Source organism: Haliotis cracherodii, unplaced genomic scaffold, assembly GCF_022045235.1.
Source record: "Haliotis cracherodii isolate W230 unplaced genomic scaffold, xgHalCrac1.p SCAF_3, whole genome shotgun sequence".
In the NCBI taxonomy this organism is placed as follows: Eukaryota; Metazoa; Mollusca; class Gastropoda; order Lepetellida; family Haliotidae; genus Haliotis; species Haliotis cracherodii.
In genome coordinates, this window is record NW_027266286.1 from 28,316,170 (window position 1) to 28,381,620 (window position 65,451).

Here is a 65,451-nt window from a genome sequence, read left to right on the forward strand (position 1 = left end):
AGCGGCATCAAACCCAACTCACTCACTCAGTGTCATGACCGTTTCAAGTTATGCGACAATGGCATTATGGAAATTCGTGAATTCATCGACATGACGAACCCATTTCTTGGTTAACCTTCGATTGATTTGGGAATCAACAGAAATTGGTTCGCAAAGAACTGAATTGTGAAATGAGTATAAATGACCACAAAGGAATAATGAATAGTTAACAAATCATATTGAAACACACGGTCAAAACAAATGACGTTGTTTTTACGAATGTCGAAAAGATCAAATAATCATCAAGACATTATTTTGAAACACAGCATAATGCTTACAATCACAAAAGGTAATACAATGGGTAAAATAAGTGGCAGCAGTAATATGTAACAGACTCCACACCATATGTCAATGCACTCACGGACGTCTAAAATTTGTCTCTGTCCAATGTCTTGAAAGAGGCACTTGCTCCGTTCTTGAATCCGGAAACGGTGTTGGGAGCTGTCAAGAAGTTGGTGTTTTCAAATAGATATGTCTGCCTTCGGCAGGTAGATAAGACGCAACCTGATCATATAAGTACTCAATTCGCCATATTATCGTGCCTTGGTACAAGCAGCTTCTATAAACCAAACAACCAAGGGAGGTAACTCTTATTGATTTGCTCGCAATGTTGCCATCAAACAATCTAGTCACAACAGCCCACTACATTGTGTGAGCGCTTCAAATGCTGCTTTAAACAACATCTCATGAAATCTTTATCGTAAGAAATGTTAATCATCCCTCCATATACCGAAGCTGTCAGCAGTACTTTTTACACATAAGATACTGCGTAATATTGTCTACAAACTGAAAAAAATGGAAGAATGATGTTGGATGATAAATAAAATCTTACTCGAGTTTCTTTTGATATCAAATATATCAACACGAGTTGATACAAATTTTAAAAAAACCTCGGCAAGCCTCGGTGTTTTTTCCACTTTGATCAACTCGTGTTGGATATGGCTGAGTGTGGCGTTAAACAGCAAACAAACAAAACATGTTAATGTGTCCAGTTACTCGGCGTCGTACCTTTCATACTATATGTAACTGTTTATGCTCGGTCTGTGGACTGCCGTTTTCATTGTTACGAATTACATGTCAATACTGACAGACGTTCTTAAAACAACCAACTTGAAGAAAGATGTTAGTTGACGTACGTGTACTCCCGATGACAGATGGGAATGCTGAGTTTGAGACAAACGCATTGATAGCATTTATATCAACGGGATTACATAAAACACAATATAATACAGTTCCACTATCACCAAAGGATTCTTAAAGTCAATTACAATGTACAAAGTTCGTTACATCCAATATGCACTATTTTCATGCGGCAGTAGAGATTGCTGTGGGCATATCTATTTTTTCTGTGATTGTCAGTGGCAGGTGGGATACAGGTGGCCCAGTCGTCTAAGGCGCCGCAATTCGCTGTGCAGAGTTGTGTCTCTTTGTCACGCCAGAAACCTATGATTGTGTGTTCGAATCCCGGTTCATCCCAATTGTGTTTCTAGGTTTATCAAACACCATAGCCGTGCTCGTTTGTTTCACCAAAGTGGTAAATGTCTGAGACCTACATCACTTCGGGCCTTCTCCAACATTAAGCTAATACACCGTGATATTACCGGAATACTAATCAAAGCGACATCAAACCCATCTCACTCACTCAGTTTCATGACCGTTTCAAGTTATGCGACAATGGCATTATGGAAATTCGTGAATTCATCGACATTACGAACCCATTTCTTGGTTAACCTTCAGCTGATTTGGAAATCAACAGAAATTGGTTCGCCAAGAACTGAATTGTGAAATCAGTAAATGACAACACAAGAATAATGAATAGTTACCAAATAATATTGAAATACACGGTCAAAACAAATGACGTTGTTTTTACGAATGTCGAAAAGATCAAATAATCATCAAGACATTATTTTGAAACACAGCATAATGCTTACAATCACAAAAGGTAATACAATGGGTAAAATAAGTGGCAGCAGTAATATGTAACAGACTCCACACCATATGTCAATGCACTCACGGACGTCTAAAATTTGTCTCTGTTCAATGTCTTTAAAGAGGCACTTGCTCCGTTCTTGAATCCGGAAACGGTGTTGGGAGCTGTCAAGAAGTTGGTGTTTTCAGATAGATATCTGTCTGCATTCGGCAAGTAGATAAGACGCAACCTGATCATATAAGTACTCAATTCGCCATATTATCGTGCCTTGGTACAAGCAGCTTCTATAAACCAAACAACCAAGGGAGGTAACTCTTATTGATTTGCTCGCAATGTTGCCATCAAACAATCTAGTCACAACAGCCCACTACATTGTGTGAGCGCTTCAAATGCTGCTTTAAACAACATCTCATGAAATCTTTATCGTAAGAAATGTTAATCATCCCTCCATATACCGAAGCTGTCAGCAGTACTTTTTACACATAAGATACTGCGTAATATTGTCTACAAACTGAAAAAAATGGAAGAATGATGTTGGATGATAAATAAAATCTTACTCGAGTTTCTTTTGATATCAAATATATCAACACGAGTTGATAAAAAAAATTTTAAAAACTCGGCAAGCCTCGGTGTTTTTTCCACTTTGATCAACTCGTGTTGGATATGGCTGAGTGTGGCGTTTAACAGCAAACAAACAAAACATGTTAATATGTCGAGTTACTCGGTGTCGTACCTTTCATACTATATGTAACTGTTTATGCTCGGTCTGTGGACTGCCGTTTTCATTGTTACACATTACATGTCAATACTGACAGACGTTCTTAAAACAACCAACTTGAAGAAAGATGTTAGGTTACGTACGTATGCTATCGATGACAGATGGGAATGCCGAGTTTGAGACAAACGCATTGATAGCATTTATATCAACGGGATTACATAAAACACAATATAATACAGTTCCACTGTCACCAATGGATTCTTAAAGTCAATTACAATGTACAAAGTTCGTTACATCCAATATGCACTATTTTCATGTGGCAGTAGAGATTGCTGTGGGCATATCTATTTTTTCTGTGATTGTCAGTGGCAGGTGGGATACAGGTTGCCCAGTCGTCTAAGGCGCCGCAATTCGCTGTGCAGAGTTGCGTCTCTTTTGCACACCAGAAACCTATGATTGTGTGTTCGAATCCCGGTTCATCCCCATTGTGTTTCTAGGTTTATCAACACCATAGCCGTGCTCGTTTGTTTCACCAAAGTGGTAAATGTCTGAGACCTACATCACTTCGGGCTTTCTCACATATTAATCTGACACGCCGTGATATTACCGGAATACAAACCCAAATCACTCACTCAGTGTCATGACCGTTTCAAGTTATGCGACAATGGCATTATGGGAATTCGTGAATTCATCGACATTACGAACCCATTTCTTGGTTAACCTTCAGCTGATTTGGAAATCAACAGAAATTGGTTCGCAAAGAACTGAATTGTGAAATCAGTAAATGACAACACAAGAATAATGAATAGTTAACAAATCATATTGAAACACACGGTCAAAACAAATGACGATGTTTTTACGAATGTCGAAAAGATCAAATAATCATCAAGACATTATTTTGAAACACAGCATAATGCTTACAATCACAAAAGGTAATACAATGGGTAAAATAAGTGGCAGCAGTAATATGTAACAGACTCCACACCATATGTCAATGCACTCACGGACGACCAAAATTTGTCTCTGTTCAATGTCTTGAAAGAGGCACTTGCTCCGGAAATAGTGTTGGGAGCTGTCAAGAAGTTGGTGTTTTCAGATAGATATCTGTCTGCATTCGGCAAGAAGGTAAGATGCATTCATATTATAGAAGTCCTCAATTCGCCATATTATCGCTCTGAGGTTCAAGCAGCTTCTAGAAACGGTTACATCAAGAAACCGAACAACCAAGGGAGGCAACTTTTATTGACTTGCTCACAATGTTGCCATCAAACAATGTAGCCACAACAGCCCACGACATTGTACGAGCGCTTCATTTGCTACTTAAAACAATGTCTTATCCAAATCACTCGTAAGAGTCACTCGTAACAGTTAATCGTCCTTCTTTATACCGAAGCTGTCAGCAGTACTTTTTACAATTAAGATACTGCATGTTATTGTCTACAAATAAAATGTCTGATAGAAAAAAAATCTGACTCGGTGATAAAAATTGAAAAAAACCTCGGCAAGCCTCGGTGTTTTTTCCACTTATATCGTGTGAGATTCTTTATATAATGGATGACTGAAAAGTAGTGACATCAATTTCAATGTAAAATACGTCAGGCTTCCCAAGTTGACTCGGGCTACGTTCTGCCATGCCTCATGTTCATTTTTATGATCTGGTGTATAAATTCCTCAATTGCTAACATATATACCAAGTGTCACAGATCTTGGTATAAAAGCAAACACGTTCCTCAAAGTGAAATCGCTTCCCTCTACATTTTCAACAAAATCTCTGTCAGAAGTGTTTGGTCTGTGTTCTGTCCGACATATTTCTAATCTAAACGTGTTTACAGCCAATCTGAGTTACGAATATTAATATTCATGATTTACATGTTTGTCAGTTTTGCGAAAACATGTGCCTGAAATATGTTGCTTTGCGATGGTTGCAACAGTCATTTCAGACTAAATATTGATTTCATTGCCCTAAGTTATGTCCCCCAAAGCCTTTGTAAATTTGATATACCAATTCTTACGAAAGTTACTGTTGACTAGCGAAAGGGTAGGGTGTGGAAAGCCACTATTAAATAAATTCCCAATCTCATTAAAATCAGATATTACTCACAGTTGCTACACAAAGATCTGAGGACATCCTATCACACGTCACGTCACTGCATAAATGTAATAATCATTAGCAGATCCATTTTTGTTAGTGGCATCTCAACATCGTTGCCCTAAATGATGCAAAACAACTTTTCTTTCCTTTTCACAGAATCATTTGAACCACTTTGTCCATAACTCACTATAGACATTTGTTCCAAAAAAAGGCTGAAGTGTCATCAAATTATTATTTCCTAAGTCAGGTGGGGTACGGAGCCTTGTGGCTCTATTTTTGCAAAAAGGTGTATATCTCATGAACGAATTTTCAGCGTTCGTACCCGCATAACCTGTCCACGGTGGTAAAACGCAGTCAACATTAATTCGAGAACTTTACGAGGTCTACTGTGTGGCAATCGAGATTGTTAGATTAAATGTGCACAGCTGGTACACGTTATACACGACTAAAACATTAAACGGGAGCACTATTTTTTATATAACATCAATACGACTATTTAGAAAAGTAGCATTTATTGGATTTAGGATATGTAGGTTTACAGATTTATATAATTATTTCAGAGAGCCCTACCAAACTCTTGTCGACCGATCTCACTCACTTCAAACATGTGCAAAACTTTGAAGCCATGGTTACAAAAAGGTTCATGCATCACCTTGAAACTGGCAATCACATAAAACCTGATCAAAGCGGCTTCAGGTAGGGACACTCGTGTCTGGATCATGTACTAATACTGGAAAATGAAATTTAAAAAAGCCATGTCACTGGACAATGGCACGACACAAGGCAACATTGGGAGCCAGACCCTGTTTGACATAATGATGAATTATCAATTTGTTTATGTCAACTCTCTTACCCAAATTTCTAATTATAACTTCGCTGATGGTAGATAGACTAAGAGCAATATGGTTAAAAGACATTTTAGATATTTCACAGATCCGAAAACAAACTCCAGTCAGGCCTGGATGGTGTAGATCAATGGTAAAATAAATTGGGGTTCACCCTTTTAATTGAAAACAAAACATCTGTTGGAGTTCTATTCAAACGCAGGGGGAAGGTGCTATGATACCCCGTCTCTCAATATAAGGTAAACCAAAAGTCAAATTCGAAAAATCCGCAAAATTTCTTTGGGTGATCCTCGATCAACACATTACTTGAAGCAAACATAAAGAATGTGTGCAAAACAGATGTGTGTACGGAAGCTGTCCCATATATATATATATATATATATATATATATATATATATATATATATATATATATATATATATATATATATATATATATATATATATATAGCCACGGCACAGCCGTCTACGTTAGAAAGTGTGTATCACCATGGCCAGTGTTCACTCGCCAGAACAGCGAGTGGTCAGATTGTGTATTCTTCTCAGTCACTGTGCTTACACAGACAAACATTCTGGGATTTGTGTGCAAGATGTTACAACAACAGCTGCATACCTCCAAAATTGTACGGGTATTGAATTTAGACTTATATCACTCATCAGTGTGTACCCTCAGGCTGTATTTACAATTTTCGGTGATATGAACGCTCGTATTAGAAAAGTACAGTGTTTTATCGAAGTTGATAGTGTTTGTTATTTACCTATTGATGATCAAGATTATGATACTGATGTTTTTAATGTACCCAGAACGTCTAAAGACGATATTGTAAATATTCAAAGTAAACAATTATTAGATGTGTGCAGGAATCTAAAAAAACATGTTCTTTATGGGGGATCTGGCAAAGATACGCAAGGGGATTACACGTTTATTGGCAGTCAGGGAAATATCGTTTTTGATTATTGTATCGTATCCACTGAAATATATGATTACTTTAGAAATGTTGGGATAATTACCAGAACTTATTGCTGATCACCTCCCTTTGGCGGTCGATACGATTACACCACGTGACCCCCAGCCCGTGCACAACGCATTCAGCCCAACACACTCCACACCGAGAGACACACATGAAAGGCTGAACACAGTGGTAAGTTTACAGATATTTTGAATCATTCCCTTGACCACTTTTCCAAATGATTTAATGATACCATTGGGAATAACATTAACTTAGCGCTCGCATGTTTCCACGATCTGTTTAAACACTGTTTCGCTTTTATAGGGTATTGCTCTACTTGGTATACTGAGCACAATATTCACCACAATATTTGAAACTCGCATTAAATTATGGGTTGCTACACGGCAGTGGTTTTCTGAATCCCAAGCTGGCTTCAGAGAAGACTATAGTACTATAGATCAAATATTCGTACTAAATTGAAAAATGCACAAATATATCAGAAAGAAAATCAGCAAATTCTACTGTATCTGTGTCGATTTTAGAAAAGCGTTTGACACGGTATATAGAAATAATCTTCTCTACACTCTTCTTAATAATGGCTTACCTGACAAATTCAACACTCTTCTCCGAAAAATGTACTGTGACGTAAAAACAGCAGTTTGTTGTAGCAAGTTTTCCATGACCGAGACCTCTAATTCAAATGTGTGGGTTAGACAATGCTGTATTCTGTCACCTTTATTGTTTATGTTATACATAGTGAGTGAGTGAGTATGGTTTAAGGCCGCTTTTAGCAATATTCCAGCAATATCACGGCAGAGGACACCAGAAATGGGCTTCACACATTGTACCCATGCCGGGAATCGAACCGGGGTCTTCGGCGTGACGAGCGAACGCTTTCACCACTAGGTTACCCGACCGCCCCCGTTATAGACAGATTTACATAGTAAACCATATTGTAAATAGTGAGTACAGTGGATTTTTTATTGATGAAGGCGTAAATGCATTATTCATACTTTTATGTGCCATGATGTTGCCATTTTGCAGATTGTGTTATCAATTTATAGAAAAGAATTGATATCATGGCAACATATTGTACAAATGGGGACGTACAATAAACACAGATAATACTAAAAGTGGTGATATTCAAGAAAGGTGACAAAGTTGCATAATGTGAAAAATGGTTTATTGGATCCGAAAACATAGAAAATGTCTCTTATTACAAATACCTAGTAATAACGCTTTCATGCAGAAATACATTCTCCAGAGCATGCGATGTTCTTTGTGGACAAGGAGAAAAGGCTCTATATCCTATCAAGAATTTATTTGTTGATTTTAAACGATATTTGCTGACGCACTATTAAGATATTTGATGGTAAAATTTAACCAATGGTGCTTTATGGCGCAGAAATATCGGGAACCATTTACCGTTAGAACATAGAAAAGGTACATTCAGTTTTCTGTAAGATGTTGGAAACCAAGAACTATTTTTGACTCTTTTTAAACAACGTTGCAAACACATTGACTATCACTATTAATTTAAATATTCAACTGCTTAGAAGATAAAAAATAATTATATTTGTAAAGCTATGTGCCAGTATTGTTTTAACTTGCAGGAAGATGAATTTCATATTTTATTTGAATGTCCTTTGTATGCAGAAGAAATACATTCCTAATTTTTATATTAGTAACCCAAACCAACAAAATGTTGTACATCTTTTTAAAACCAAAAATACAAATTCTGACACCTTCCCATGCAATCAACAGTTTGGTTTCCAAAAAGGAATTTCATCAATCCACACATCATTTCTGGTACAAGAAACAGCTTACCATTACTAAGAGCGTTCTGATGTAGTTCATGTAGCCTTCCTTGATAGCTCTAAGGCTTTCGACACTGTCTACCAGCCTGGCCTTCTCCTGAAACTCTACTATATGGAAGTGCCACATCCGCTCTGGACAATTTTTGATCATATTTACACGGATATGAGAAGTTGCGTTTTAGCAAACAACGAGAAGTCATACTGGTTTCAACTTCACAGAGGTTTTCGACAAGGGAGCATTTTATCTGCAAAACTATACCTACTGTATAAAGATGAGCTCTTGCGAAACTTAGTTAGGAGTAAGAAGGGATCTGTTGTACTGGACGTCAGCATTACTGCTCCTATCCAAGCTGACGATATCACTTTGATCTCTCCAGTGCCAGCACATCTTCAAGAAATGGTGTCTATTTGTGAAACATACAGTGGGCAATGGAGGTTTACATTTTCTCCGTCAAAGAGCAAATTATTAACCTTTGGCCCATCAAGTTCCGCTAACATCAATATAACATTGTATGGTCAAGAAATCACTACTACAAGAGAAATTAAACATGTTGGAATTTTACTTGACTCGGAATACAGTTCCTGGGAACGGACATTAGATGCCTGCTCAAAGATGAGGTCTACCACAATGGCGTTGTTAAGAACAGGAGTCCACGTAAGAGGACTGAACCCTCTGGTGAGTTCCAACATCTTTAAGAGCGTCTGTGTACCAAGAGCCCGGTATGGATGTGAATTGTGGTGTGGCTTAAGCAAAGCTGAACTGTTATCTTTAGAGCGTGCCCAGAGAGCTGCATTAAAAATTGCACAAGGTCTCCCCCGAAGCACACGGACTGATATTTGTAATGCCCTGATTGGATGGACCCCCTTGGAATCTGAAATAGACAAGAGAAAACTTCTGTTTCTAGGGAACCTATGCAATAGTAGAATAACGTTCCTTCCGAGAAGAATTTTCAGAACTAGGCTTTCCCTCTCAAATTACTATTGCTCTACCACTTCCCTGGGTTATGTTCCTGACATTAAACGTATTTTATCTAAATATAATCTTGAGCAATTCTTGAGCAGCTTTAGTACCCATGGTACATTCCCGAGCTGTCATACCTGGAAGAAAATTGTGAAAGATGCCATTAAAGCGAATGATCTTGAAACCTGGAGAAAACGCATAAACTCTGATCCAGACCTAATGCATTTTAAACAAATTCATCCGGTTATCTCCCCTCACAAAGCATGGGAAATTGCTAGAAGAAACCCAGATCTGAAACAAGCTGCAACCTTCGTGATCCACTTGTGCGCAGTCTGGAGACCTGGGAAAGTCCAGGGAGTGTGTGACATGTGTAAGTTTGCCCACCAGGACTTGCTCGTTCAAGTTGTGTGTATATGTCCACAGACAGAGCAACTCAGAGACAATTTGTGGTGTAGCATAGTCGACACTTGTCCAGTGGAAGTCAGTGTGGCTCTTCATATAACAAGCAGGAAATTGAGTTAGTTTGCTGTCTCCTAGCATGTACGCCCCCGATCCCAGCGAATCCAGAGATGGTAGAGAACTTTGCAAAAGCTGCAATCAAAGGTCTCTTCCAATTGAAGACATATATAGACCTTGTGAAGAAACATCATATGTTCTGACATGTGATCAGGGATAGACTTAACATAAGAATGCCTGTTTTCGTACACTTGTAAATACTGTATTTATATGTTTGTAACTCTCCTATGGAGGAATAAAGAATATATATATATATATATATATATCCGAAGTCACAATTGTGATGACATTCAGCAACCAGAATGTTACACCTTCCCTGGACTTAGAAAAGTTGACACTGCTTTAACATCAGAAGTCATCAAAATAGAATACCCGACCCTACTACGAATAGTTGCTATTACTAAAATTCAAACTACCTTTGACAGCTGGACCCCTATCAACAACACTCCTGGTTACGGAATCCATGTCCATAGCTGCAAACCCCAAGCCAAGCACATTCGGTTCCCCTGTCAGTCAGTATTTACTCCTTAAGGATGCACTCAAACTAATCCCGGAACTACCGGAAGCAAAGGCTGTCATCCTATCAAAGCACTACATGCTTTCAGTCAATAGTACTCTATAGGAATGTTAACAACTATCGGACAAAGAGCAACAGGTGGCGCTGTGTTGGATCCCGTCTCACATAGATATTCATGAAAATAAATTTAAAAAACAGACACACTGGTTGCTCACTCGGTTAAAACAAGAATTGCAGTTAGATCCGCTAATTGTCGTAGATCTCCTAAAGCCAAAAGATACAATGGCGACGGCCAAACTAACGGCCAGATGGACAGCTGCTCCTACTTATATGAACAGAGCAGCCAAAGATAAAAAATGAAATTATATCAATATACGAAAACAGACATTTTTTCAATACAAAAACAGAATTTCTTTCAATACTAAAACTCACAAAAGGTATGTGTACCCTACTCACAAACATGAGTACCAAAGAGGGACAGGTCAGCTGAAATGGCTGAGGCAGAAGGCGACCTCTTGAACTCTTAAAGCAACGACAACCACGACACCGCCTTCAGTACATTTGCAGGGGAGACACGTATGTTTGCCCTCGTCGTCAAAGGCGGCGCAATTGTCTGTTAAGAAATGCATCCTAACCCATGACAGGATTCGCCGATCATAGGTTCGTATCCTAAACTTATCCTAAGTATTTTAACACCCCATCCGTGCTCGCATATGCTCATTCTGTGCGAAAGCTGATAGTTGATAGCCGCGATATAACTCGAATACTGTTCAAAGAAGACTCAGAATCAAGATCAATCAAACATATTGTTGTTATTATGTTCAGATATTTGTTTAGAGAGGTTTATTGACTAGATATCGTTATTATTCATTAGTGCATAATGAACTAGTGGTAATTAGAGCTAATTATTGTATTCATTATTCAGCCATCAATAGGGAGAGAGGGTACTTAATTAGACTGAAATCTAATTCTCATGGGTACAGTGTTTCTCAAATATAGTCCTTCTCTTGTGATATGGAACGCTATATTCAAGTTATTTTAGCTTCATGTGAATGTTGATTAACAGTTTCGTTTACTTCAAATTGGATATAACTGTGTCAAGTAATTGACGAGCTATCAAACAGTGGTAAAGTTGCAACAGATGACTGGGCTGGGTTTACCTTTATTGCTCTGTTGTCATGGATGATATATTTCCTCCCAAATTAAACAAGGCCACTTTAGACGACAATTCGATCAAAGAGTTTGATCTCTCGAAAATGACACTTTATGGCTGACATTATTGGCTGTCGTAAGAAATGCGTTTCCAAAAGCTGCAGTCAAATGAACTGAAAGCATACATATAACGCTCTGAAGGACCATATGCCATTTAGGCTAGTATGCTTCTGAACGTAATTTCTCATTCACTACATATTCCAACATAATCTTCAACATTTTGTGTTTATGTGATTCATCTGTAAAGCTATATCAACGGACACATTCTCGACTTTTGTAGACGTGGAACCAACATGTCCGTCCTGTATTATGAACTGCATTTTATATACCTTGTCATTTATCTGGTGTTAGAGGTGTGTCACTGTGTGGGAACCATTTACATCAATTTGGTGCACTGGCCAGATAGATGGTTAAGCTATATATACTCACTGCAAAAAGAAACTCGAATACGTACTATACTTGTTGGTTAATAGATGAAGACTTACACATAATCAAGATATATTAGATTGGCTCGATGACTCGAGATGCACCTTTTTGTCTCGTGCAGGATTAACGTGAAAAGTATGAAAATCTCGTGCAGCATCTCGTGATAAGAATAAAGACACTAGATATGTCGTAACACTTAGTTTTGTCATTAACTGTTACACATTTGACACATCTCTTCTTAACGTACATACTTCTCTCTGTTTCTATGGATTTTGTTTATTTTGGCGGGGAGTATATTTGCAGATCATTTCAAATCAATCTTAGGTTTCTCTTTTTTCTAATACACCATAAAACGAAGGACACAAAAACTCGGTTGCCCTGTGTTAAGGGATATCCTTTTTATTGATTGTTGTGGCCTGTATATTTTTACAAATGTGTTACGGCTCATAAAGCTATATAGTTCAGAAGGCACACTTCAGTATTCACTGAAAGAAACCCCTACTTGATGAGACTGTGAGTAACAACCAAAATCGCTTTCATTAATTGTAGCTGGTAAATGTTATATGATCAAATTTTGTACTTTGGTGTCTTTAAGTTCCACCATCCACATTGCAATTGTTTCATAAAAAAGTGTTTGAAGTACACTTGACAAACAGAGAAACATAATCCTGGCGGACCGGGTTTCTAGAGTGCCCAAGGGGCGCAACTCTGCTCAGCGAATTACGGCACCTTAGACGACTAGGCCACCCGTGACACTCCATCAAAATGCCATCTGATTGTTATTACCGATATTTTCGTGAAGATTGTAGTCTCAAAAAGGTGTTGTGCAGAACGGCTGAGTCACTTATTTTAGCTATGCCATCAGTGCTCTGTTGCTTTAATTTGAACGAGAGCGGAGAAAATAGCATCAGTAACTATCTATCTACCAATTCCAATGGATTTATAGGGATGGCTAATGTACATGTAGGAAGCGTGTGGTGTATATTTGCATAAAAGGCATCGGGTCCATATGCATAGAGTTACAAGGTCAATGATAGACATGTTTTCACATGTATAATTATAATAGAATAAAAATACGAATAATAATTCTTGAAATTACTATTTTTTTCTTTCCTTAATTCCGGAGAATGTTTTAAGAATAAAGCTAAATTGGTGTGCACAGAGACCAACTGAGAAGTCGAACGAAATAAGTCGAACGAAAGATAATTCATTATTGTTAACACACAAAAACAGTTTTCAATATGCATTTTCCTTAAAACTTTATATTACTTACATACAAGAACAATAGGATACTCATCATCAACATGGGACTTACATAATGGACAAAGTCATAAATGATTAGGACTGGATCTATGTCTGCCAGAATTAATAGCAATATCCATAAAAGCAGATCTGAACTTCCTGATTATATTTCTTTGATGTTAAGGAAGAAACATATGATTCTGATGCAGCTTGACTTTTAAAAGATCTATATACATCATATCTTGAACTATCCGCTAATATAGAGCTTACATTTTGATAAATCATTTCTATGAGCTTCTGTCGAAAAGTGTGAATAAACGTATTTTCATTCTAAGTATCTTGATTTAAACACACATAACCAAATCCACAAGAAAAAAAACAGGTTTCTTATTATCTAATCATTTAATGAAAAAAGGAAAACAATAATGGGCTTAAGGCACAACCTTGCTTTACACATATGGGGTAGTCAAAGTATTCACTTAATTCTCTATTGTAGCGCACGCATGCTTTAACCTTACCATAAATACATTGTAACATTAAGAACCTTTTCCCATTTAGTCCATTTTGTCCAAGACATGACCATAACTTTATACGATTAACTTAATCAAAAGCCTTTTTGAAATCTACAAATCTGAAATATAATTTATGTTCTTTACATAGAGTGTTTCTTTAAATAATGTAATTATGTGATCAGCACAAGAATAGCCCTTTCTAAATCCTGCTTGTGATTTTGAAATTTTATCTTTGATACTAGTCTGTCTGGTTGAAGACTATTGTTGATCATGAGGACTAACGTAAACAATTTACCCCAAACACTACTAGTAGAAAAAGAAATACCACGAAATTGCTTTATGTACAGGAATTATTATGGATTTTGACCATAACTTTGGGAAAACACCATTAGTGAAAACATGATTAAATAGTTCAAAAGGCAAATTTAGATCACTTGCATTTTTTGTCATCTCAACCAACAACTTATCGGGTCCAGGGGATTTTTCATTGTATTAGATCATTAATAGCATTTAAACTTCCTGTCCTTTTTATATCTGAATCAAGAATTTCACTATCAATTTCTTCCATTGATCGTAAATTAATCAGGAGTATAATTTGTAGCATTAGACAACTTTTCACTTTCAAATAGATTTATAAAGTGAGTCAACCAATTTGCAATTAGTATTTGAATATTAACGTTATTTACGTTCAAGGACTGGATTTCTTTCCAAGACTGTTTTGAATATTGTAGGTTGTTGCTGAGACATTGTATTATACCCTTTCTGATTTCATTCTTAAATTTCCTCCAACAAACTCTATATCTATTGCGTAGAGTACAAACAGATTTTTCTATTGTGTTCACTCTGTCGAGCTCTAAACTTTCGGAGTGATTTTCTCGCCTCACGTTTCACAGCTCTACATTCAATATTAAAATGAGGGCGGAGCTGTCCATGATAACTAATAATCATACATTCAGCATCAACTGACACTAAAGATACAAAATACTTTAAAATATTGTCACTATTATTAACCATATCCTAACACAATATGTCATTACTGTTCTCTGAAAATATGTGACATCTCTACAATCATAACAGAACGTTCATACCTGGGTGTATATCACCATCAGGTTTTGAAGGAAAAAACACAAGATAATGCCAGATGCTGGTGGTCAGATTCAACATGGAATAACCTTAATATGCATAATTATAAAAGTCAGAACAAAAATAAGAAATATCCACTTACACTGTTACCATTTACATGTGTTTGAGTAAACGTGACCATCAAACCACCAGTTACTTCACAATTAACAATAAAAGCAGGGGTTGCCTAAAAGTCGGGCCGGGCCAACGTTATTATTGGCTATTTACTCCATAGTCGACGACCATACCTACATGTTGATAATGCAAGATACACACATGACATTGATGAAAAGTCACAAACCACAAACGTGCAATATGATTAAGTTATTGCGAATAAAAATCGCTTGAGAATCAGGAAGCCGAACGGTCGGTGAGCATTGCTGAGCTTGGTTACATTTGAAGAGGAGTCGTTAAACGAAATAAGTGTTGAAACGTATCAAGTTCTCCCAACTCTAGTGATATAAATTCCCATCTGTCCATCTACACGTTTCGGTGTAGATTCTAACACCGTTATCAAGCAAATCTACACCGAAATGTCGCCCAATTGTAATAAAGAAGTTGCTCATCCATAACAATTTTGTCTTAGTTACCATTCCAACTTCTAAATGCCACTCAAAGAAGTCGTCTGTTACATGTTTGCGAGATAACATGCGAAAAAGTGAAAACACGTGCACCACGGACAACTGCAAATGCACGTGCGTGTAAGGGTATAAAACGATTGCAACGGCAAGTCAGACATCCACAGTGATAAAAAAAACACAAAAGAAATGCCACGACTCACAGCCGAACAACTTGAACGAGCCTTGGGTATGGTACAAATGGGAGCCATCCACGCCCATATTGCACGAACCTTCGGTTGCTCCCGTGTTGCCGTTACCAACTTGATGCAACGTTACAGGCAGACAGGGCGGACCGCTGACAGGCCAAGAACAGGCAGACCTAGGATGACCACACCCCATGATGACCGGTACTTGCGTACCTTGCACCTCCGAAATCGCTTCCTGACAGTGACGTCATCGGCGACAAATGCCTTAGGTCATAGGGTTAGTCGACAGACAATGGCCAGGAGACTGAGGGCTCATGGAATCAGGGCTTTTAGACCATACAAAGGACAGCTATTGACAGCGCAACATCGTCGTCTGCGATTGAGATGGGCTCGGACTGTACGACGTTGGCAACGACGTGACTGGCAGAGGGTTGTCTTCACTGACGAAAGTCGATTCTGTATGTTTAGGGCTGATTGAAGACAACGTGTTTACCGCCGAAGGGGTGAACGAACGACGGCGTGTTGCGTGTAGGAGGTCGTACCATATGGTGGAGGGAGTGTGGGTGTGGGGAGGGATCTTACGGCAGGAGAGGACACCGCTGGTCATCGTTGACGGAAACTTGACAGCTCAGCGTTACATGGATAACATTCTTCGTCCAGTTGTCCAACCATTTCTCCAACAGCAGCCACATGGTGTCATTTATCAGCATGACAACGCTAGAGCCCATACAGCCAGAATTGTCACTAACTTCCTCGCAGCCAACAACGTCAACGTCCTGCCGTGGCCTGCACGCTCACCCGACATGTCCCCCAAAGCATTTGACAGCCCACCTCTGGGACTTAATGTATCGTCGTGTTCGACAACGACCACACTCTCCAGCCAACCGGCAAGAACTGATCTTGGCCCTCCAAGAAGAATGGCGTCAAATCCCAAGTGACCTCATCTGATTCTGAAAGCTCGAGTTTTGTACCACACCCAACTTTGGGGGGCTCTGACGTCATTCTCGGTCGCGGTATGATTGCCATTTTCATTGTTGATTATGTTGATATATTGATCTTCTCAATACACTTTACTTCATGCATTTATGTTTTGTTGTTTTTGAGCAGGAGTGATTTCAAAGTCTGGTAAAGTTTCTTTTGGACGTTAGTTTATTTAGATTTGAAGATATTATAAATATAAGACTATGTGACTGATCATTTCAGGCTAATTATTGATTTCATTGCCCTAAGAAATGTCCCCAGAACCCTTTGTAAATTTGATATATCAATTGTTACGAAAGTTGACAGTTACTGTTGACTCGCGAAAGGGCTCCCCATCTCATTAAAATCAGATATTAGTACTCGCTGCTGCTAGACAAAGATCTGAGGACGTCCCATCACAGGTCACGTCATTGTTAATGAAGATCCACTTATATTAGTGGCATATCACTATTTGCAATCAACATCGTGGCCCTAAATGATGCAAAACTATTTTTCTTTCTTTTTCACAGAAATATTTGCACCAATTTGTCCTTAACTTGCCGTAGATACTTGTACCAAAATAAGGTTGAAGTGTCATCAAATTATTATTTCATAAGTCAGGTGAGCTAGGGAGCCTTGTGGCTCTATTTTTACAAAATTAAAGGTACTTATTTTGTGTACTATTGATAGCGATAAGCACAACCTCATGAACGAATTTGCAGCTTTCGTACACGAATAACTTGTCCTCAGTAGTAAAACTTAGTCAACATAAATCAAGAACTTTACGCGCTTTGCTATGTCGTAATAGTAATTGTTAGATAAAACTGGCACAGCTGTTACACGCCTTAAACAACCAACGTATAAATCAGGAGGATTGTTTTGACATAAAATCAATAGGACTATCTAGAAACGTGACATTAATGAGATCTAGGATCTGTGGGTTTACAAATTGCTATGCTTATTTCAGAGAGGCGTATTTCAAAGTTGAACAGTTAGTAGATGGTATTACATGTATATGGCAGAAGTATAATCATGGCTTTTGATGTTGGAGAATATGGTATTTTATTATGCCTCAAAGTGAGATTGACCAATCAGAGAGGAGAACTACTGACCCTATATGAGCCCGTTCATCGTCAGTAAAAATCCAAGATGGTTGATTCTAACTTAATATGAGACCGTATACCGTCAGTAACAGTCATCTTGGATTTTCCAACACCCACCTCACATATTAATCTGTTTGTATCTGATTGGTATTGTAGTATGTTGGAGAATATGGACTGGTATTGAAGTGTGGTGTTATAACTTATGGTTAAATATTCCTTTTGGGTCACAGACTTACTTATGGCTATGTTTTATCCTAAAATGGGAAGAGTCGGCCATTTTTACTCATTTTTGCCATTGCTTCACGTTAACCAACGTGTTTGATTTAAATAATTGACACTACAAAGTGGTATTAAGGTAGATGAAATATGTTTCTGTATATCTTTCATTGATTCGTATGTGATGTTTTAGTTTGTTTGGACAAGCCCAAACAAACGTTTTTGATAGAGTGAGTGAGTGAGTGAGTATAATTTTACGCCGCTTTTAGCAAAATTCCAATAATATCACGGCGTGGGACACCAGAAATGGGCTTCACACATTGTAATCATGTCGGGAATCGAACCCGGGCGAACGCTTTAACCACAAAGCTACCCGACCGCCCCGTCTTTTATTAATATACCCAGCGCGCCCCTATAATGTGGTGGGTTGGTACATATATGTCACAGGAACAACAAAGTTCGTGCTCTGGGCTGATGTTTTATTTATGATGAAGAGTCCTGTAATTATAACAAAATAACATATTACATGGCTTGGTGGTCCGGCATGGTGTGTCCTCACACTAACCATGTAGTTGTTTTTTACTACTATATTATTGATATTCATTTCAATAAATAAACAGTTATCTACTATATTATTGATATTCATTTCAATAACTAAACAGTCATCTTCTATATCATTTATATTCATTTCAATAATTAAACAGTTATCTGGACTAATATAATTCACACATGAAGAATTAACCTATTTGAATTTAAATTAAAAAAAAAGATTAAAAGAGCATTCACGCAACTCATTCAACATACCTGTAATTATAACAAAATGACATGTCACATGGCTTGGTGGTCCGGCATGGTGTGTGCTGGGTTCCTAACACATGCAGTCTTTATAGAGGACAGTCATGTGATCTGCCTCTACATCATTTGCAGGGACTGCATGTGCCAGGGCCCTGGATGTACCTCACAGACCACAGTTAAGGTGGGCTGTTCAAGCCAATATTAGATATGGAAACAAGTTGGTGACATAATTAACAGATTAGTAAAACTTAACCTCTGACACTCTCCCCCCTTCTGTAAAATGTCGTCCCTGACATTTCAAATACGAACTGCATCTGAAAATAAAAACCAACAAATTAGCATATAGATATACAAATTGTCTAAACAACTTCAGAATTCAGACAAAGATTTCAGTATCAGCCTGATGCTGCATGACCCAGTTGCCATCATTGAACCAGACAGGTGGTCTTCTTTCACGACGTGATCGCCGTGGAACAAATGGGCTTGAATTTGGATCAAGTGCCATATTCTGTTCCTGAGTTGTATTTTCAACATTAATTTCATTGGAAATCTGTGACGCAGTATTATCCGTCTCAGTGGAAGATGAAGTGATGGAAATATCATGGTTTCCATGCCCACTCCCAACAGAGAAAACTACCATGTCCTCGCAATCACTGTCCTCCGTCGAGGAATGATCGGATTCAGGTATCTCACGTTGACTTGGTTGACTTTTCCTAGGTTCCTGCTCATGTGGAACTGGAAGAGACAAGTAAGGAAGCAGCATATTTCTGTTCAAAGTTTTTGTGGGGCCTTGTCCATCTTCTCTTTTGACGATGTATACCGGGATGTCTCGGTTGGGCTGGTGAAGAACAACATAAGACTCACGAGACCAAAAATCTGCTAACTTATGTTTTCCATTAAAACCTACATTTCTCACAAGAACCCTGTCACCTTCAGAAAGAACAGCTTCCCTCACTCTACGGTCATATCTCTTCTTGTGCCGACTGGCAGCCTTTCCCGATTCTGCAGAAGCAACCATGTAAGCAAAATTCAACCTTTCCTTCAATTGTGAAACACAATCTGTCCCAGAATTTTCGTGCAAATCTTCAGAACCAATACCAAGAAAAGCATCAAAAGCTAAACGTGGATGCCGCCCGAACATAAGAAAAAGAGGTGAATAGCCTGTACTATATATGTCTGGTAGAATAGTATGCATGTACGAGAGCTGGAACATATATTGTCCAATTTCCCTTCTGATTGTCCTCCAAAGTACCTAGCATTTTGAGGAGAGTGATTAAACCGTTCTACCATAACATTTCCCATAGGATGATATGGTGAGGTGCTAGTCTTAACTGTACCTGCAAGCCTACACAAAGCTCTAATGACCTTAGATTGAAAGTTGCGTCCTTTGTCACTATGCAGCCGAGCTTGAAATCCATAGTGAAGGAAAAAATCAAACAATGCCTTCGCTGTTGTGTTAGCAGTCTGATGTCTGGTAGGAATAGCCTGTGCAAACCTAGTAAAATGATCAGTGATAACTAGGATATTACCACAGCCCCTAGCTTCCTCAAGTGAGAGATAATCTATACAAACCAACTCCATGGGTTGACTAGTGGTCACATTAACTAACGGAGCAGCAACTTGGTTTGGATAATTTTTTCGTCTGATGCATCTCCCACAACAACGTACCTTTCTATCCACATCACTGGTTAAACCAGGCCAATAGATTCGTGATTGTGCTAAATCCAATGTTCTTTCGCGCCCTTGGTGACCCATATCATCATGCAGTGCATCAAGAACAAGTTTTTGCCATTGCTTTGGTAAGACAAGCTGATGTCCCAAACTGTTTTGATGCCACCTCTTCCTGAAGAGGACACCATTCCTCAAAACAAACTTGGACCATTGTCCTAAGAGTCTACGAACTGTATCAGTCTCCTTACTCAATTGGCGTGACGTAGGTTTTCTCTCGTTCAAAATAAAACCTGCTACCCTAGCTATATCCGGATCCTTAGATAGTTCAAATGCCCAATCAACATGATTAAAATGGACTTTGCTTTCCTCAACAGCTGGACTAACAGTCAAGCACTCTAAAGCATTCACGGTCTGACAACAACAAACTGCTTTTACTACATCTTCCTGAATATGCTGAGAAAACTGAGGGTGTCGAGATAATGCAGCTTGGCTGTTAACAAAACATATGTATAAAATATTTATACTTTTCATGTTTATTCCGTTTATCGTCTTCTATCGTCATAGTTGCTGCAGTGTAAACGATTTTTTTAAACATCGACGGTAAAAACTAAAGAATTGGTCATGTCCAGTGTGGCTTCCCATGACGCATATTGTGAAATTTCAGGCCATCGTTACATGCAGAGTGCGAAGCGCATTTTTCAACCTCACGACCAAAACATCAGTAATATCGTTAGCGCAGTGTTGTTCTCGGGAAAACATTCAGGCTGCGGAGACGAAGATACTGAATGTAACCTGCTCAATGGCACATTTAGGCACTTGCTTTACACTCAATGACATACTTTTCTACATATACACGTCGGGGGAGGGGGATGGGGGCATTGACATAAACTTTAAGACAAGGTCTCCTGAGCGTCTCCTGATGACGACAACTGTCATCAAACTGAAGGAGAGATGGCATGTACTTTCACTTGTTTGGAGAGATTAATAACATTGTAAAATTTGTTTCACTAACGAGAAGTAGATTCACCGACTTTGCATCGGTGTCAAACTCAATGGTTTTAGACAAGACAAGACAAGACAACACAATGTTATTCAGTATAGAGGCCAGTGGCCCAAAATACAGACAGACATATAAAGGTTTCATTTCTGAGCGCTATTTTGCATCCATACACACAAACACACACATACATGATATATATATAAATATATATATATATATATATGTATGTATGTATATATATACCGTATGTAGCATTCTTGGAAAATAGGTATATTAAGTGGTATCGAACATATTTCTTATATTTTGCACATTGAATAGGTATAAACAGAGATCACTTATTGTTTGTGTATTTTGAGTCTTCATAATATTTATGAATATGTTTACTGCACTGTCATTTCTGATGTATTTACTAATATACTTTTTTCTCATAGAGGTATATGCATCACATACAAGTAAAACATGAATTTCGTCTTCTAAATACATTTTGTCATTTAGCCTACAATGAGGGCAACGGTCATATATAGTATGGTTTTAGAGTGATTACTAAATGTAATGTTCCATTGATCGTATTTAGTTTCAAGTATATCATTGCCTTGAAAAAATCATAGAGATATAGCTGAAACTGTCTGTGGAGGGTCACGGTAAGTATGAATAGTAAGCAGTAACCCAGATTGTGTTGTGTAGGAAGCGCCACTGCGGCCATCATGAGAATAGACAAAATATGCATCGCTTCGATGCTAACATAGAGCTATTGTATATAGGGTGTGTAACAAACATATTACTGCTCTCGTGTCTCACAGATATCGTTTATCTTTAAACTCACTTTGTTTTTAAACGTATACATCTCGCCTTCGCTCCACAGACACGTTTTGACTCGTAACATAAATTGCAGCTGAAAGACATGTACACTCGTGTAGTAATCTCTATCCATTCTTCAAACAATATTTTACTGCATTCCAGGTAGTCCACAGCTGTTGTGTCTGGATAATTACAACTGGACCTATAACGATTAACATTTCCACAGTTTGTCAGCATGGTCAAGTACAAGGGCATACTACTGGTTGGTATGTTCTTGGCTTTCATGACCTCTTCCTACATCTGGTTGGGACAAACAGTTCAAAATCGCTGTCCTTTGATACCTCAAAACCTACGTAAGTGGATAAATAATTAAGGCAAATCAAATTGTTGTTTTTTCTTATTATGTTGAAATAACCCCCAGGTTATGAAAAAATGTTGTACAGTCGACAAACTAAAGAGATAGTTTCGAGAAACGAATAGAGAATTTGGTTACTCAGTGCAGGCTCAATGATGAGTTCACCCTTGTCAACGGTGTTTGGCACCAGCAGTTTATAACACATGTATGATCAACTTTGAAATGTTTGATAGGCAATACTTAGAAACTCAATATTGTCGAGAAATGCAAAACAGCATTAGTCGAAATATGAAATCTACATATACTTTAAAGCAGGTTACATTTACAGTATCCATGGGGATCAAAACTTCAAGGGAATCAATGCTCGGGTTAATTGATAGCTCTTGCAAATGTTATTTATACTGTGTATTTCATAACACTTCGTTTTAATTCTCCTGAAAGAACTGTTTATCAAACTGATAAATGATGATTGCTCTGATCACACAGGGATGTAACAATGTCAAAGTTTTAAAAATTGAACTGTTACAAAGCCTTGTCCTAGAATAAAAAAGACATTTAAAAATAGATGGTAAACTTAACTTTAAGACGACCGGTTTGTTTTATCAGGACATGTATCATGCAGATGAATGTTTCAGTGGGGGCTATTTCACCACGGATGAAAGCTTTGTCTTTTGAGGAACTGGAAAGGCAACATACAGAACTAAATCTTGGTGGTCGATTCACACCTCTGGGTTGCATAGCTCGTCACCGAGTGGCCATTATTGTGCCCTATCGCGACCGAGAGTCCCATCTCAAGGTTCTCCTCAACAACCTTCATCCCATGTTGCAACGACAGCAACTAGATTACGGCATCTACGTCGTGGAACAGGTAAAATTATTTCAAATATCTATGAGGAAACTCACGCTCTTGGACACACATGGATAAAAATCAAATTCAACATTCTAGACGATTACGATTAGGGACATAAAAAAACACAAGGAGTAATTACTCTGGTCAATTAAATAATGAATCCAAACAGGAATGGAACGAGCCACCTAGGGATTCACAGTATACATAAAATATTATTAAAACACACCAATACCAATAATGATATATATAGTTTATGTAACTGATGCTGTTTGAATTGAATTGGGAATATCCATATTGCAGGCTTTGCCAGTCACATTCAACAAAGCCACAATGATGAACGTAGGATACACAGAGGCATTAAAGGACTTTGACTTCCAGTGTGTTATTTTCCACGATGTGGATCTCATCCCCGAGAATGACAATAACCTATATACTTGTCCTGTGAATCCACGTCATATGGCAGTTGCTACTGACAAGCATAATTACAAGTAAGTATCGGTGGTGAAATGGTCTAGAGGTTAATGCGATCGCTTGTCATGTACATGGTCCTTGTTTGATTCCTGGTGTAACAATAGACTGGCACGGGCAACCTATTTCTTAAAAACGTGTCTTCATTGTATTGTTTCAACATTACACGTCATATGTCACAGATTGCCTTCGGTTAATAAGTTTAGTTCTTTTTCAATAAATCCGAGGCGACACCAATTTTTCTTGTTTACGCGTCCGTGACCAAGGCAAAATAAGGATACTATATATGACAATTAAAACTTTATTTTTCAATACCAGACCGATCCTTGTGTCTATTAAGTACACTGGTATTTGAATAAAAATTAAACATTCCGATCAACTGAATAAACATACACAATGAAATCAAACCCAGATACTCTTTGAAAGTCAGAAGAACAATGTCAAACAGTGCTCAAACCAATAAAATGGCAGCACATTTTATTTCGACCGACCCACTGTTAATGGTGATAGGAAAGTAAACGCAGAAAAACCGTTCTGAAAAAAATAGCTTAAACTATCAGCATGTCAATATTCCCGTCCGACTGTCCTCCCGTTTCAATATCCAAAATAAGAGTTCACTCACAGTTAAAAAATATGGATTGGAAAATCTTAATGTCATTAGACTGAACCTGTGTATTATTAAGTTGCTGCACTTGCTGCTGAAATAAATACCAACGCCAACCGTACTGGCAGAGAGTATGACAGACGGTGGTGTAATTAGATTACAATAAAGACTAATGGAGGATATATACATGTAACTGTCAGACACCCATCTGTCTGTCAGTCGGTCCGCCTCTCGTTTTCTATTTCCTGAGCATAAATCAAAATGAGTTGATCAGTTTTGCTTGTATTGCTCATTCTTTGCATTTTCAAATTGAATAAATCATGTTTAAAATTATGGTTGTATTTGGTAGAGACGCGGGGTGGTTTATTTTTAAACATAATGTGTAGTCATATGGTTCCAGAAGCGTTCAGACTACCAGTTGAAATGCTGCAAACAGTACAAGTTGGCTGGTTATAAACAACTACATCAACACAAAATTGGGAATAAGACATATATACGCATTTATCTACATGACGAAACGAATCTGGGATCTATGCATTTTCAACAGAGTCAGTCTTTGCATTACAGTTAATGTGTTCGTGACATAAACTAAACACGTCAATATTCGCGTTGAAGAGTTATTTTTCATTTATGAATTAACATGTTTACGGTACAGCAATTTGCTGTACTTTGATGCCTCCATTAAGGAGTGACAGAAACCCCTTGTGGGTTCCAATCCAGATTCGCCCCGATTAGGATCATTACGATAAGCATGGAATGCTTTGGACCATTGCTTTTGTTAAAAAGGAAGATGTAGCAATCAGCGACATGGCGATTCAATCCTGTTTTGGACTGACCAATTATCCACCTACATTCCAATAACCATACATGTGGGGAAAGTGATTGTGACCATATAGGCAAACGCAGACCTTGCAAGCACAGCAAGACAACAAAACCGTCTGTCCCCTCAGGTTACTCGAACCTTATCTTAGACGCTCGGCCAAGGGGTTTGAAATCTAGTTGACCATTAATCATGGCTTAGAAAAAACAGTTGGTTCTGTCGGAACCTGCTGCCCTGGCGGCCATATCGCACGACAATCGACAACGACATCCCCAATCATAATATACGATGGTCACACCATTCACAACGCCGAAGTCAGTAATATTCCAGCTTTATCATGGCGCCCTGTAAATAAAAAACAGTGGTTGATATCATTTGAAAGTCACACAACGTTGGGATACGATGACAATCAATCAGCCAAATTATCAATCTCCAATCTAATCTGTTTATATTGCGCCGAAGTTTCAGTTTAACTGTGCACAGGCACTATACATGCAACATATATACATCATATACACAGAATGCTCATTAAGAAATTGTTGCTACAGGAATTCAGAATTGGGAACTGGTAAGTTTTAAGATTTTTCGACATGATGCTGGCGTTTCTGATAATTTGGTGTGTCCTGGAACGGATTTCACCTGAAGCAACCCATAGTTGTTTTGCCCTGGGTCTTTTATCAGAAGCTCTTCATCTTGTGAAAGCAGTATATTGTTCCGACATATTTGCGCAATTTACTCAATAATAGAGATCATCTTGTTACGCAATCTCTGACAAACATAATTACTGATTACCACAGTAAAAATCCGGGGTAGAATAGGTCTTCCGCAACCCATGCTTGCCGTAAAAGGCGTCTATGTTTGTCGTAAGAGGCGACTAAAGGGGTCGGGTGGTCAGGCTCGCTGACTTGGTTGATGCATGTCATCGATCCCAAGTGCGTGGATCGATGTTCATGATATTAATCACTGGATTGTCTGGTCCAGACTCGATTATTTACAGACCGCTGTCAAATAGCTGGAATATTGCTGAGTGCAGCGTTAAACATCAAACCAAGCAATCAATCTTACAATAAGAGGCTGGGGATAACCGTTCAGTTCTTCGAGTTAAAAAATAATGAAGTTTGCAGTCAAGTTTATAAAAGTTCTTAAGTGATCATGAGTTGATTGAAACTTTGTAGAAGTTCGAAAATATTTGTCTTCGATTAACTCTTGTAACATGGATGTTGATTTTGTAAGACGGTCATTGATATTGGACTATCGATATGTGCAACAGTCCTCATATATTTTAGCACATAAAAGTAGGCTTGAAATGGCAAGGTTAAAATCCAGACTTTGATCAAGCTGACCTTGGAAAGAGGTGGTGGCATCATGCATCCACGGTTTCAGTGTCATAACATCATAGAAGATGTTATCTCACTTAACTCCATCATCCCTACTCGTCACAGAAAATAAGAGCTGGTCAATTACCATATAGTCTGATTATTTGATTATAATATTCGTTCGCACAGACTGTTCTATAACGGCGCATTTGGCGGAGTGCTCGCACTTACCAAGGAACACATGAACAAAGTCAATGGCTTCTCTAATAGATACTTTGGCTGGGGTCTGGAAGATGACGACATGTTGAAAAGGTAAGGTCGTGGTTTAATATGAATAGAAATGCTTCATTGCATTCATAGTGTTTGTCAAATCAGATATTACAAACTTATATGGTGTTTTAAAATTTAAAAAAATATCTTCCTTAAGCGCCTCCGTGCAATGTTGTTTTATAAGGTGGAATGCAAACAGATAATGACTTTGGTCGCTGAGGAAGTAAGAGTGAGTTCGAATCCCCATAGTTATATTATGAAAATATATGAGCAATACGTTTGTGCAGTATTTGGGTATTTCTTGCTTGTTATATTATAACGTCCCTTTCACACTGGCATGCAAACTGTACGGTGCAAACTTACAACATCCCCGAACATTTTACATAATGATTTCTTTTTTCAGAGTTAGATACAGTGGATTAACATTTAGTAGACCACCAGCAGAAGTTGCTCGGTACAGAAGTATATTACACAAGCGAGACGAAACAAATCCAGTAAACAAGGATCGGTAAGTTGAAGGTGATGAGATAAGTTATTAGAATGTTTTATCGACGATCTTACTGAAATATGAAAAAAACATAATATTACAGCAAAAGGTAACCACTCAGTGTAAGGGTGTCCTCGTATTTTAAATGACAAGAACCACAATACCTGAAGTATATCATCATCCTTTACCAATCAGCAAGATCCGTGAGATCAGAACACAACCTGAATGGTTGACAGTACATTTTTGGCTGCTGCGCCTGGTCTGTAGAACATACACCCACTTCGCCTTGAGAAATTCAAAAGAGATGTTCAAACGTACGTTTATGTAACTTTTCCATTGTAATTGCCTGTTTTATTCCCGTGACTGAGCAGTACTGGTTGGATATAAGCCGCTATGTTGATTGGTTCGGTAAGATAACTGGCGTTGGTTCGTGAGTATGTAGCAATCAGATCAGTGGCGGAATTTTAGGCAATAGTAAACATGACAAGGGGAAACACTTTTCGTGCACCGACCTTTACATGTACAACAGACCACATTTCCTGTGTATGCTTGCGTAATTCTCATCCCATACTGAATTGGTTCCGCTACCAGTTTTTATCTCAACTGGGCCGAAAGGCCAATTTGTCCGTTTTTGACGTTTTGGCTGATGGATTCAGCTGAAATTTTTCTGGATGTTTGTTGCTATAAGGGGGTGCAAGTTTGTTCAAGGTATCACTTTTGAATTTCAGTATCGCCGCCAGATACGCATCTTTGATTTTTTGTTTTTATCTATTCATAAATCTTCTTCTACAAAACTTGAAAGGCCAGTGATTTGAAACTGATCTGTCAGAAATTGTTTGCTGAAAATCTTGAAGGTTGAGGTCAAATGGGCAAATTCATTTATCATCCAAAACTGGCTCCCACAGGAGATATCGCTTGGGTGAGATCAAGCGATATCTATACTGTAGATATCGCTGCAATGAAATTGCATCACAATGCTTTGCAGACCATTGTGACGTCATTGGTTACCATGGCGTCACAATCAAATGACATCACTAATGGCTCTGCTACTGAAGCTGTTAGCAGTACTTTTTATACTTAAGACACTGTTTATTACTTTCTACAAACTGAAAAAAGTTGGAAGAATGATGTTGGATGATAAATAAAATCTCACCCTCATGTCTTTTGATATCAAATATATCAACACTCGTTGATAAAAGCAAGCCTCGGAGTTTTCCCACTTTTATCAACTCGTGTTGATATATTTGATATCAAAAGACACTCGGGTGAGATTCTCTATATCTCCAGCGAGAATGTCACGAGACTCCATTTCGAAGGATTCGTTCACAAATGTTCTGTGAGGAAGCAATTCACATATGCTCTCAACAAAAGTTGTGGATGCTCGGAGGTTAACTTAAAATTTCAAACATTGTAAGAGATAATAGCTGTATGATAATTACGAACTGGGAACACGACACAACCGGAAGTGAAGTATTACAGTAGATTTTATGACCACCAATGATCGTAAGATGATCCCGTTAGTCGCCTCTTACGACAAGCATAGTCGGCTTTTATGGCAAGCATGGGTTGCTGAAGACCTATTCTCCCCCGGATCTTCACGGGTCAGTTGCGTTTGAATCCCAAGTTGGGTGAACTATGATGATAAGTTTGTCTGTAGAGTTTGAGACGCGTGAAGATTCCGGGGTAGAACAGGTCTTCAGCAACCCATGCTTGCCGTGAAAGGCGACTATGCTTGCCGACTAACGGGATCGGGTGGTCAGGCTCGCTGACTTGGTTGATGGATGTCATCGATCCAAATTGCGTGCATCGAGGCTCATTATGTCAATCACTGGATTGTCTGCTCCATACTCGATTATTTACAGACCGCCGTCATATAGCTGGAATATTGCTCAGTGCGACGTTTAACAACAAACAAACAACTCTGCATAAAGTATTGCTGCATCTTAGTCAACTTGAAAAACTATCTACTATCTGTCTTTTTTCGATCAGACATAGTAAGAATGGTAAAAAAGAACTACTTGAGATATGGAAATACTTGTAAGAAACAAACCTATGGAAGATATTGAAACGAAACCTCATGGACCTGTATGACAGAATAAGTATGAAAATTGGATTGATTTCATGCAACATATTTAAGGACTTTGTAATTGGGTTTTTGTGTCCTGTCTTTCATTATTGAGTCTTGTCAAACTGTTTCTTTTGAATAAGATAATTTATTATCTTTATGTCATGTACATGTGCTCTATACTTTTTGTTTTGGTAAATCATGAGAAAAGTAAAGACCACACATAAACTCATTGTTTGCCTCACTCATGTGTGACTTTTCAAACAATTCAGCCTGGTAGTGAAATAGACTCAACAAAGAGCAACGGAATAATTTAGGTTGATGAACTTGATGCATCTAATTCTGTGTTTGATAATAAATCACCCTCTATGTCGATGAGGGAGCGTGGGTGGCCCAGTTGTCTACGGCTGTGTTAAAAGCGGCGTTAAACCCAACTCACTCACTCACTCACTATGTCGATGACACATTCCCATAACTAACCGGCCACTATTTCCTGACTTGTTATTGCGATGGGGCTATGAATATTTCATGCTTTTTTATTTTCAGAGTAAAAATTATAAAACAGGTTGCCAAAGGCATGAAAACCGATGGACTAAATTCACTTAGCTATGAATTACTGAAAAAGGAGTACAGAAAACTGTACACCTGGATCTATGTGAAGATAAATAGAAGGTGAGGACACTCAGTATTTTTTTCAAGTTCGATATGTGAAATGTGGTAAAAGCAAGTTCCACCATCTGTTGCAAAATTACAAATGATAATGATGATTTGCTTTCTTTCCCAAACAGATCTGATTTTCCTGAGAACACATGAATCGACGGGTAATGATGAATGGACCTGACCAACATTCACTTTTCCTCAAACATGTTTTCACTTTGTTTAACCCATCCATTTATACAAGAAATATACACCCTCTAGGATGGGTTCATTGATATAATGCGACAACAATATACAGCTCACTTCAAGAAGCGATATCCTAAAACAAGTAACTGTGCAGAAATGGCGAACTCGGTCGATATTCATTATATATACCAACGGGAAAATGTGACTTAAAATACAGTTCAATAAAAATCAATTTATTCTTAAATTAAATAATGCAGCTTTCAATACATGTTCATGAATACATCTCTTCTTTTATGCGGTGATTCACAATTTATGCACTTTGGATGTTTTCGTGTTTATTGGGAGCAGCATGTGAACAGAACTGTAAATAACGCTTACACAATGCCAATGCTTGGTGAAAATCAAAGTCTATGCGCCGTTGGTATTCAGCAAACAGGAATGGCGCAAAACGAAGTTTCAAGACATTATAATGTTCTTCGAGGCACAATTTGGAGACGTAATCTACAGCAGAGCAACATTCATGACTTACCATGGGCAGACCGTACCAGTGTGACGTTAGGTAAACAAGACAACCATATTTGGTTGGTACATCTACGGAATCGATACCAAACTGCCACATTTAAAGCAGACCAATTAATGGCATAATCGTATGCAACCGCTTGCAGGAGCACAACATCCGGCCCCTATGTCCAGCGATACGCCCAATTTTGCTTCCACGTCACCCTGTAGCACCATAGCTTGGTGAAGACAGCCTCTCAGGTTCAGACAAAAGACTGGGACAGTCATCTGCTCACAGATGAGTCCAAGTTTCATCTGGACAACTCTGATTGTCGTGCAAGGGTGTACAGACGTCCAGATAAACGTTTTACCGACGTATGCGTTACTCAACGTCGTCTGTTTGGGGAGTAAATGAAGTGGTATTGGGTGGCATCACAACTCATGGGAGAACACGACTCATCATTGCTAATGACGATATGAATGGAATATGCTTTCAGAATAATGTTCTACCCTTTGTGCAAAAGCAGAGACGAAATGTGTTGTGGGGCAACAGTAACATTGCTATTCTGCCATGGCCAAACGTTTTTAATAAAGATATGCAAATATTTGTGTAATTATGTATGCACTTGGGCAACTAGTGGGATGGGTGGGTCGGGATTGGTAGGGGAGCACGTCTCCTGTCTTGTTTAATCTGAACTGTTTGGCCGCGCATTGTGCGCTTGGATGTATGCTATGTTACATTTGTATCCGGCCTGAGCCGTATAAATAAACTTTGACTTGACTTGACTTGACTTGAGAAGCAGCTTCACGTCAAATATCATGAAAAGATCACTAAAATGTGTGGTTATATTTTCTCAAAATGTATTTATTATTTTATCATCATTATTATTTTAGTCACTGACACATTCTCAGGCACTGTTACATTCATTTGTTCAGGATAAAAAAACATATACGACATTCAGTAACTGTCAACAATTCCTTCCAATAAGTTCTTTGTGCTTTCCAACAATTACTGCTTTCTGTGTTCCACACGCGATGAATCGAAAGAATTTCGACCACGTCCACACTCGAACTATTTTAGTTGCTTAGCTATCGCGTGTATTTTCTACCAGTTTGCACTTTGGTGTTTCGATTCATGAACCGAAAATTATAGTCAATCCTGAAATATATAACGGGTTTTTTATATATCAATGCCGACAGCAGCTCATGTTAAGTGCAAAGTTGCATAATATCATTTCGAGTGATTAAGTGAGTTTAGCTTTCAGCAATATCTCAGCCATATCACGCCGGGGGACACCAGAAATGGGCTTCACACATTGTACCCATGTGGGGAATAGAACCCGGGTCTTCGGTATAACAGGCGAACGCTTTGACCACTAGGCTACCCCCACTGCCAAATATCATTTCGAATGAAAAGTAATCTCCTTTGTAAGCAAAACGTGTTCGCATTACGCCGTCTATTTTAAAGGTGCGCCGAACATTGAAGACATGTATCTTTAATGGTAAAAATAATACTTCCTTATTATTAATGACTACGTTTTATGTAACCTTCTTGGACAATCACCAGGTCGAATGGCCTGACTTCCAAATGCTCTGTATAAGTTGTTGTTTGTGAAACTGGTATTTGTCCATGGCGTTTAAATCTGTAAACGAAAAGGACTTAATCATAATCAACAGCTCGTCAAACAATGTTTATAATTAGCTATATCTGCAGTGGACATACACATGTAGTTCTTATTCTTTCAGTTTGACACATGCAGCACTATGACACGGCCTACAAATAAAAGTCAGGACCATTCAAACCAGTGGTCAATATTATCAGCAACGTTCCACGATCGACTAAGATGATACACAATCAAACAAATCACTGAGCCTGATATGTGCCCGATTTCGTATAGTCGCCTTATAGGCTCCCGGACAAGTATAGGTTACTGGGAACGAATGTGAACATGGAATTAAAAGACATGGACATGAACAACTACGTAATGTTGAAAAGAAAAATTAACACATCCTCACCTCATGTTTGTCATCAACTTGTACATAGACCCAGGTGTACAGTTTTTTATACTCCCTTTGCAAAACATTATAACTGAGTGTATTTAGTCCATCGTTTGTCATGACTTTTTCTGCCTGGTTAAAAAGTTTAAATCTGAAAAAGATCAAGTGTAAGATACATGTACTTTATATATGTGTCTTATGACTGAGTTAGTGACAGAGTTTGATCTGTTAGCAATATTCCAGTAATATCGCGCAGGCAGCTCAACTGCTCCAGTACAAGCATCATTCTGATTGGCGCATTTTCATGAAATGATCCTGGAAACACAGAATACAATAGCACGTTTATTCCACTTCACTTCCAGTTACAGGGGCGGTCGGATAGCCTGGTGGTTAAAGCGTTCGCTCGTAGCGCCGAAGACCCGGGTTCGATTCCCGACATGGGTACAATGTGTGAAGCCCATTTCTAGTGTCCCCTGTCGTGATATTGCTGGAATATTACTGAAAGCGCGGGACTGAAACCATACTCATTCACTCACTTCCAGTTTCAATCAGCAGACTAATTGATAATAATAATCATGCATCCACAATGAGCTCAGCCGTTTGGACCACACCTTTCCTCTTGCACCCTCCCCCCAAAACTTCCTTCGTCATGCAATTGCATCACAATACAATAAAATATATATACATTGAACATACACAATACAGAATTAAAATACAAACGAAGCTCGCGCCTCAAGAGAACTAGAAGAAGTGAATAGCATGCGACACGTATAACATGTAGACTATTTGAAAATATACCGTAATATATGCTTTGTTAAAAATACTAATTGCAAATCTGAGCTCAAAACTTAATTATTTAGTTACAACATACCAATATTTAATATATTAAGGTTATTCGTTCGATGAAGGGGTAAGCATATACTCCGAAACGTTGTGTTTCTCATTATAAAGAAGTTGACATCCATAAATTCTCATCCTTATGTGTATCACTTCTAAATGCCTGATACCAATATTTGTTTACTGGTTCCGTGTCACATCATTCCTGGGATCAATTAGTATGTAAATGGATACGATACATTAGAAACGTTATACAGTTGAGTAGTAACTGATTCGCGTTTATTCGTAGTTAGTTTAAGATTTGGATGAAATAACTTTTTATTTAACACCATAAGCAGCAATAGTCCAGCTTTTATGACGGCGACCTATAAATAAACTAATCCAAGTGGACCTAGCAATACAGGGATTTATATGAAGAGCAACGATCAACGTCGTCGTGGTACATAGTTGGCTGGAGACTCGTTCCAACCAGGATTCCACTCAGCTTTACATACATAATTTCCCATTCTGATAGAGTGTGAACATCCCAAGTGAGCCCTTCCTTTACAACCTACCGAGATTTGTTCAGTGGATTTGTTGCGTCTCTATTGTGTTTTATCATCCTGTATCGAGCAACGGTTGCTGCGGGGCGAGACATTACCAAACCACCTTTTTTAATTCTGGAAAAAGAAATCAAGTGAACGACATAATGAGAACACTGCAAGAATCTTATTGACGATTCGTAAGTCTCCATATCAGTGTTAACTTTAATCCGATCATCTATGCTGTTTGCAATCCCTGCATGATGATTTGATGCGGAAATATGCGGCAATCCAATGTAGACTTCAATAAATCATCTGTTTCAGTATTGAGGCCTCAGTCCCAGGTTCAATCAATACAATGAAGGTGCAACAGCAAATATTTACAATTGTAAAGATCGGAGATTGACTGCATCTTTAATGTAATTTACGAAATGTTTTAGATTGATAACATCGGAGAATTGCAGCAGTGTTATAAAACTATCGCTTCGATTAGCATAAGTATGGTCATTGAAAAATGGGAAATATTTAGAACGAATATTTACATATGCGAAACATATCAATACAAAATGAATTTTCTTTTCAAGTACATGTAAGTTCCAAAATGGACAAAACCAATGTGTCTTATCGATGCCCATTCTCCACCCTATATTATGCACAATTTCAAGTTCACTAATCCTAAATAAGGATGCATAGGTCCAGGCCGTCTACAAGGGTGGCTTAACTTCGGTTAACCTGAAGTTGTCAGATGACCTTTTCTCTCTGGCCTCTTTCAAAGTTAATGGTAGAATTTTGATATCCATTTTTATACATAAAACCTATATGTACATAGCCTGCAAGTTGACTTTCATATAATGTATATTGTAAGCATGCACAAAACCTACAGTTTGACAGTTACGATAAATGAAACACCCATGCAATGTGCGCCTTAGTATATTTCTATGATAATAGGGACTTATTCAACTTCATAACGTTCCCGAGACAAGAGGAACACCTGTGAATATGATAAGGTTTTATCTGTCTGATTCAAAACGTTTCAAAGAGAATAGAACAACGCACACAACGTCCACCATCAAACTCTAATTCTAGCTGCAGTTACTCTTTGCGTTGACAGGAAGTATTGTCTTTGATGGAACGTTTTTAACAAGAAACCAAGTGCCTAAAAGAATATTGTTCCTCCGGGTATATCTGTGAGTTACTATTTTTCACTCTTGTTAAAGGAGTGCATCAGAGAAGTCTTAGGGAACTAGAAATAATCAAATATAAAAATGTATATTTGACAGGCAAGCACAGTGCATGAATGTTTAGTGCCTTGATATGTGCATATAGGAGTCAAGAATTTACACGCTATAACCCGACAACCTAGACACTGCTACTCAGTATCACGAGCCAAGCCAGCTCTTACCCCAAACAGGGTGTGTTGGGGACCCAATCTGTCTACGATTTCGCGTATGACTAAAAAAGGTCATTTTTGGCTTGGACGTGATATTAAAAATAATATACAACGAAGGGATTCCAAATTGGATTAGTATGCCTAATATGCATGCACATCTATGGGAATCTAACGAAACATTGGTGTTGAAATTATACCACAATCTTACCTTTTCAACATGTCATCATCTTCCTTGCCCCAGCCAAAGTATCTATTAGGGAAGCCATTGACTTTATTCATGTGTTCTTTGGTTAGAGCAGTCACCCCTCCAAATGCGTTTTCATAATTAAGTCTGTGTTAAAAAGAATATTGTAATTAAATACATACTAGTTCTATAGTACATCTTGACAATTCAAATGTGCTCAGATGTTTCGTTATAAGTGTATAATATATGTTCGAGGGAGTGCTTTGCAAGATAAGTGTATGATATATGTTCGAGGTAGTGCTTTGCAAGATAACCGTACGTTTGTTTCATTGCAGGATAGCCTCGCACTCAGCAATATTCTGGCTGTTTCGACTCTGGACAAAGCAGTCTGTTACTGTTCAAGACATGTATGTCTACGTATAAGCAATAGAAACGACAAAACCCTTTCCATACTCAATGGAAAAGTTTAGCCATCGATTCCAGATCGGAATCCCTCAGCAACATAGGTTTGTCGTCCTACTGATAAGTTATAATAGCAATACCAAACACGGGTTTACCTTGAATACTGCTGAGTGCATTGTTCAAAAACAAACTATCATACAAAATACCATGTTTAACAATTCATTTTCATTGCATCCTGGTAAGTAATACATCCACCAGCAAGTAATGACGAATTGGACTCCTATTTGAATGTATAGTGAAAAGCATTAACTTTGCAAGGCGTTAGAGAATAACAGCATGCAGTTGCAATCTGATACCATTCGGATCGAGAAATACATGCATACGGCATCCATCTTCCCGAGGCAAGAGAGTTAACTGACTTTAAAAGTCCAGTTTCCGCACTTGCCAAACTAGGCTGGTATTATGGAGTTACATTTTGGCTGGGCTAACGAGTCTATGCATAGTCCAATCAAAATCGCGCACCGAATTCGAAATCCGGTTCGTAAACTGTCGTGCAGATTTCGGTCGATCGCAGGATTTGCAAAGCATGTGCACCGCCAACTCATTGTCAGCAGACATTTTCCAAATCTTTTCATGTTTTTAATCAAGGTGATCACGTGATTTGATGCATTTCGCAATGTAAGACCCGTTTTATCACAATATAGTACTTGATTATCGATCCAATTGTCCTGACTGGGCGCCACCATTTTGTGTGAAGCAAACACAAGTGACACGTGAAGGGGAATCTGATTGGTCCATAGGAGAGGTTTAGAAGGTACATAACTGGTAATAGCCACTGGTGGCGCTACGATCGAGCCCAGTAATTCCAGCCTATTTCGGCAAAGGTGGAAACTGGACTTTTAAAGTCAGTTAACTCTCTTGCCTCGGGAAGATGACGGCATCCTGAAACCAGTTTAAGTACCATGCTTCATGCTAACATAAAGGGGAATCTAAATGCACTTCCGGTCAAATGACAAAACTTGCAGCCTGAGGAAACCCGTGAACAAAACCTTGAAAGTCACAGTCCTCTCGCTATTCGTGTACATTAGCGTTTCAAACTAGAACGCCATATGCCTCTCTACTTCATGAGCAAGAAGTTGTATGCACTTCATGATTGGGACAAAAACAAACATCTCATGGACGATTTAAACTGTATCACATTTCTCTGACTAGCTTCATAAGAAAGTTGTATTCAGTTCTTTAATTTCTTTCAAAGAGGACGTCCTATGCCCCGAGCAGTGTTACATATACACTACGGGTTTAATGACATACTTGATTATTTCTAGTTGGTTACATGGGTGCACCAACACACTTTACACCACCATTAGCTATTGGTTCAGATCACATAGAGGCGTAACTTCTTTCAAATGACCATTCCAGCGACCTTGACCTTGACTTTCACCCACCTTACCACTTCAACCCAAATATGATAATCTTCCAAATTTCATGACAATCACGTGGCCTTCAACCACCCAAAAAGCAATAAAATACTTACTTATAATGAAACTTGTCAATGGAAACTGACAAATGAAGTGGATTCTCAGGACATGTATACAGGTTTTTGTCATTCTCTGGAATGAGATCCACATCGTGGAAGATAAAGCACTGAAAACCATAGTCCTTCAGTGCTTCTTTGTATCCAATGTTCATTAACATGGCTCTGTTGAAAATGGTTGGTAAAGCCTGTAATGTCCAAAATGTTCCAACATCATCATTCTAAATGTTATTTCTTTGAAACCACCAGATGTCACTTTATATTATAAGATGTCTTTAATTATCAAGTTACATGTACAATGAGCCCAAGGTCATCCAAACAAGATTCCCGGATTATTCATTCGATTCCTGGTTACAGAGCCTCTGAGTGTGGTATCACTCCAATGTGGTGTCATTGTATGTCACAGAAACAGTGTGGATAAGTTCCTCATACCAGCAAACGCTAAATAGGCCAAACTGGGCTTTGTAAATATTAAGGTCAATGAAAGAGATCCAGATTTTCAAGGTAAACTGATGTTTTTTCAAAGCCTCTACCCGTTCACCGACAATAACAACCACGTGTTTTTCAAACAATAATGTCGGTCCACTTGATTCGAGAAAACGTACTGGCTTATATTTTGAAATGCATACCTTTTGGGGGGTATTTGGAAATATTCTTTCCACCAAGGTTACAAGTGGTAATACAACATCAGCCTAAAGGTTCCATATACCTTTTCGGTATCTACAGTGAAAAACAGATACACATGTGCAATGTTTGTAATACACGTTTCACCTGTTCCACAACGTAGATGCCGTAATCTAGTTGCTGTCGTTGCAACATGGGATGAAGGTTGTTGAGGAGAACCTTGAGATGGGACTCTCGGTCGCGATAGGGTACAATGATGGCCACTCGGTGACGGGACGTACAACCAACAGGGTTGAAACGACCACCGGGTTTTAGTTCTGTGTAGCGCCTTTCAAGTTCCTGAAACGGCAAAGCTTCCATCCGTGCAGTAATATTCCCTACTGAAACAACATGAACATGATTCCATTCCTGATCGAAAACAGGGACAAGAAACATTGATAACATACATTAAATATATATTAATTACACGTTGTAACTATATTTACATGAACTGAGTCGAGGTTAGGGCGTCATGTGCATTGTATGACAGACAAGAAATCAACACAATGATTAAATTATTAATCCAGTTATTTTATAAATAAAACTAAATATATAGAAAATATAACTTTAATTTCTCATTGTTGGAAGGCGTTTAATAATAGTTTTTGTTTGATTGTTTGTTGTTAAATGCCGCACTCAGCAATATTCCAGCTATATGAGGGCGGTCTGTAAATAACCGAGTCAGGATGTCAGTTTAACGTGAGAGCAGGATTGCTCTTAGACGTTTTCTTGACCCCGCGAGCATAAGTAAGGTGGTGCCAATCAAGGGTCATTGTCAGTCGAATCTGGGAATCGAACGAACAATCATCGGAACTGTGCCTTGGATTCCTGGGAAAATACCCCACAATAGAAGTAACAAGGTAATGACTAGGTTGACTCTTAAACGAACGTGATGCCTCATTGACTGGGTCCTTACGCACATTCCAGGAAAATTTGCAATATTTCAGAACCGTTTGTGACGATATGATTGAAGAAAAACATTATATGATAAAGAGGCTATAACTCTTGCTAGCTGTTGGGTGGTAAAAATCATGTATTAGGAACAAACACAATATGTAAATTTTGCTCACCAAGGTTCGCTAATGACAATAGTTATTCATATTACATGATATATTCTTGCCATCAGAAAACTCGCGTGATAACCTCCATACATTATGGGTAATATTTATTGGGACCCATGTGGAACCCAGTTGGCAAAACCCCTGACAAGCTGTTCACCTGTCCCACTCTAAACCCAAAGTCGGGTCCATCTGTTCATGCTGGCGGGGATCTTGTAACCCATTTACGTTTTCGTCATTCTACAGGGCAGTTTTTCTATCTCTCTTATGTAACTTCCTTACAGCACGCTCACTCACTTCTCAGCCGCTTTATTGTTCACTCGGGTGTGACTGCTTGGTCAGTCAACTTCTATTGTCTTTTTTCTTCGATGAACAAGATTCAACATTCAATCATTTTCTTGTATATCTGTTAAATTTCTTACCAAACGTGCTGGACGTAATTGTATATAAGGAAAGACTTTCTTTATATTCGCATGGGGTATTTGAGCCAAGTGACATTTCTACCGTGTGAATTTTTCAATAGCGCATAGGATATGCTTCTTTATTTTGCAATCTAAGAAAACAACCAAGTTCAGTTATGTCAAAACATGTGATGTTCAACTATGTACACCACTATACCACGCGACATTTTTTAGAAAAAAATGAATTCCTTGATCCATAACATTAATTACTAAAGGTAATGCAATGTTCTCGCGTTTCACATGTTTCGACCTACGACCGACGTTTAATGCTTACACTAGAGGAAATCCCCACCACCACTTGGGAAGGATCTTTGGCAACTATTTGCGTTTACACGAGGAAGTAACCCACTACCCAAATTGGGTAAGATGTATGTTTCAACCTGTGGTACTACGATATGTATGCTTGTACATGCCGCAAATTTCACATTTGTAACGGAGACGGAGAAAAGTTATCATACCTCCCATGTCTGAATGATGAGATCTTATTGGTCCACGTGATCTTGATAAAATACTGTGTATCCCGTCTTGGAGGGGAATATATTTCTCAGTGGAAGAATAAATGCCTTATACCCCGCCACGAGCAAGTCAGGATGCCCGTGGATTTCTGAGAGGCAGAATAAATATTTTATACCACGCTTCAAAGCAAAGAGTCCACGCTTTTTCCTAGTCAATGGAAGTCACATGAAAGAGCGCAAGGTAACCTCAGCTGTTTTCTATACATTTTGACTTTGTTTGAATTATTTTACAATGTCATATTAAAACATGTCGGTGAGATAAATCTGTTGTAGCAGGATAACTCGGGGTACATGGGGTGTTATGCGTCCCACAAATCGGAGGCGTGTGGTATTAAACCGAACAAGGGACGCATAAAACCCCATGTACCCCTCGTGATCCTGCTTTTATTGTCCTGAACATTTGTCCCCTTACCAAGGTTTGGCGATATCGAAGGGCACGAATTTGGAAGAGTCTTATAAGTGTCGGTTGAAGTTTTCATACTTGTTGCACTTTTCGAAATATTGCTCCACTGACGTACATGTAGCAAAGGCTGGTTGAGATCTTCAAACTTCCCCGAGTGAAATGGTTTAGTCAGGAAACCATGTGAAAAGTTGCCAACTGTCCGCTCCAAATATATGTTGCAAATAAAGATCAAGGTGACGCACAACCCCACCAGTAGTAAAGCGTTGTACTTGATCATGATGGAGATGGTGAAACTGGAACTTCAGTCCCGATCGTTGATATCCTCCAGAGACGTCTGGTCTTGATGACGTATCTGTAAAGCAATATAAGAACAAAGGATGATTCTGTTACAAAGTCAGTCAAGACTGGTTGTCTATGAAAAGGTCTTACGGTGAATGTAGTCAATCATGATTAAAACGTTGGTAAAACTCATTTGGTACTGCTGCCAGTCGATTTACAAGTAAGACATCTTGTAACAACGGATAATGACAAACTCAACTGTGAAGAAAGTGTTGATCCATGTCAGTTGGGTTTGTGTCAAGTTTCATGTTGGCTTTGTTTCCAAGGTGAAAAGTGAGTGAGTGTTGGTATGCGCTGAAGTCAGTTATATTACAGCAATACCACAGAAACATGTAAATAATTAAGCCTGAGGTAGGCACATCAGTGGTTTATATAAAAAGCATTGATCGAAACTGTAACGAGCCAATACTTGAGCCGAATAAATTGGGCCCGTCTGAGAACCTTTTAAGACCTTGTAGTGTTGGAACTCACCAATATTCCATCTATATGACGACGATGTGTAAATGCTCGAGTCTGGACCAGATAATCCGCTGATTGACATCATGAGCATTGATCTACGCAATTGGGAAACGATGACATACATCAACCAAGTCACCGAGCCTGATCACCCGATCCCGTTAGTCGCCTTCACAGCAAGCATGGGTTGCTGAAAACCTGTTCTTACCCGGACCTTCACGGGTGTGTGGCTGTATACAGTTAAGGAAGGTATGTATTTTTATTGATGTTAATGTTATGTTGTCTGATTGGGCACCATACATTAGTAGCAAGTGCTAGTGTTTTATGATAATGTGGATGCCACTTCGAACTGTCTCAAATAAATGAAGTAGTCGGAGGGGATACTTCATAGAGATCTTTGTTAATTCTTGTTATCCGTTTTGTAAATGAGATACGAATTTGAATGTTTGAACTTTGAACTTTTTAAAATTTAACAGATATAAATAGATTACTCAAGCAGTCCCCGTTAGATGCCATTTTTTTCATTACGTAATCTTATTTGTAATAAAAACAATATTTAACGGTTTGAATATCATCATTTCTTCATTACTCAATACACTTTGCACATTATGGAAATTCAACGTTGAAAAACATCGTTGGTTTAAGGGGGCGTTTGAATACAACTTTCAGATTTGATGATTCGCACAGTCTGTTGAGTCAGGTGAAAACTGGCAATGAAGTGCGCAGCTTTCTTTTCAAGATTAATCATTTTAAAAAGCGATACATTGCAGATTCTAAAATCGTGTTCATAATATTATTTTTAGAAACGTCCGCAGTTAAAACATTTGTATTTTAGTTTTTGAGGGGAGCTCGAGACGATAGACTCATCGAAACATGTCATGTTTGCTATGTTTTATCATACGAGTCAGCAGATGAAATTAGTTGTAATTACCAAGGACCAAGGTTTCACAGCACTAAACTGCAATGGTTGACATGAGGACGACATTTCTGATGACTGTCCTCTTTGTCCAAGGGGTTCTACTCTCATGACGTTCAAGGTCGCACGTAGACGTATCGATGAAGGTTATGATAATCTTTCAACATAATACTTAGTTTATTAGTAATGTATGGGCCTTATGAAATCCACGATGCTTGCACTCCTACAATACAAAAGTGATAGCCGGAAACTCCATTTGTTTGATAGATCATCTGTATTCTGCGACAGATCACAGGCAACTTATAAAAACACACGTACTTGCCATTTTCAAGTGAAAGATGTCACTAAATATGTATGTATGCGTAGTGTGTCAATGCATCACTTGTGTTTTGTGAAAAATAGTTGTGTCCATCGGGAGTAGAGTAGACGTTGCAGAGTACAATTGCACAGTGCTACCGACATTGCCATTCAAATGGCGGGACAGTTTTTAATTATAAGTTGACGCACCGGTGACAAAAATGATGTCAGATGCAATTCCCTTTGCGTTATTTTACCGTGTTCTTTTAAGTGAAAAATTGGCTTGCCTTTGCATGTTTTTGTGACAGTTGCCACCTTCGTCCTCTAAAATATAGTGGTGCGTGAAATAATGAAATTCACTATGAACAAAATAAAAAATATAAACTTACCTTTAATGCTCGCTTCACGTGTGCCCTTGAGGATGTAAACAGCGACACAGTGATGTCATGGCTAAAATATCCTTTGGATACACATTTGTGTTGACATCGTGCTCTTCCCACTCACAGAGACTCTACCGCACACTATTTGTACACCGTTTTGGTGAAGAAATCGACAACACAAATGTTTTAATATAGCACGCCATGAAGCCACACCGTGGCTCTGTAAGGTTTTATATAAAAGCTAGAACAATCAATGAACGGAATATTAGTTAGAAATCAATGGTTTCAGAATTCTGTATCCATGGTGTATTAAAGAAATATGAGCTTCAGTGGCTCGCTTAATTGGAAGTGTGTTGTTAATATTTCCAAAGATCAACCAACATATATCGATTTTAAATGGTTCCAAAACAATGCGTAAGGAACTAACATTTAGCAAACGTTTTGTTAATATCGACATTTGAGCATGCCAGTGTGACGTAAGGTCATACTTTACAGCTTTTTTTTACTGGTGATTTAACTCGAAACATATTTTGTACACAAATGAACGTGACAATTAATTATTGGAATATGTTGTGCATCAAAACCAGAATGGGCGACATATATCAATACCGACACAAAATATGGAAACTGTTGAAATGACTGTCTTGTGGCGATAAATGGCTGGAAAATCAATTTCGGGCGTGTAGATCAATAGCTGGTGTGTCCACCGTGTTGGGCGATACATTTCATTTTGATTAGATGTTGCGTTCACATGCAACGCCACGGTGTTGAAAATGTACACAATGTACTTTCAATCAGTTGTTCCCTTATTTTATGCCGGTAGGAAATATATGTCGACACTTCGTATCCAAACAGGGGGTCCCGGGATGGGTTTGGTTCGACACAAGTTGGCTCAGGCGCCAGAATTCATTTGCAGTGTTGCGTGTCTTATGCCGTGATTTTATGGTCGTTGTTTCGAATGAATCTTGCCATTTATTTCGCCCTCATCTTTATCCTTGGTTTGTAAGCACATTTCCCGTGCTGATGGGTTTCTCTTGAGCTTTGGACTCTTCGTCACTACTATACTCCCACATTGTGCTGACACACTGTCAGCTGTTGCTTCGACTTTTCAATCGGTTTTCTGTAAAACACGATCTTGTGTCATGTAGTATTCTATCAAGTTAGTTCAATATAACTCAGGGGTATCGAATGAACCTTCTATACAATCTGTTACGCCTTCACAAATCAACAAGGGTAGATATTTGACTGCTAATAAATAACAAGCCGTATTGAAGTAGCACATGTAATGCTTTGTTTGAAGTATTTTAAGCTGTCCGTTTAAACTTTAATACGCAAAAGCATGATCTGAGGACAAGCCTTAAAGCCGTATTAAACGTAAAAAATGACTGATAATGTATGAGTCGTCTAAGGCGCCGCGATTGGCTGTGCAGAGTTGCGTCCCCTGGACACGCCAGAAACCTATGATTGTGGGTTCGAATCCCGGTTCACCCCGATTATGTTTCTAGGTTTGTCAGCACCATACCCGTGCTCGTGGGTTTCACCGAAGTGGTAAACGTTTGAGACCTGCATCACTTCGGGCTTTCCTCCCACATTAAGCTGACACGCCGTGATATAACTGGAATAATGTTAAAAGCGGCGTAAAACCCAACTCACTGACTGATAATGTATGAGTTTAAAGATCAAAGAACAAAGGCCACATAAGGATCAACATTGAGCATATTGAAATACATCTCTGCTGAAGGCCACTTATATCATACACCGACACCATACCTTAGTTCACAATTTTCGCTATCACGTTTCCTTCATGTGCCTGAGGGGCAGTCGGGTAGCCTAGTGGTTAAAGCGTTCGCTCGTCACGTCGAAGACCCAAGTTCGATTCCCGACATGGGTACACTGTGCGAAGCCCATTTCTGGTCTCCCCCTCCGTGGTATTGCTGGAATATTGCTAAAAGCGGCGTAAAACCATACTCACTCACTCATGTGCCTGAATTTAAACTGATTTCGCCTGATATGTCTTACTAGACACAAGACCCGTGAAGATCCGGGGTAGAATAGGTCTTCAGCAACCCATGCTTGCCGTAAAAGGCGACTATGCTTGTCGTAAGAGGCGACTAACGGGATCGGGTGGTCAGGCTCGCTGACTTGGTTGATGCACGCAATGGGGATCGATGCTCATGATATCAATCACTGGATTGTCTGGACCAGACTCGATTATTTACAGACCGCCGTCATATAGCTTGAATATTGCTGTGTGCGGCGTTAAACAAACCAGGCAACTACTATAACACAAAGCAAACTTATTGGTGCTAATAAACACTTTGAATACGATTAGAAACTGAAATGCGGATAAGATGGTAACAGCCTCTGGCCTGGCTGATTGTTTGGTATTTTGCCAAGATGGTTGTCTATATTATCAATCATCTGTATGCCTTGATGTAGCTATAAAATTTATGACAGTGGTATTAACTATTATCTACTCAGTGCACCATACAATATTACAAAAGGACCACAATGAATGAAGAAACATCATAGTACCTTAATTAAATGAAGAAACGTCATAATACCTTAATTAAATCTGTATAATTACCGACCCGTGAAGATTCCGGGGTAGAATAGGTCTTCAGCAACCCATGCTTGCCGTAAATGGCGACTATGCTTGTCGTAAAAGGCGACTAATGGGATCGGGTGGTCAGGCTCGCTGACTTGGTTGATACATGTCATCGGTCCCAATTGCGTGGAGCGATGCTCATGATATTAATCACTGGATTGTTTGGCCCAGACGCGATTATTTACAGACCGCCGTCATATAGCTGGAATATTGCTGAGTGCGGCGTTAAACAACAAACCAAACACAAAAATATAATTACCGTAAAAGTAAGATTGATGATGTTCCTGTTACGGGACTGAAGTCATGATATTGAAAATGAGGTCAAGTTCATCGTTGTCTTGCTGAGTTTGAAAACACCCACAGGCACCTTGACACCAAACAGGTCGTGGACACCTGGAGCTAAATCATTTCCACTTAAAATGTGCATTGTACTTATTTCTAAATGTATATGCCACTAAAATATACATTTACTCTTCAAAATACAAACGCAAAACGGATATTTTGGGGTACAAAAGCAAAGTTAGCGGACCAAGAGGTGCAAAATGAAGAGGTTTAAAATGTTATATTGTCAGTGACAAATTTTCCCGATCAAAATGATCACAAGGACATGCAATCAATTAGTCGGGAGACACGCACGATTCGGAAAAACGCACCCAGTGCATTAACAAAAGGGCCATGGAGCTGTGCGTACTGCACGTGCAGCAGCACTATGAACAACATCTATATATATGACTACATAACTAGATTCCATGAGGGCCCCATGTTGGAATTCGTACCAAGTACTCTATCCTTGGCATATGAATGAATTTACATGTTTGCAGTGGTCATATTTAGATTGTCGCTTACATTTAGAAGTTGGTAGAACACGAAGACTTGACACTTTTTGGGTAAGAATGCTTTATTATATTTAATAACCTTTTCAGTGTGATTTCTTGCTTTTTAGGAGGTGAGCATTTGCTTGAAAAGGCGATGTGGACATGTGTGAACTAAACTTGACCATTCGATTCATGAGGTAGGAATCTGTTGGGGAAAGCAAACGAAGTAATGACAATGTCAACATTTTTCAACCGTTCATCAATTTCCGGCATATACCTTGAAAACATAGGACTCTGTTCTGATAAAAGAATAAACTTCGAACTCACCTTTTTTCACCAACCTGCGCATAGACCCAGGTGTACAGTTTTTTATACTCCTTTTTCAGTAAGTCATAGCGGAGTGAATTTAATCCATCAGTTTCCATGTCTTTGGATACCTGCCGTATGAGTCTGAATCTGAAAAGCATCAAGTATACGTTACATAAGAGAGAGAATGTCAACTTCCTTATTATGAGGAACACGACGTTTCGGAGTATATGCTTACTCCTTCATCAGGTGGATCACTTCTAATTGCCAGCCAACGACTTTATACGTAACATGTACGTGAAGTAAAAATATACGTTATTTGTACTTGAATATGTGGATATTTTGACCTCCCATATGTTGCGAACCAGAAGGAATTGAACTGTTTGACAAGCATTTTAAGTAACAGTAAAGACAGGTCTTTTTTATGGATGACAACTTCTTTATTCAATTATGATGTGACTTTTTCGGTGCAGATCCTTACACCGGGCGTTTTGCATGGCAAATTATCATCCACTATTGTAAATTTCAGTATTTGATGTCATTGGTATTTGTCCAATTGCATGTGTCCCTAAGTTTCACATTCACCCAGAATACTTGTGGTAAGGACTAGAACAGTGAATGTCTCATGATAAAGGGGTTAACCCTCTGCACTTTGGTTCTTTTGTTAAACTGTTTAACACGTGTATTCCATATAACTATGCCATGAATTAACTTACGGCTTATTATGTGAGTTATTGAGTTATGTTGATTTAGGCTGTATTGCATCGAGACTGTACCAGACATATCAGGGTCCAGTGGCACATAACCTCACGCAAATGTTGATGCATTTCATCTTTAATTTTGTGTCAGGGACTTTGTTTCCCGCCATGTGCTTCTTTAGAAGCAGGTCGTGACTTTGACCTTATATATACGGATGCTATGTGTACTGTATATTCGGTTATATGAAAGAAGCAGCAAGATCCAAGCACTATTTCTCAATACCGGTGTATGATTTATACCAGATATATTTATTTGACTTAACACAAACATATTTATCCTTTTGAAAACATTCAAATGATTTCCTGATGTCTAAATAAGGGATACGGACAGCTTAAGTGGAGATATTTAATGACTTTTTCAAGTTTTTTTGTTTCCAATTTAAGACAAAAATGTTTCTGACTGAAATTCTGCAAAATATATTAGCTTCGCTTTGTGTCATTGCGTTTGCTTGACTGCAAATTTAAGCTAAGAACTCCATGGGGACCCGGGGTAGAATGTGTCCCCAATACACCATTGCTTGTCGTAAAAGTCGACAAAACTGGGCAACCCGTTTGCCGTGGCTTGCGCCGCTATGTCGGTGAAGGAAGTGATTCTGGTGACCATATGTCATCTTCGACTGAACTGCAGTGAATTTAAGTTTCAGTCCTGTGTACAAAGGATTAAATGTGTGCAAAGGATCAGCTATACCGATGCCCGGAAACAAGCAAACTTAGTTACAGCTGCAAACACAACAGGGAATTGTTATGCTTCCGTAGTTAAAACAATGAAAACGGTTCAAACAGCATCAGCTCTCTGTCAGACAGATATATGTCATTGACAGTGTGAGACATGCCAAAGCACGTTTCTGAAATTGAAATTAACCAACCTGAAACAAACCATGTTACAGCTTTAACATCAATCCCTGTCAACCTCAACATCAAAAGAAACAACCCCAAAAGCTATAGCAATAACAATTGTTGCAAGACCTAAAAAGAATTAAAACTGACTGAGTGCCAAAGGCACTCAAAGATCTTGTGCTACTCTACAACAGGTATGGATTGTTCGAGAATATGGATACGGAAGTATCCCGTCACGTGAGCACTGGTGGTCATACAAGTGATCACTCTTCCCAAATGAAAATCAGGAGTCGATCCCCTGTTACTCCACATTCATGAGTAACACATATGATTAATTCAGTGGAATTGCAGAGGTCTCAGGACCATGTTTTATTACTACAAACTGTTAAAAGCGGCGTTAAACCCAACTCACTCACTCACTCAACTTGTTTTAAAATCGAAACTGTGAAAATCTAGTTATCATTCTGCCCATGGATGCCAGGTTTTCATTCAATCTAAATATATTCATTATAAAATGTTTAAGTTCCTGTCACGATATGGCGGAAATACTGCTGATGTGACGTTACCTTTTAACTCACTCACTCTTACCGCTTATCCCTTCAGCTACAACGTACCTGTCCTTGTTTACTGGATTTGTTTTGTCTCGACTGTGTTTTATCGTCCTGTATCGAGCAAATATTTTTGATGCTCGAGTTATTTTTAAACCACTGTGTTTAAGTCTGAAAATAGAAATACATAGTTTACTATAAGTTCTTTCTCGACGGTTAATGCGACTGAACATTAGATTTTAACTTCATTCCTTTACGATCCTTTCACAGCAACAAATGCCTATCGTAATAGTTATATTTCTCCACATGTTTTACATAGCTTTTTTTCATAATGGTGGGGAATGTAACGTTTTACCCAAGAGCTAACAGAAAATGCACCGAAAGTGGCAATTTGTCTATCTGTCATTTCACTAAGACCAATTGCTGGACCTGTGAAGATCCGGGGTAGAATAGTTCTTCAGCAATCTATGCTTTCCGTAAAAGGCGATTATGCTTGTCGTTAGAGGCGACTAACGGGATCGGGTGGTCAGACTCGCTGACTTGGTTGATGCATGTCATCGTATCCTAATGACGTGGATTGATGCTCAAGACTCGATTATTTACAGACCGACGTCATATACCTACAATATTTTACTGAGTGCGGCGTTAAACAACAAACAAACAAACCAATTGCTGAGCACAATGTCCACTCATAATTGAAACTGTAATCCTAGCTGTATCCGCTCTAGGTCAACGAAGGTTTCCACAGGACTGTGAGTTTATCGGTGAGTAGGTATGACCGAGATATTGCCTATGCGACGATTGAACTCACGTTCAGGAAGTGCATTTGAAAAACAAGTGAGGAAACCTTGCTTGAATGTGCCGCAAATGATTTACATTAAAGCAAGACACTCTGATCATTCGCCTTTTCGGCAAAGAAGCAGTAAATGTTAAGTGTCTTGTTAGCAGTCATTCAGTCTGAGATACTGTCTTTCAAATAGGGACAGTGGAGCGAAATATATACGTCAACTGCAGAGATCAACCAGTCTCGATTATCCGTCGAAACAGAATCCATTGGGCGTAAGAGACAGAAAAGCGGTGAAAAATATATGAATGGATCAATGAAAATGAGTCATGACACCAGGCGTTCGCAACCTTTCTCGCTGCGACTTGGAATGGAGACTGTTATCCGGGTGTCACATATGCAGAAACCACAATCCTAAATACATTGTATCCTTGGAGCAGTGGTAGACTGCCTTTGTCCAGTCTCCTCAGAGATACAGTACTTCGTAACAATGTCCCAGGACTAATAATCCTGAGGAATTAATGTCAGGTTCTGCACTTTGTTCAGGAACAAATGACCGCGCCAAACAAAACTAACACTTTCAGGTGTATCATATGCATTGAGGTGTGTCAGCCAAAGGAATACCTTTGGGGAAATTACATACTATAATAGATGGCAGTTCTACAGTTCATGCTGTGATTCTGATTGGACTATTCTAATGAGCTAACAGTGAGTATTCAGATCAAACCACGTTCTTACCTTCTGAACATGTCATCATCTTCCATACCCCAGCCATAGTATCTATTTGAGAAGCCATTGACTGTGTTCATGTGTTCTTTGGTTAGTGCGATCACCCCGCCAAATGCGCCCTGATAGAAAAGTCTGTGTGATAGATAATTGGTTGTTACATTGATAAATGGAATTAAATGAAGATTAATACTATGGGTCTTTTCACTTCGTATGAACACTTTCTTGATAAGTGTTTTCTTCTCAATTCCAAATTTGAAAAACTTGTCATTCGGCTTGGCGCAATGGATACCTTCACTATTTATAAGAACAACTTCAATTTAGTTTCATCGGGGTTCAGGTGTCACGGAAGAACGTGACGTCATCCATGGTATCATCACGCGGTTAGCTGTCAGGATAAACGTAACGTGTAAAGCTAAAATCATTACGCTTGAGGACGTTCTCAAATAGGAAATCCACGTAGGTTTACGCGTAACGCACTTGTTACACGCAAAGTTGCCTCTTACGTATAAGCTAGTAATTGTATGCACAAAGGTAGTTGTTTAATTAACGCATAAACGTAGTTGCCTAACGCGTAGAGGTAGTTGTTTTACGCGTAAATCTAAATTCATCACACGTTAATGGTTCAAACAATAAATACTCAATGTTTTATTACGCTTATTACACATTTCGTGGAATTTTCATGTCTTTAGACTTGAATATGACCATTTGCATTTAAACTGTGTGCATGACAAGAGTGGGAATACATTGCATCCCTATTGGTCTCATTATTTGTACAGAGTACAATATTTTACGATGCTGCAATCTGTCTTGTAAAACTAAATCAACAGCATTAGGATCAAACTTTTATACATAATGAATTACATGTACGTTACCAAAGGCCTACTTATGTTGATTCAACTACAGATAATTGTGTACACCATCTATATAGTGTGTGTAAGGGGATTATCTGATAAGGAGGCGTGTGATTGTGACAACAGTGCCAATAATGTTAACAAGGGAGAGATTATATAGATTCACGACAAATGTGACTTATTTGACGATTTTACAAGAAGTAAAACTCGAGGTAAATAAAAGAAAATACTAACTTATACTGATGCTTATCAATGGCAACTGCCACATGACGTGGGTTCTTTGGACAGGTGTACAGGTTCTTGTCATTCTCTGGGATGTGATCCACATCATGGAAGAAAAAGCACTGGTAGTCATATTCCTTCATTGCTTCTGTGTAGCCTATGTTATTTAACATAGCTTTGTTGAAAATGCCCGGCAAAGCCTGTAATACGTATGTCCACAATTTGAAACACCATCAATCAAAATGTTTTATTTCTCTTAAATAAAAGCGACAAAACCCTTCGTTTCCATTATCATATGAAATATCTTCTGAAAGCAGAGTCCGTTGTACGATTCAGACTACATCATGAGCATGTGTTTATGAATCACTATCAAATAGTAGTGATACCAGGTGATCGCGACATCCTTTTGGTCACTGATGCATCAAATTTAAAAATGTCGTTCACATTTCTACCATAAAACTTGTGCTGTAAGCCTGATCAAATAATTTTAAGCAAGAGTCTTATGACGCTCTTTGAAATCGTTGTGGAAAGTTATGAAATCTTGACACCATAGACTGTAGCTGCTGGCATATGGCCCAACATAAAGGAAAAGTAGACATTTGGAAGGCGGTTCCATTGGTAGCCTTCATTTCTAGCTCAGGTTGGCTAACTTAAAGTCATATTATTTTGCCAATCCATGAAGAAATTCCGATTCATCTGTATAAAGAAGCATTTTAGTGGGGAGCACAATTGGTACCCATGGGGATGCCTACTTCTTGCCTAAATGTCTTATCTGAAAAGAAATCTCTAGGTTCTTGGTTTGTTTCTGAGACTGCAAATATTCAAGCAAATATTTTAAGCCTTCGAGAAACCACACGGTATTAATTTTACTTGTCTGAAATACTTTCTCTGACTATAAACAAAGGTTTTCCTTATTCAATTTGTATTACGAACTATTGTTGATCTTTGAGACAGGGATTTCTTGATGTATTTACTGGAACCATCAATATATATCTCTTTGTACGTAAGGAGCTTTGGAATCTCGTACAAAAGTGGTATGGACATGTCTTTAGGTTTTAGAATGAAGCCCAGAAGATGATAGTACTGATGCGTGCCTTTGGCAGATTTCCTCCTCAGTCAACATACTGGCCTTATTAGTGGCTTTGTTTGTTATGTAACTTATACCATGTTCTTTGATCAAACAATTAATGTACGTGTAAAAACCTGTACACATCTACTTGATTTGCGAATATCAATAACCAAATGTTAAAGTTATAGGCATGTTTCTATACTAATTTCGGCAGTTCCATCCACTGTGAACGTGTGAGGCAAAGGCCCAGGGTGGATCAACTGTTAAAAAGACTTGACATACAAGATTTACCTGTTCCACAACGTAGATGCCATAGTCTAGTTGCTGCCGTTGCAACATGGGGTGGAGGTTGTTGAGGAGGACCTTCAGGTGGGACTCTCGGTCGCGATAGGCAACAATGATGGCCACTCGGTGACGGGACTTACAATCGGGAGGTGTGAACCGACCACCGGGTTTGAGTTCTGCAAATCGCCTTTCAAGTTCCTCAAAAGGGAGAGCTTCCATACGTGCGGTAATATTTCCCACTGAAACATAGATAATCATGAAACAATCCCGTTTCCAAAAGCAGGCGGTGAATGGTTAAACATTAAGACTTACTGGAGTCAATGAATTGAGTTACAGTCCCATTGACCAATATTTCAGATATGGTATATAAGCTTAATGTTGGAAGAAGCCGTAGTAATGACATGGTGCTGACAAACCAATGGTCATAATCTGTGAAGCATGACCAGTGGACATGACATGACGCACCTCTGCACAACTACATGTACTTATGCAGTATTGCAGGCGGTGACATATGATTCCCCATATGTGTACAGTGTGTTAAATGCATTTCTAGTGTCCCACTGCCGCTCTACGTCTGCACTATTGCCAAAAGCTTCGAAAAACTCTACTTCTGCAATATTCATTTGTTTATTGTACAAATATGTTTATTGCTTTCGAAAGAGACAAATACATCTCACCTCGATAAATTAGGTTTAAGGCGATCATTGTCCACGAGGAGGCCTCTTCAATCATTAAACCTACTTAAATTAGTGCCACATATGCTGCCTTCTCTGCGACCGCATTTTATGTTCAAATATTCCACTGTTATATGATCAACCATGCTACACATCGTTATCAGTACCAACGTGAGAAAGAGATAAGTTTATTTTGCCCTGACTATATGTCCACTTACCTAAGTTTGGTGGCACCTGAGGACACAGATTCGGAACCGTGTCATCGCCATTGAAAGAGTCTGGCAACGTTTTCATACTTGATGCACCTTTCGAAATATTACTCCACTGACTTAGCAAAGACTTGCTCGAGTGAAGAGAATAAGTAGACACACTACGTGCACTATTACTGCCAACAGTCAATCCCAAATGTTTGCATTCGAAGTAAATGAATAACAAAGCGAGACAAACACAGATCCGAAGTGAAGCCTTGTGAGGGATCATGATGCTGAAGATGGTGAACATGATACTTCAGGCCCGATTGTTGATATCAATCCAGAGTTGTCTGGAATGCAATAAAGCATTTATTCGTATCCAACGTTCCTGTTTTAAATAAACTTCAGCCTGGTCTCTTGTTAACACAAAAGGGTTACAATGAATGTAATTAATCATAACTGTCTTAGTTTGTTTTCATTTTCACATTTGTGCCACCCTTTTGTGAACACCTGGTAGCATCTCTATTTGATGAGCATTCATAAGCACCAGCTTTTAGCGGGCACAGTTTTTAGCTGTATTAATAACAGAGAGAGACTGACTGCTTGCTTTTAATATGTCATATGACAAAATCAGAAATATTTCATCAATGCCACAGTATTCTTGACCAGGCACACCAGTGTTTCATATCAGAAGCATTCATTTTGTTCCTCTGAGAAACTTACTCTAACCTCAGAAGCATGTAGTTGTATTCTTGTTTGTTTTTTTAAATAATACTTATAATTTTATTATTATGTTCATTACAGGTAAAGATAATTGTAATTTATTGCTTTTGAAATATAGAAAATCATAATGGAAGGGATGTAGTAAATGGGTCATTAAAGCGTTATACACACTTTGTAGTAAAGCCTGGATCATGGTTACAAAGTGTGAAAGATATTATATATTAGGTGATACTGTATAGATTTAGGCACGATTTTACACAGGTAATACAACATTAATTATCTTTATACCGCTACAGTTGTACAGTAATTGACTCCCAGGTTGAATGGTCTTTGGTGTAAAGGATGTGCAAGCACATTAATGTGCTAAAAATGAATAACATTTTGAATTATAACTCGGACTATGTCACACATAAACTAATATTGAGGAACAAATCCATACCTGCTTCAATCCATGTAATCCATCTTGTGTCATATAATATATTAATACTAAATGGATCGGGATCATGTTCTTGGTCCCATCATCACGATCCCACGGTGTGGGATGCCAGTCAATACCTTGTCTTTTCCAGACACTATTACTTCCAGACGCCTGGAATATTGCTGACTGTGAAATTATAAAATGCTAAAAGAAAACGATGCAATGATAAGATGGAAAGATTCAGCTATGGGTTCCTATCATGTCGCCATACCCTGCTGTCACACTATGTCGATATATATCGATGTGTTTCTAATGACGGTTATACATCAGAAAGAAATAATATCATGCATAATACTATCTCTGCCAGCCAAAATTACGCCATTATTATCGCTGCTAAATAGCAGTAACAGTGCGGAACTTCTAATCTCAAATGTAACGTGTTTTAATGCGATTAACAATTAACAGTTCCATGACCAATTTGTGTCTGTATGTGAACTTGTATGTTTTATTTCATTTATTGCTTGTATTTATTATTAAGGTAACAAAAACTACTACCTTGTACTATAATCCATTTTGGCTAACTTAAGGCGAGGTTCTGTTTTCGCCAGTTGGTGCCGTTTTGCTGAGGTGTCAAAAATCCTTAATACACAGCTGCGTTAAACAAGCCAAGCAAACAAGTATGGGATGTACTTCATATAGATGTCCAGTGCTCTAATGCCTTTAAAGTCGAAGGTTTTATGAAATTAATAACACCATGTGTTCTAAAACGTATGTGTAAATCAGGTAAATCAGACATACATACCATACTTGTTGGCTTGGCTTGTTTAACGCAGCTGTGTAAAAAGGATTTTTGACACCTCAGCAAAACGGCACCAACTGGCGAAAACAGAACTTAGTGCCTTGTGTGAAAGACAAAAATGCCCTTGACAGAGAACATAACACATCAATTAATATTTTTGAACATGATTTGGCATACGTGTAAAAGCAAAGTAACCAGTTCATGTTGTTTGTTCTTTCTGTAATTTATGAGATTTCTGATTTGAAAAAGATGGCATGGCTTTGAAATGATTCTGTATTGAACAGCATTTTTAGCATTTGACATCCATCAGGTCGAGCTTGCAAGCATACTGTTTGCACGAAAATCACATATTGTATTGACCTTTGAACCCTGATCTTCGGAAGTTATTGGTCTCTGGGAGCATGCTTTCACGCAAGACCCTTACTGATCAGGATGAAGATACAAACAAATATTTGATAAAAATAACAACACAATCATACGAAAATAATTTGGCCAGTTTTTAAATAATTACTTACCGTTCACTCCTACTGTAAATCGGGCTTGGTGATATTTTAAAATGACATAAGGCTTGACATTCTATTTACGATGTATTCACACTCTGTTGGACACTCTGGCTCTACATCAAGGTATCCCGACACCGTTTGCCCTGACTATCCAATACACAAGTGCAGTGTACAGCAATATGACTTCATACCAGATAGAATTACACAGTCGCTTGGTTAGATTAATAAACACTAGATCAATGACTTTACAATTCTGCATCTACGGTATTAAAAGCAAGGAAATGTGAGATACAATGGCTGATTTAATCGAAAATGTGTATCAAATATTACCATACATTTACATCACCCCCAAAATATCGGCAATGTTCAAAACTGATGAGTATTTATTTCCAGTGCTAAGAAAAAACTAGACGACAGAGTTTTTCCGCGTACACTTCAATAATTGAGTTGGGTTAAAAGGGGATTGCCTAAAAGTCGGGCCAAGAAAAGTCGGGCCGGGCCGGGCCGGGCCAGCGGGTAATACTAAAAAATGGATTGCAGAATAATAAAACGAAACGCAAATATCTAGGCAGATCTCAAATGTCCACAAACGTATAGTTTTGCTCATTTAATTGAGTTTGAATAAAAATGCACCTTCAACAATGTGATAAACTGATGATTATGACTACATACCGTGAGTCTCGTAAAAAGTCAGTGTCTTGACTGTGTGTATCTTTGATTAGAATGATTCTCACCGACCTTGGCGTGTAGGGGTGTGACGTCCTGGGCAGGAAACGACAGTGTTTTGACTACTCATCTTTCATTAATTAACGTGTTGGGCATCCCTAATTAACCTATACTAATTCGTGTTAAACCAACACAGGATGTTTTCTGGAAGTGGATATTCTCGAATGTCAAAGGACTGACACGACACGTGTTAATAACTGTCCAAGCACTTCTAAAGTTCCTAACATTCTTTATATCTAAAGATTAGTATTACATCTAATTATATACCGCTTAATTGTCTCATATGTCAGTAGTTAAAGGAAACACAGAGCTCAAAGTGAAGCCCTTTTCACTCTACATTCTCAATAGTCTTTATCAGAAGTGTTTGGCTTATGTTGGGTCCGACTTTAAACACACAAATGTATCATCAAATGTCTTTAAATCTATAGACTAGCATTATATCTACCTATATACAACTTTATAGCGTCTCAGTTCGCTGTATTTAAAGAAAACAAGGTGCTCAAAGTGAAGCCCTTTTCCCTCTACATTCTAAACATAGTCTCTATCAAAAGTGTTTGGCTTGTGTTCGGTCCGACTTGGTCGGGGTTGTCAAAATCAACTTTAAACACATAGATGTATCATCAAATGTGTTTACATCTATAGATTAATATTTTATCTACCTATATACCACTTTATAATGTCACAGTACATCGTATTTAAAGAAAACTGGTCCGTTAAAGTCAAACACTTTTCCTGTATTTTATTAAGAAAATCTCTGTCTGAAGTGTTGGCTCCGACTTGGCCCGGGCTGTCAAAATCAACTTAAACCTCACAGATGTATATTCAAATGTATTCACATCGATAAACGAGTTTAATATCTACCCATATACCACTTTATAGTGTCTCAGTACATCGTATATAAAGAAAACTGGTCCGTTAAAGTCAAACACTTTTCCTGTATTTTGTTAAGAAAATCTCTGTCAGAAGTGTTGGGTCCGACTTGGCCCGGGCTGTCAAAATCAACTTAAACCTCACAGATGTATATTCAAATGTATTCACATCTATAAACGAGTTTAATATCTACCTATATACCACTTTAAAGAATCTCCGTTCGCTGTATTTAAAGAAAACAAGGTGCTCAAAGTGAAGCCCTTTTCCCTCTACATTCTCAACATAGTCTCTATCAAAAGTGTTTGGCTTGTGTTGGGTCCGACTTGGGCGGGCTGTCAAAATCAACTTTAAACTCACGGATGTATCATCAAATGTGTTTATATCTATACCTTGTTTTCTTTAAATACGATGTACTGTGACGGGAACATAAACATTATAATGATAATGATGATGATAGTTGTTTATGATGAGGATGATCACCATATTTCAACGTCTATGGTGTGATTAACAAGGAGGCCTTTCATGATTGAATTTAATCGTGCACTATTGCACATATTTATTTATCTGAAGATCCTTTTGTGAAGCATGTCAAAACTGAAAAAAGTCATTCAATGGATTTTCCTAAACGACCCATTGATGCAGTACTGAATATCAATGTTAATGTTTATTTTGTTGATGGTGCTGGACGGTACAGAAATGAGTGTCAATCAAGCGAAGTGCCATATCAAATCGACCCAGAACCAGTCACTTGCCACTCAAAACGTCAATGTGTGATTTTGTGTCAAAGTTGATGTCCAGCTTGACACAAACACAGTATCTTTGGCATGGTTCGATCCTCTTGTTACCGTAATGTGTGGTTTTGACTCCGAGACCATCAATGGTACGACCCAGAATATGCTGGGGGCGTCGTGGGAAAGGATAATTACATATAAAATTCTTTGGTATACGCCCACATACAGAGTCAGACGTATCCAAGCGAACAAACCTGATATGGTCCTTTTTGATAGATCCAATGAAAGCATTGTATGACCGATTTATCTGTTTCTTTTGAAACTAATGAGATTCAGGAGAAACAAGGCAAAGACAGTATGAGGACCGTACTAACGAAATGTCAAGCTAGCTTCCCAAGTTGTTATACTCGCCATTTATAACAAGAAAAATCCCGTTTCCTGAATCTTAAAATAGTGTTTATATTAATAAAAATGCACACATTTCCAAATATTCGAAATATTCCAGTGTCCATACCGTCCACTATCCTTGAAGGATAATGATGACATAGACGACAAAAACGACAACGACAACAACGATGTGCTGGATTGACTTTCAGAAAGCATATGATTCTGTCTGTTTGGGAATGTTTGGACATGTTGTAAAAATTATCGTCAGTGTCCACATCGTCCACTATCCTGGAAGGTGTATCTTGCCACATATGTTTGCGGGTAGAGACACAAAACCAAATAAAGACATGACACATGTGTATGCATACAATTTGGAATAAAATGGACAATCCTAGACACATTCCACATTAAGCCATGTTAGATCATGTTTACACTGCTGTTTTATGTATGAGAACACAAGAAAGTTTTGTCAGTCATTCAAATCTCGGGTTCAGCAAAATTTTTCGTATCTATTTTTAGTAAAAATCGTTAGGAGTTTTGCGATCAGGGTGTTAGTTGTCAATGTTAGGTGCTTAAAATGCACTTTAATGAATCCTTGGAGTCTGTAACCTTGAGAAACGTTGTAATGTTATTAATACAAAAATCAGTGTAAGATAAAGCATATATTTTGTGACCGGAACCCTGATGTTCGAGGTAAAGATTACGTTTTGTGTACCATCAAAAGCATGCCAGTGATGACATTTCTTCAAAACATGACAAAATCCCAATCATCCACAACATGAGAGATATTGACCACGAATGTGTGTACCGAACACTCGAACATATTCTCCGATCACGACCGCCTCACCATAAAAATACATATAGATTTGGACCTGTGAAGATCAGGGTCAGAACAGATCTTCAGGAACCTATGCTTGTATTAAAAGGTGACTATGGTTGTCGTTAGAGGCGACTAACGGGATCGGGTTGGTTGTCAGGCTCGCTGACTTGGTTGACTGGATGCATGTCATCTTATCCCAATTGTGTGGATTGATGCTCGTGATGTCAATCTCTGGATTGTCAGGTCCAGACTTGATTATTTGCATGACCTCCGTCATATAGCTGGCATATTGCTGAGTGTGGCGTTAAACAACAAAAAAACAAAACAAAACATATAAATTTAACCTCTTATTTCAAATTCGAGATAAAAATACATAGCGCCATCTCGAACTCCCAATCTGACTTTACTATAGAACTGTGTACCATGATATCGAAGTTTGAATTTGCCCCCGTGATAGCTTTAAGAAATCGAATTTTACTTAACTGTAAACAATTCTCCTCGATACAGGTTGAGGAATCGTAATGAAGCCAAAGAAAGTGACCATTTGCAACATTGTCAAACTTAGTTTCATCCACAGAAACCACGGACTTTTTTCGCAAAACTAAAATTCAACTCAATCCTTCACTTGTTTTTCTGTCACAATGTTTATTGATTATTACCTGCGAAATACATTTCAATTAGTCATCGAGATACATGTCAATTAGCCACACCTTACACCTGTTGTATTCAGAATTGATCGTCTATGCAATCGTATTTCTATGGATCTATAATACACTGTCTGTTACTCAGTTTTATTTCGCTTATTGACTTTCTACATAGGTGAACAGGGACATTTATTTTACATGTAAACAACATGTTATTCAGGAAAATATAATTACATGATAGGGGTTTGTGAACACACAAATAATTATTTATTCAAACACCTCTTCAAGCGATTTACTCCGAAATACCTAATTATGTTTCACGTTTTTGGTTGGTGATTGTTCATTAATGTCATGTGTGTATGTTGCATCAATAATATGTAGGTATGATCGCCGATAATGAAGTAATTAGCCAATAACACTTTGGTCCGTCTTGGCCCGGTCCGGCCCGACTTTTAGGCAATACCGGTTAAAAGCCTCTTTGAACAGTATTTCAATTATATCACGGCGTGTCAGCTGAATGAGGGAGGAAAGCCCGAAGTGATGCAGTTCTCGCACGTTTACCCCTTTGTTGAAACCCAGGTCATAGGTATTCTGCTGGAAACCTTTAAACATAGCCCGGGCGAACCGGAATTCGAACCCACGATCATAAATAGATGTGACGTGCCCAAGGGATATAGTCTTTAGAATACCAGCGTCAAATCGGACACCAGGCACTGTGATTTAACTCACACTAATGAACGCGACAGTAAAGTATTACGTGGGAATATGTAGCGCATCAGGAAACACTCGTGCGAACATTCAGGTTGTTATATTCATGTATATGTATACAGTTCGTATTCCAAGAGGGGGCGTGGTTGGCCCACTCGTCTAAGACAGAAACTGGGTGAGATTATTGTTGCACGCATGTATTTTCAATGGGAAATAATTTATCAAAAACTCCCCTCATAAACTACAAACCACGACCATGCTCTATAACTCACCTGGTATATGACAGACATCCGATTCATATGAGATGTCACCATGGAATACAGCAATCGAAGTCACCTTCTCTAATGTTATTATCAAAGCAGCAGAAGCAGATTCCCTATATTACATAGATACGTTGCCTCAATTTCACATAATTTCCTCAATTACATAGATACATTGCCTCAATTCCAAATATTTACCTCAATTTCACAGATACATTGCCTCAATTCTATAGTAATAACCTCACTTCCATAGATACATTGCCTCAGTTCCACATAATTTTCTCAATTATATAGATACATTGCCTCAATTCCAAATATTTACCTCCATTTCATAGATATATTGCCTCAATTCTATAGTAATAACCTCATTTCCATAGATACATTGCCTCAATTCCACATAATTTCCTCAATTACATAGATACATAGCCATAATTCCAAATATTTACTCCAATTTCACAGATACATTGCCTCAACTCTATAGTAATAACCTCATTTCCATAGATACATTGCCTCAGTTCCACATAATTTTCTCAATTATATAGATACATTGCCTCAATTTCAAATATTTACCTCCATTTCATAGATATATTGCCTCAATTCTATAGTAATAACCTCATTTCCATAGATACATTGCCTCAATTCCACATAATTTCCTCAATTACATAGATACATAGCCTCAATTCCAAATATTTACTCCAATTTCACAGATACATTGCCTCAACTCTATAGTAATAACCTCATTTCCATAGATACATTGCCTCAGTTCCACATGATTTCCTCAATTACATAGATACATATTGCCTCAATTCTATAATAATAACCTCATTTCCATAGATACATTGCCTCAATTCCAAATATTCACGCCAATTTCACAGACACATTGTCTTAATTCTATAGTAACTACCTCATTTCCTTAGATACATGGCATCAGTTCCCCAGTAAATATCTCATTTCAGTGGACACATTATCTCAATTCCACAGTAATTACCTCAATTCCATGGACACTTTGCCTCAATTCCAACGTAATTACCTCAATTACATACATAATTAATATCACATTGCCTCTGTCATTTCGAAACATTGTCCCAATTCCACAGTAATTACGTCTATTCCATCGCAGTTACCTCAGATTTAGGATACATTGTCCCAATTCCATACACACATTGCCTAAAGTGCACAGTAATTACGTCAATTCCAAATATATATTGCCCCAGTTCCAAAATATTCACCTGAATTCTATGGATACATTGCGTCAGTCCCATAGTAATTACCTCATTTCAATACAAGCTCTCATGATAGCACTACGTGTAGGTGCCAGACGTTCTAATGTAATCTGTTTACGCCTATATACCCGTGAAGATCCGGGTTAGAATAGGTCTTCAGCAACCCTTTGCTTGCCGTGAAAGGCGACTATGTCGTCAGAGGCGACTAACGGGATCGGGTGGTCATGGTTGACATGGTTGATGCGTGTCATTGTATCCCAATTACGTAGATCGATCTCATGATGTCAATCACTGAATTGTCTGGTCCAGAATCCATTATTTACAGGCTGCCGTCATATAGCTGGAATATTTAATATTATGGTGATAAGGTAAGGATGTCAGTAGCTCAGTGTCGGTCCTACTACATCTTCAAACATCTGTTCCTTTAATAACTGCAGTGAAGCCAAAAGTCCAATTTTAATAACAACTGTACGCTCCAGAGTGGGTCCATCGATATGTTCTGCTCAATAATACTACAACATGTGTACAGTCTTCTTGTCATGTTTATACCCTGTCGAAAAGAACTTGTACCATTCACTCAGCATGAACAATATACTGTAGGAGAATCATACGGCATATCAGTTCTGCCAAAAACCTCAAGGATACGCATACCTTTTCGCAAAGACCTGATGTCATGTGATATATAAACACATGTTGTCCCAAAGGTACAATTTCTTATAATCATGGAAATGTTATTGTGAAATGAAATGTGTCAAGGGAAAGCACATCACCAATTGTTCGATGTATTTTTTCTCCATTCCATCATGGTAATAACATGACCTGCCACCAGAACTTTCAAATATGCATGCAAATAGCCTTCAAATCACAAAGGGATAGCCTCGTGGGTAAAGCGTTCGCTCGCTCGTTTCACACAAAAGACTCGGGTTCGATTTCCCACATGAGTACAATGTGTGAAGCCCATTTCTGATGTTCCCCGCCATGATGATTCTGGAATATGTCTCAAAAAGCAGTTCTATGCTTGCTCACTCACGCACTCCAACAAAAAACACTCTATGTGCGTCAGAAGATGATGGGGGAAGCTATTTTTATGAGATGGTGACATCGTATCCTGAACGAATGCATAGTGGCCAACTGGCCTTGGCTTTTCATCATATAGAAATTGAGATATAATACAATGGTCAATGACGATTGGGGACAACATCTTTGAGAAAGAAAGTAGCTGCCAAAGGATATATTAGTATTTATTGAGTATGTAAGAATGTCTCATTTGCCTTGTCATGTGAAATCCATGTGTACAGGAAATCTACATCCACTGTTTGACGATTCTGTAGGAGACGCCGTGTACGCTCAGTTGGTGGTGCAGCTGTTACCGGTGATGCTGTATGTCCCCGCATACTCACTAACTCCACTGTAAAGAAAGAAACGAAAATATGAATAAAACATGTCATTTAATTATTGTTTTACAAATAGCTTTTGCCGAAGAGACTTCCTACCATCAAAGGAACATAATATGGTGGTGCGTTGACGAAATATTCTAGAATCAATTCCCCGGATAACATGTTCCCAAAACATACAGGGTACTTTATTGTTGTTGGTCTCCTCTTTTCATTTACAATCATATCTATGATATATTTATTACCCATATTGGCTCAAATATGCAGTGTAATATCTTTTTGATATTTGCACAGTGTACAATTAGTGAATCTCGAAGCTGATTGGTCAGTTGAACAAAGCTCAATTTTCATTGGACAACGGGACTATTTTTTTCTCATCCCATTCATTCGGATGTTTTACGTGCTACAATCTCTCTAAATCGACATTTTTAAGACAAGAAACATGGTTTCATATCAACAACATGATTTCAGATTATTCTTTTTCATTTATTTCACATGAACTTCGTTTTACAGTAAAAACCAAAACTACGTCTGCGTTTGTAAACAAACATGGCTGGCCATTTGACACCTGTCAAAGTAAATGACCTCGTTAAAGCGGACGGAGATCTGACTGACATGAAGAGTTATTCGTATAATTCAACTCTGAACACATTTTATGTCTTTGTTGTCAAAACTGTATATGGCCAGATTGAAGCTCCATGATTCAGATTGCGATGTTGGCAGAAACTGTTCCTAGTGCGCCAAGATCACCACGAAGTCCGGGTTTGCGTCTGCGTTAGAGGACGTGCTGTTTGATGAATTTTTCGACCACCCGAATCCAAAACCCGGACATGTTTGCCTTTGTGAACGATGATGACATCGATATCTGCCAATGAAAATGAAAACACAATGAAAAAGACTAAACTTGACAAGTGAACATGAACTTACTTCACAAATTTATACAGGTAAAAAAAACGCGAAAAATAGCTCACACTTTCAACGATGGCATAAGAATAAAAAGAAACTCATTTTGCAACAACTTTTAGACTTTCCGAAAGACAACATAAAGATCCATTATTTCGTATAATTTTGTAATATTGTGTGAAGAAATAAGAACGTTGTGACACTTTTGTATACTGTGTGAATGTATACGTTTTCAGAATCCGAAATGTCTACTTTGAAGGAGATCAAGGGTAGCATAGATTGTTACCTGAGCGACATGATTGCCAACACTTGCTGAACTCGGAGAGGTTTAGAAATGAAAACAAAAATATTTAAAAATACAAGGAAAAGAAAACTTACCCCAGCGAGCTGATCCTGTGTCCGATATTGAACTAAATGAACTTCGTGAATGCGGACAGCTTGTCACCAAGTCTCCGAATACCGTGTTCGTCTATCAACAGCTATTCGACCATTAGCCTGTGAATCACATCAAAACATAAACTAACTCC

At 38.4% G+C, this 65,451-nt stretch overlaps 3 protein-coding genes across 3 annotated transcripts; 1 reads left to right on the forward strand and 2 right to left on the reverse strand.

The window, feature by feature from the left end:
- Positions 1 to 22,443: 22,443 nt before the first annotated feature.
- On the forward strand, positions 22,444 to 30,256 carry LOC139475833 (beta-1,4-N-acetylgalactosaminyltransferase bre-4-like). The gene is made up of 7 exons (XM_071259033.1): positions 22,444 to 22,561; positions 23,199 to 23,431; positions 23,714 to 23,901; positions 26,811 to 26,933; positions 27,295 to 27,399; positions 29,990 to 30,115; positions 30,232 to 30,256. Exons 1-7 carry the CDS (start codon positions 22,444 to 22,446, stop codon positions 30,254 to 30,256), a joined length of 918 nt encoding a protein of 305 aa, XP_071115134.1.
- Positions 30,257 to 32,546: 2,290 nt separating this feature from the next.
- Positions 32,547 to 41,027, reverse strand: LOC139475336 (beta-1,4-N-acetylgalactosaminyltransferase bre-4-like). Its single transcript, XM_071258560.1, has 7 exons — positions 40,760 to 41,027; positions 38,422 to 38,654; positions 37,651 to 37,838; positions 35,739 to 35,861; positions 34,174 to 34,278; positions 32,801 to 32,933; positions 32,547 to 32,558 (listed from the first exon to the last, which is right to left on the reverse strand). Exons 1-7 carry the CDS (start codon positions 41,025 to 41,027, stop codon positions 32,547 to 32,549), a joined length of 1,062 nt encoding a protein of 353 aa, XP_071114661.1.
- A 5,705-nt stretch (positions 41,028 to 46,732) lies between these two features.
- On the reverse strand, positions 46,733 to 54,125 carry LOC139475869 (beta-1,4-N-acetylgalactosaminyltransferase bre-4-like). Its single transcript, XM_071259080.1, has 7 exons — positions 53,843 to 54,125; positions 52,957 to 53,189; positions 51,609 to 51,796; positions 50,533 to 50,655; positions 49,077 to 49,181; positions 46,889 to 47,017; positions 46,733 to 46,766 (listed from the first exon to the last, which is right to left on the reverse strand). Exons 1-7 carry the CDS (start codon positions 54,123 to 54,125, stop codon positions 46,733 to 46,735), a joined length of 1,095 nt encoding a protein of 364 aa, XP_071115181.1.
- Positions 54,126 to 65,451: the final 11,326 nt, after the last annotated feature.

Coding starts and splice junctions, on each gene's coding strand:
- LOC139475833 (XM_071259033.1), top strand. CDS start 22,444: ATGGTCAAGTACAAGGGCATACTACTGGTTGGTATGTTCTTGGCTTTC. Junction 23,902..26,810: donor ACTGACAAGCATAATTACAA/GTAAGTATCGGT, acceptor TCGTTCGCACAG/ACTGTTCTATAACGGCGCAT. Junction 30,116..30,231: donor TATGTGAAGATAAATAGAAG/GTGAGGACACTC, acceptor TTTCCCAAACAG/ATCTGATTTTCCTGAGAACA.
- LOC139475336 (XM_071258560.1), bottom strand. CDS start 41,027: ATGATCAAGTACAACGCTTTACTACTGGTGGGGTTGTGCGTCACCTTG. Junction 35,862..37,650: donor ATTGACAAGTTTCATTATAA/GTAAGTATTTTA, acceptor TTTTTAACACAG/ACTTAATTATGAAAACGCAT. Junction 34,279..35,738: donor GATGATGACATGTTGAAAAG/GTAAGATTGTGG, acceptor TTCTTTTTCCAG/AATTAAAAAAGGTGGTTTGG.
- LOC139475869 (XM_071259080.1), bottom strand. CDS start 54,125: ATGTTCACCATCTTCAGCATCATGATCCCTCACAAGGCTTCACTTCGG. Junction 50,656..51,608: donor ATTGATAAGCATCAGTATAA/GTTAGTATTTTC, acceptor TCTATCACACAG/ACTTTTCTATCAGGGCGCAT. Junction 49,182..50,532: donor GATGATGACATGTTCAGAAG/GTAAGAACGTGG, acceptor TTCTATTTTCAG/ACTTAAACACAGTGGTTTAA.